Source organism: Coptis chinensis, chromosome 3, assembly GCF_015680905.1.
Source record: "Coptis chinensis isolate HL-2020 chromosome 3, ASM1568090v1, whole genome shotgun sequence".
Taxonomy (NCBI): domain Eukaryota; kingdom Viridiplantae; phylum Streptophyta; class Magnoliopsida; order Ranunculales; family Ranunculaceae; genus Coptis; species Coptis chinensis.
In genome coordinates, this window is record NC_141458.1 from 72,713,155 (window position 1) to 72,785,243 (window position 72,089).

The 72,089-nt window shown below is 37.1% G+C and overlaps 3 protein-coding genes and 2 pseudogenes across 3 annotated transcripts; 1 reads left to right on the plus strand and 4 right to left on the minus strand.

Moving 5' to 3' along the window:
• Positions 1 to 6,280: 6,280 nt before the first annotated feature.
• LOC147510717 (patellin-6-like) lies at positions 6,281 to 8,760 on the minus strand (annotated as a pseudogene).
• Positions 8,761 to 13,027: 4,267 nt separating this feature from the next.
• Positions 13,028 to 14,249, minus strand: LOC147510718 (serine--glyoxylate aminotransferase-like; annotated as a pseudogene).
• A 548-nt stretch (positions 14,250 to 14,797) lies between these two features.
• Positions 14,798 to 16,962, minus strand: LOC147510719 (uncharacterized). The gene is made up of 5 exons (XM_086598226.1): positions 16,778 to 16,962; positions 16,160 to 16,553; positions 15,235 to 15,756; positions 15,138 to 15,153; positions 14,798 to 14,946 (listed from the first exon to the last, which is right to left on the minus strand). Exons 1-5 carry the CDS (start codon positions 16,960 to 16,962, stop codon positions 14,798 to 14,800), a joined length of 1,266 nt encoding a protein of 421 aa, XP_086454352.1.
• Positions 16,963 to 18,139: 1,177 nt separating this feature from the next.
• Positions 18,140 to 22,008, minus strand: LOC147510720 (uncharacterized). Its single transcript, XM_086598227.1, has 8 exons — positions 21,934 to 22,008; positions 20,136 to 20,267; positions 19,895 to 20,026; positions 19,540 to 19,612; positions 19,188 to 19,395; positions 19,012 to 19,053; positions 18,814 to 18,882; positions 18,140 to 18,728 (listed from the first exon to the last, which is right to left on the minus strand). Exons 1-8 carry the CDS (start codon positions 22,006 to 22,008, stop codon positions 18,140 to 18,142), a joined length of 1,320 nt encoding a protein of 439 aa, XP_086454353.1.
• Positions 22,009 to 26,105: 4,097 nt separating this feature from the next.
• Positions 26,106 to 34,450, plus strand: LOC147510721 (ABC transporter G family member 39-like). Its single transcript, XM_086602582.1, has 24 exons — positions 26,106 to 26,785; positions 26,876 to 26,996; positions 27,112 to 27,200; positions 27,295 to 27,379; positions 27,498 to 27,657; positions 27,750 to 27,826; positions 27,980 to 28,033; positions 28,117 to 28,207; positions 28,301 to 28,602; positions 28,738 to 29,019; positions 29,517 to 29,833; positions 29,964 to 30,124; positions 30,596 to 30,699; positions 30,786 to 30,942; positions 31,029 to 31,157; positions 31,237 to 31,382; positions 31,485 to 31,817; positions 31,901 to 32,191; positions 32,287 to 32,370; positions 32,466 to 32,599; positions 32,688 to 32,915; positions 33,029 to 33,200; positions 33,419 to 33,673; positions 33,754 to 34,450. The coding sequence occupies exons 1-24, from the start codon at positions 26,457 to 26,459 to the stop codon at positions 34,009 to 34,011; spliced, it is 4,359 nt and encodes a 1,452-aa protein (XP_086458708.1). The 5' UTR covers positions 26,106 to 26,456; the 3' UTR covers positions 34,012 to 34,450.
• The last annotated feature ends 37,639 nt before the right edge of the window (positions 34,451 to 72,089 follow it).

The window sequence follows — 72,089 nt, forward strand, 5'->3', positions numbered from 1 at the left end:
TACTAACATCTGCAGGTAATGACCAAACCAATTTAGTACAAAAAAGTGAAAGTAGATCCAATTATCAGATTCTCATAGCCACCATTTCAATGTTTTGCCATTTCTTTATCACAGTGTCCACCGATCTAAAGTAGAAAATTTTGAAACCCCATCCAGTGATACACAGGAACATGGCTAGCTTCTACTTAAAGGTTAAATCTGAGCTTTATTTACTCTTTTTTTTATTATTAAATTATTACAATAACAAAACAATAATATACTAAGAGCACCATTGAGATATCAGCTTATCAATTGAACCAAGTGAATTTCAAACTTACTGGAACACCGTAATATTCAGTCAAGACCTCTTCCATGAAATCATGTATTATAATGGGTAGTTATGGTTATTCATATCAATGGAATAACTTCTGGTCGAGTAGGTATTGAAAAAAAAATTGAGAGAAAAAAAATAACTTCCATAATTTCCACAATTGTAACTGGACTCTGAAAGGTATACTACAATAAGCATACTAAACTCAAAAATCCATAATTTGAGTTTAGTATATTTTAACAAAAACTTTTCTTCTTTCAATAGAGAGATTTATTCATTTCACGTGGTGGAAATTGTTTCAGACGTCAAGGAACCTTTCAATTTTGAGACTACTACTAACAGTTATTGACTTATTTCTATATTTTCCCACAGGTAGTTGTAAGTTTTTGGGAGAAGATATCATTAATAACAAATTTAACATATCCTCACATATAATTTTGCAATGCACGGTATACGACTTCAACAACAATGTAACGCCATCTTGCTAGCTCGTTTATTTTCTCGAGTAATTTTCTCGGTAGCCATCAAGTCGTTTGATCAAGGATAAGCATTCAAGTTCCAAAATACTAATTAGAATTAGATGAAGAGACTTCTCTTCACTCCCTTGAATGATCGATAATGGTTTTGGATGGACTTTAATGCCTTGAGACTTTCGATAAGAGGAATTTTTAGTCGTTCCTTTAGCAAGCTTGCCATTGACTTTTTGCATTTTTTTTGGAGTACTATGTGGCGCTTTTAATTTGTTTCTTATCTGTTGAGAATAAGAGAGAGATTATCATGAATAATACGTTTACCCATCCTTTCTCTTGCCTTCACAATTCGTGTAAGATTGCTAAAATGAAAAAGAAAGAGATAAGATTTAAGAACGGCTTAAGAATGGAGATAAAATTTAAGAATTGAGATAAGATTTAAGAAAGGTTTTTATCTACTTATCTATGGGCTACGAACAATTGAAATCGCCAAAAAAGGGCGTAGAATTCATTTTTTTAGATAAAATTTGATGTGTCAGTCTGAGAGAAAAAAGAGGGGCTGACGTGGGTGCCTGGGAGCATTCTCAACTACTCAGTATTAATGGTCTTAGATATATAGATAGATAGATAATGGACAGTATCTGTAGGGTTTCCCCACTCTTTCTGTAACGCAATTGGTCATATATCTTCTTTATCTTGATGGAGTTATAAGAAAGTTATCACAATTGGAGAGTTTGCGGAAACCTACATGATATATGGACACTGAAGAGCCCGTGTTAGTATGAATGACTAGGCAAAATCCACTTTATGGGCCAATATCAAACGTCTGTCTAAATCTATCACCGATAACCATTGTAACGTACATTTGTTAATTTTATCAAATTTCCTTTTTTGTATCAAAACTCAGATTGGGTTGTCGGGAGAGGAAATATTAGTTTTTGGAATAAGGATTGGTTACGTTTAGGAGCTTTACAAGAGGCTTTAAATGTGCAAGATGTTGTTCCTTTGAATGTTAATGAAGTTGTTACAATGCAAGGAGTTTGGGACTAGGAGAAAATTGGATATGACATACCCGGGGAGGTTAAAAATATTATTAAGTCCGCGGTTCCTTGTCTTGTTGATAAAGATGATAAAAAGGTTTGGAAATTAACCCCAAACGACAATTTCACTGTGAAATCAGCATGGGAGTTAGTTAGAAGAAAAGCAGATGATGTTCCTTTGATGAAGATCTTATGGAAGTTGAGAATCCCATGGAAAATCAAAGTGTTTGTTTGGCGTATGGTGCATGGTGCTGTTCAAGTTGATGAAGTGATACAAGGTGCATATATTTCTCTGGCTTCAAAGTGTAACTGTTGTTATATTTATAAAGTGGAATCTATGTATCACTTTTTATTTTATTGAAGGAGATTGTGCTCACGAAGTATGGAAGTTCTTTTCGGGTATTTTTGGGATGCATCTAATTTGAAGTCAAGGAATTAGACTACGTATGATTTCTTGGCTTTTAACAACAAAAAGAACTTCACAATTTGGTTTATTGAAAACTATGACTCATTTTCTTATCTTTTGGGAAGTTTGGAATGCTCATAACCAATATAGGTTTGATGAGATTAAGGTATCCTCTTCTCAGTGCATTATCAAGGTCAAAAGATGGTTAACGGTTATGAATCCTTATATTATGATTAAATCCAATCCATCTTTCACTGAGATTATATCTTTAAACAATATTGGTATTCATAGTGCGATAGTGAGACACAAAAGAGCCTTACTGGTGAAGTGGTATAAACCTTTACCTAGTTTTGTAAAATTAAATATTTACGGCTCTTTGATCTCTGAGTAATCCCGGACCTGGAGGTGGTGATGGTGTTATTAGAGATGAGAATGGGTGCTTTATGATGACTTTCTATCATAGTACAAAATATCATGATATGGCAAAATATCGACCTCTGATTTATGGATATGTATCATGGATATACCCTCCTCTGTGGGGATATATTACATTAGGACATCTGCAAATATCGTGGATATATCGAGATATATCAATAAATATCGACAAATATCCACATTTTCTAACTGCAAATATCGTGGATATATCACAATATATCAACAAATATCGATAAATATCCACAAATCAACTATATTTTCTTTGAATATGGTCATTGTAAAGGTTGAATTTGATCAGTCATTGTAAAGTGTGAATAATGTTAATAGGACTACGTTCAATTTTAATTAAATAAAATCAATGATAAATCATAAATTTTTTTTAATAAAATTCAGAAGAGTCTCTTTTGTATTTCGATATTTAAAATACGTAAATCCTGTCATAACCTGAAAATCAAAACAATACAATTTCCATTGATCAACCTTTCCAAGATATGTATATATATACTCTACTACTCCACTTTAACAACAAAATAAATATTACATATATACAAGTTACATATCCACTTCCAAGATATTCAACAAACACATAAATAACATTATATATCTACTTCCACAACAAAATACATGAAATAAAATAAAATAAAGTTACACTATATATATATGAAATAAAATATTTGATTTTATACAAAATGAAATTACAGTACATGAGATACAATAAAATATCCCACGAGCCCTTATCGTAGAACCTCTGGTATTTATCTCTAGATAGTTGCCGAGCCATCTCGAACTCGTAGTCATCCTTGTCTGAGTCTTATCCAGGAGGGTGTGCATACATGGCAGCTCTATAATGTTCTTGAGCTTTGTTTTTTGTTTTTTGTTTTGTTTTGTTTTTTTTGTTTTTTTTTTTTTTTTTTTTTTTGTTTTTTTTTTTTTGAAATTTTATTAATAATGATAACGAGTTTTACAAATAATTAGGACAAGTGTGCAACAAGCTACGTCGCAAGTCCTTTATGAATGGAAAATTCTATCCTCCTAAAAACAAACTCGTTAGAACCAACTGTCATTACGTTGCAGTCCATAACTTTATGCAATCTCTTAAGGAGCTCAACAATGATCATTGTGCCAAGAAACCAAAAGTGTCAAAACCGAAAGGAATGAAACAATGCTGGTTAGCTCTACAAGCCTCCTCGTGTTTCTTAATTTTCCCTGCTGCTGCTCTATTAGCTGCTTCTCCCACCTCAAAGACTCCATTCCCAAACCCTACCAATGGAGAGGCTCTAGTTACATCAACACACGCATGCCTCCCCTCAGACCAACTGTAGATCAATACATCCGCAGGCCGAAGTGTCGATCTCCCCTCATTCGGATCAGTGAGAAAATTCACAGGAGCCTCCTTCTTCACCTGTACCCCAGCCCTCCAAAATGCATCACATAAAATATCTCTGACATGATCATGTTGGTATTTGAAACCTGGGAAATATTTACAATGTGTTGCATGGTCCCCAAAAGCATCTAGTATGCTATTTTTGCAAACAGGGCATAGACCACCATCAGAGTACAAAGGAATCATGAGACGGTACCGGAGAATAGAACGATACTCTACCGGCGACATACTGGCCCAAGTCCCTCCATCGGAATAGCAAGTAGGAAATCCTTTGCATGTTCATTTGTAAGCATCCAATGACTGCTTTAACGAAAGCGAGATAACACAAACTCCCTCTCAAGACCAGTAACAATCTTACCATAGAACGCTTCCGCCAAAACTTTTTGTGGTTTTGAAGGGACGGTAGCACTCACAGCCATAGAACTGAGGTCAAAACTTTTTGTTTTTTTTTTTTTTTTTTTTTCAGACTCAACCATTTGTCAGAACATGTCTCGAATTTCCTTTCACATTTCGAGCATTTCTCAACATTTTTACTATTACTTTAAGCCTTGTAATGCCACCTCCAGCTAAAATCTCATCACAGTATTTGCACTGTGTCCCATTTTTATTTTCAGATATACGGATAGCGTAGTCTCACCCGATATCAAATCCCTTTGACATTTCTACTCTTGTTTAACACAAACAAGAATAATTTAATATATACATCGAAAAAATAATTAAATTTGATGATTCCTATTTAAAAATACATGGATCAAGTACATAACTTCCTCGACGAATGCCAAAACAATTAAATAACATTTACACTTAAATAAACCAACAACTTAGATCATCTCAAAACGAATAAAGATAAGCTCCAAATAGTGCCCCTATAAAATAAATGAAGTTCCAAACCCTAATGATGCACAATGAACCTATTAGTCAAAATTGCTCAAAAACAAATTCTACTCTATTTTTGGTTCACCAAAAACTATCTTTTGAACCATGTCGTTCCAAATGAAAACCACTATCTAAAAGTAGGTTACAAACAACGTACAAAATGTTCAGGAATGATTAAAGAAGCTCTTAGTTCATTTCTAAAAATATCTCTCAAATTAGGTTCATGCACATAAAAATAGAACACGGTAGGTTTTCTAGCTGAGTTACCAATAAAATAACTTTTCCTACAGTCATCCAAATGACACCTCACTTGATTATTTGAAAACTAAGATATATACAATTACTTTTTTATGTACAACCCGATGTCCCAATCTCAACCTAACTAGAAGTAATTATAGAACGAACTTGGTAACAATCCAAATTTTTAGCAAATGAAAATTCTAACGGGCAATCTTTGGGATAGCACAACTCTTTCCATAGATATCTAAAAGCATCGAGGCTTTTTGCGTTAAACTTCTAACACATATAACTTCTTTATGTTTTACAAAAAAACTCAATCTAATTCTAAATAGGCAAAAACTTGGCTCGAACATAGTGCGCAAAAACTGATTTCTAAATCATTGTTTTTCTGTCAACCCAACTTCATGGTGCCATATCTATCTCCACAGGCCTCGGAACGCATTGAGGCCAATTGGATTAGAAAGTAGACTCACGGGTCTTACTTTTTCATATTTTACCAAAAACCTATCTCTCCTTCTAGACATATCAAAACTGAGGGCTAACATTGTACAGAAACTGTTTTTCTGACTAGCAAAATTTTCTGATGCATAGTATTTTGGAGTGCATATCTTTTTCCACCCACATCCAAATTGAACGGGCTTGCTGCGTTGGATAGACGACTCACTAAAATATCAACCAGAATTGGATTCAATCAAAAAGACCAAGATTTCACTTTGATATGAAGTTTCAAATATCACTGTAGGAAAACTGTTTTAATACGATCCACACTAAACTTAAAGTTGCGTATCAAAGGTAAACTCTTCGAGACTAACTTTTCATGCATCCCCATCTCGATCACCATCCGACATCAAGTACCAACTACCTAATGAAAACCCATATAGTTCACACAATAGACACCACTTTAGAAACAAGGTATCCACACCAAGAAAAATGCTAGTAAAACAAATATGATAGAGCAAAGGATCCACATCATGGATTAACAAATTTAACTAATTACATCATAAGACAGTTGTCATGTGATTCACTTAATACCAGGTTTTACATCTAAGCATTTATCTCTACCGCCATTGCGAAACACGAAATGGGGAATTTATTCAAGACTAATTGTGTATAGTATACCTATTTGCGCACAAAGTATCTATAAGCAGCAACCTTCTTTCTCTGAGAACTTGTATTATCGATTGAGAGAACCATCTTACCAGTTTCTCTAGGTGTGAAAGAATTGTGAATTGGTTATTCCAGTGTAGCAATCTTTTTTGGCTTTTCTATGGCAATAGTGTAGCTTCCCTCCATAATTGGTATAAATTCAGCACTATATTCCACTTCCCATTCTCCCACCACTATATCCCAAGTTATTGTTGCACCACACTAAGAACAATATAACAATTCAAAACAATCAAAGGTGGTTAGTTAACTTAACCCAGCTTAATTTTCAAATTAGAATCAACCAAAAACTATGAAGTAAAAGGTTCATGCGATAGGGATAAGCCTAGGAGACATGAGGCACCCATTTAGCCCAAGCCTAAGGTGCCTTAGGTGCTCTTATGCTTGCATTTAACCTTAATGTACTCAACTTAGAACTCAAATTAACATTTTTAACACATGAATACCTCAATTCCATCAATTTCAAGGTTCACTTTCTCTCCTCCTCTGACATTAAACTCGGATGCTGGTTTAGGGCGGACCGTCCTCTAGTTCGTTTGGTCGACCAAGTCCATCATACTGGATTGGCACATTCTTAGGTTTTACAAACCTAATCACTAGTAATTGATAAATTTAGATCAATTACATAAACTAAAAGGAGTAACAAAATTAAGCTAGAGCAACAATATTTAAAATCCTAATCAGGTTTGCACATAATAATTAAGTAATGTAAATTCATTAATAGGAAGATCTTTCAAATTCAAAAAAATGGGTTTATTTGAAAAGGAAGTGGACAAGGAAAGTTTCAAGTTAAAGAAATAGCAACCTTACCACCAATGACCAAACTACCAAGACCATTCAAAAAAAAAAATTTTGTTTTTTTTAAACAATACAACATGGTGGAAGCTACAAATTTGTTTTAACATTTCTGGCGATGATTAACTTACTTGTAAAGGGTCTCAGCAGCATTCCCTTCCTTAGATATCACAAACTTGCTCTTAGTTCTTTGAGTAAGGAAAGGACTAAACATGGAATACAACATAGTAAAGTACCATGGACCATTAACAAAAACCTACATCACCGAAACTCACATTAGAAACACTGAGATTCTAAGCAGATTCAATCTCAAAAAGCAGCACTTACCTTTCTAACAACCATTTCAAGATAATTATCTTGAAACAAAGACAAAATTTGGCTAGAAGCAACTTTCAGTTCTCTCTTGGGCATATCTTTGAGATCAGTAACTTGAATAATTGAGTTCACTCCACCTGGCTTGAAATCCAAAAGATTGATCCCTTTTTCAAGAATTTGAACTCTCCGTCTAAGAAATTTCTTAAGCCTTCAATTCATGCCAAAAATTCTTTCGACTTTCTCTATCGCTATATCGTCGAAATATCGCGATATATCTATAAATATCGTCGATAGTTACACTAGTATTTATCCAATTGAATATAAGCGATATTTCTGTATCCATCTCTAATTTCTCGATATATATCGCGATATTTTGTACTATGCTTTTTATAAACACTTTGGTGTAGTGAGTAATAATTTGGCAGAGTGTTTGGCTTTCGTTGAGGGTCTCAAGATTTGCAGTATTAGGAGCTTATGAAGATACAAGTTGAAGTAGATTCCACGTACACCACCAATGCACTGTTACTAGTTGCAATTAGTGTTACCCCCCCTCCCAATTTTCAAAAATATTAGTGATACCCCCTAGTTGCAAGATCCAACGGCTACGAGATAATATATTTTTTTTATTCAGATGAAGAATCATGACCGTTGGATCTTACAAATTTGGGGAATGCATCACTAATATTTTTGAAGGGGGTTAAGTCTAACTAACCCAAACTTTTATTTTACCAGTTGGAGTGGTAAATGATAAGCACCCAAAACTGTATAATAAATCCCTTACTAGTATTTTATTTATGTCAATTATGTGTTTAATAAAGTGAAATAATTATAGTTTTTATGCTTTTGTAGGTTTCAGCACTTAACTGACAAACTTTTAGCAAAATCGGCATTTTAGCATGAAACTATGTTGCTAGGAGATAAAAACCCATTCAACTTGATCCAAGAAGAGCCCTTTCAAAGTCGAAGAGTCCAAGGAAAAAGGTTTTAGCACTTAACTGGCAAAATTTCAACAAAATCAACATTTTAGCGTGAAACTATGTTGCTAGGAGATGAAACCCATTCAACTTGATCCAAGAAGAGCCCTTTCAAAGTCAAAAAGTTCAGGAAAAAGGTGAATCAAGAAGAAAAGCTCAAAAGCCCAAGATTGTTAGGGTTTTGGCCCACAAGTGGTTCTTTAATGATTAAGTAAAGTAGTTAGGGGTATTTTTGTAAACATCATACATATAAAAGATATGTAGAGATTCTCCACTCACATTACATCCTTATGTTTTAGATCTAGGGTTAGAATTTGGGGTTAGTCACCATGGCTAGTTACCAGCTTTCATTTTCTCCTATATTTCTTGTTATGTTAAGTAGTCTAATGATCAAGGGCTAAATCACTCCCTTTGTGGAGTGATAATGAAGCCTAAGTGAAGAAAGCTTATTGTTTTACCATGTTCTTCCTTTCAAAGGTTGCAAGTTTAATTTTAGTGTTGATATAGAGGTATAAAATACTAAAATTGAATTAGGAATTAGTATGATTAATTAGAGATGATTAATTATAGTATTTCCTCTTCCTAGTTAGACTTGTCATAGAGATATGTAAGGTTGGCTAGGGATCAAATTAAAGTTTGAATCCTGGCATTGAAATGTAAGACTTATCATAGAGATGTGTAAGTCTAATCAATGAAAAGATGAAAAATTATCAATGAAACTTGATTTTAAGACAAGCGAAAATCACTAGGTGGATTTATTGCTTCGCCATTCTCTTCTCCACATTTCTTCAAATTTCTTTACTTTCTAGTTGTTTCAATCATAGTTTATAGTAGAAGTAAAAATCACCAACCAAAATATATTCTCTTCTTCCCCAAATTCTCTTCTATCTCCTTGTTTGAAATATTTCCAACTTGTTTTGAAGTAAAAGACACCCAACCCCACTAAATTCTATGAATCAATAAAACAGATTTCTTAACTCATCAATGGGTTCCTATTGGGTTGGTCCAAGCATGCAGAAAAGTTTACATAAAGCTAGTCATGGCACTGTGAGAAATAGCAAGATGGAAGGAGGGTTGAATATCATTGATACAAAGACTTGGAACATAGTAGCTTATTGTGGCCTAATTTTTAAAGTGGTGAAGGAGGAAGAAACTCTGTGGACAAAATGGATATGGGAGAATCATCTCAAATGTAAGAACTTTTGGACAATGAGGATTCCAACTAACTGCTCATGGGTTTGGAGATCCATATTGAAGCGTAGAAAGACTGCGGTGAGATTCATAAGGCATGTCTTAGTCAATGGGGAAGGAAGTAGTCTTTGGCATGATCCCTGGTGTGAATCTATGCTACTCACAGAGAATAATGCATTGAAGCAACTCCTGCAGCTATAAGAATAGGCGAAGGTATTTGAACTCATCTCTAATGGCCAGTGGAATGGGAAAGTGCACTCCCTGCCAAACTCAGAGGTGAAAAGGCTAATACTAGGTACAAAAATTCAAAACTTGATGAAGAAAGACTTTGTTGTATGTTTGGACTGAAACTGCAATTGGACATTATACAACAAAATTAGCCTACATGAGTCTAAAGAGGATAAAAAACAATCAAGGTTAAATGGTACAAGTTGGTATGGGGAAAGCTGGTAGTTCCAAAGTATTCTTTTATAGCTTAGTAGGTGTTTAATGGAAGTCTCTCCACTTAAGATCGACTGATTAAGCAGAATATATTGCAACAATCTCAATGTAGCTTATGTAGGAATCATAGAGAGAATTCAATTCATCTCTTCTTTAATTGTCCCTTCTCCAAGGAAGTATATATGGTCGACACTTAAAAGACAAATGTACTATCATCTAAGCAGGAATGGTATAAGATCTTGAGAAGAGCTAGAAATAACTCATGTGACTCGGAGATTATTAGAGCAATGATTTGTGTAGTTGTTTATGCTCTATGGAATGAGAGGAATAGCAGGAGATTCAAAGACAAATAACATACACCATTTCAAGTAATGAATGACATTTTGAGAAAAATGAAGATGTACTTACAGAAGGAACTCAAGGAGGTACTAGACAATGCTGAAACTAATCATATCTCAACTCATTTGGGAATTAATTTCAAACCTATCCAGTCGCCTTTAAGACAATGCCAGTGGAATAAGCTTCCACCTCAAGCTTTCATGCTTAATGCTGATGGTTCTCTCCAACAACACAAGGCTAGCTTTGGTGGTACTATAAGAGATGAGAAAGGGAATGTCACTTTAATGTATGTAGGTACCTCAAGAAAGAGATCCATCTTATTTCTGGAGTTGATGGGCATCGCTGAAGGAATGAAAGCATCAAATATAGAAGGCAACCAACATCTTGTTGTTAATTCAGACTCCCTAAGAGTAGTGCATATCATCAACGAGGTAGAGACAACTCCATGGTTCTGTATGAACCTTTTGTGTGCTATCAGAGCATGCTATGTAAGCAGAATTTTACTTCTGTATAAGTTCACCACATCTTCAGGGAAGGAAACATAACAGTTGACCATATGGCAAGAAACTGTAATGTGAGTGAAGAGAGAGTTTATTATAGCATAGGACTTATGGATGAGAGACTAAGTGAAATAGTACACCAAGATGTTGAAGGCTATGTATACACACGAGTTTAAATTAATGCAGGTTTGGGTTTGCCTAACCCATAATTTTTTTTTAAAAAAAAAATGTTTGTGAGAGCATCCCATAATTAGCACGTGCAGTCAAAGACTTTAACTAGGGGTATGCATCTACTGAGATAATTAGTCTAGTATCACTTCGAGTTAGATTATTAGTTAAGTATATCACTTCGAAATAGATTATTACCAATTGACTAAGCTTTAATTTGTTAAAATACTAGGGTTTGCCCGTGCCGTACGGCACAGATACGGGCGCCTTCGGCGCGAAGGTGTCTTTAAGTAAAAAAACATATCAACACCAAGCTAAAGGCAACGTTCAAGAACAATGGAAATTATATTTAGTTGCGGTCAGATCATGAAAAAAAAATCATATAGAATTTGACGTTGACAAAAATAAATGTATGTTGGTGTTTTTTGTACTTGGGCATAGGCAACCTGTTTTTCTTGAATATTGAATCCTTTCGTAAACCTGGAGAACATAAAAAAAAAAACGCAGAAGAAAAAGAATCACATCATCTTTACATAGTTTGCCAATTCCATAATAACCTATATTTTCAATTACTTCCTTTGATATGCGAGTCGGGGTTGAACACGGTTGGCAGGTTTTCATCCATGGAACTATGTAAGTATTTAACTTTAGTTGCTGAGGCTCTTGGCAATTTTGACGGAGTACAGAATCACCCGAAAACAAAGATTTATTGATTTGCCAAGGCAAAAATGGAGACAGAGTAGTCATAAAAAAGACGAAGATCTAATGAATTTACAATGGCCTAGATTGGCTTCACTGCTTGACATATAAATCAAAAGTATTTTGTACAACTATTTAAATGCGAGAAAAGGGATTTCTACTTTCAAAATAGAAAATGATCATGGCAAGTAATTTCAAATTTTAGTGCAGTAGAGCATAAGCACTGTAACAAACACATTTTTGGATTACAAAAAACTCAGAATGGTATCTTTCATGAAATCATTCTCCCAAAAAGAAACACTACCCATGCATCGAGTGCATCATGCATAAAACTCAAAAAGATACAAAAAGAAAGAGAACGCTACAATATATATCTTGATTATAACGACAAAAATTACGTGTCAACCATCCCAAGACATGGGGGCATTGCATCCAATTCTCCACGCCTTGGCTTCAAAGACTTTACAATTACTTTCATCAAGTAATCGGTAATTGTTTAGTCAACTATGTAACAAAGCCGGTAGCTTTGTGGAAGTGTGACGGTATGTTGGTGGTCGGTTGCACAAGGCTCCTCAATATGATCATCATCTTGCTCACCATGCCATGCTCTATAGTATTTGGATAAGTTGAGTGTGGTTGTCGGATGGTCCACTTCGCTGAACTATAACACGAGAATAAGTGAACATGCATATTCTCATAGCCTCTTCTTTGATCTTGGACTTCAAAGATCTCAAGGACATCATTATCTCGATCCCCGAGGAAACTTCGTAAAACGAAAAGACTGGATGACATTGAAGGATGTCCGAAATCTCCCCTTGCTAAGGGCCAAAGAGGCAACCATTATGTAATCACTTAACATTTTCACGGGAGGGCGTAAAATTCCGTCTCGACTCTCCTCAAGCAGCTTACGGAATGTCTTGCTTATAACTTTCCCTTTGGCATCACCAATCACTACCATATTAGGAACTTCCGTAAGCATAGCACATATCGGATGGACAAAGATCCAAGAGCTCAAGATTTATGTGCATGTGGTAAGGCATCTGCCTCCTCCTTTCCATAATTTCCTGGTTAAAGCAAGAAGATTGATAATAGAATCAGATAAAGATATAGGGAAACCAAATTGTTTTGGAAATTATCAACAGAGCAATAGAATCAGAATCTCAAAATCCTAGCAGCAACAACAACAATTTCAACTTCTAACTGATTTACTGTCCAACTTGATGTCATGAAAGATTATGTTCTCCTAAAAAAGCAACGGAATCTGGTGTGACCACCAAGAGTTGATATGAGAAGAAGGTCTAAATACAGGGATATGCATGAAGCAGTTTGAGTTCGGAGTATCTAAGCTTCACACACAAGAGTGCAAAGAAAGAGGAGATTATACTTTTTACACAAGTGTTCAAAGCAAATGAAAAGAAGAAGAATTTTAGTTACATAGACCAATTCTAGACCCTCGACGGGATCATAGGAACGTTGTTCGCGGGTATCGCATAAAGCTGCCGCGACACCACTTCCCAGCCTTAACGGGGTATCCTACATCCTTGAGTATCATTTCCACACCAACCCGGACAACCCAGCGGTTGCGTTTGCGAGAAGCGAGCAAAGCAAAACATTCCTTGATCAAACAAAGTGTGAAGCAAGCTCCATTTCACAATGAGTAAGTGTGTGATAGAAGTGAAAATGATAGAAAAGCCTATGGAAATAAACGGCTTCATTTCAATGAGAGTTTCAAATTGAACATAGATTGGGTTTAATCACATATATTAGGATCCAATTCAGTAACAAATTCTGTATTTAGAAGTTCAACTTAATTTAAGGAGTAGAAGATGAGAACAATATCCCATACCTCATTAACGTTGCCAAGATGCCCTATTCTCAACACCCTTCCTCGCTACTTTATTTAATCCCGGACTCCAAGCTTAAATTGTACCTCTTCCATCCCCTTCTAACAATTTCTGAACTATCAATGTAAGGTGGAACAACCATCTGCGGTGATAGTGTTACTCACCCATTCCTCCTTTTGTGTACAATTTTTTAATCCCCATGCCTCAACAAAGAAGCCCGCATGCCATAGTTCTATTAATATACCATCACTTGTAAAGAAAAAATGAAAAAAAGAAAGTAGCACAAGCTAATCTATGAGAGACTTTTGGTCATGACCTTGTTGCTTTGCCTAAACGAGTGTGCCTTGCAATCACATTATCAAGTCCTTCCTCGAATAAGAGATCAAGAGCTGCTCTCAGTCCATAAAGAAGTTGAATGGAAGGAGTGTATGGCCAATATGTTCCCATCTTATAGAACTTCAAGTAGTCATTCCAGTCAAAGAAAACTCTTACTGATTTGGCAGTCTTGGTTGCTTCTAGTGCTTTGGGGCTAGCACACACAATCCCCATTCCAGTAGGAAGAGAAAGAGCCTTTTGAGAGCCTGTTAAAGCTACATCAATTCCCCATTCATCCATACGGAAATCAAGAGCACATATTGAGGACACTCCATCAACAAGAAACAATCTTTGGATGTCGTCAGTGATCTGTAAAATCAAGAGCACACATTGCAACATGATAAGTCTTCTTTGATAAATTTCAATATATGGCGAAGGTTGGGAAAAGGGATATTACACATTTGTCGTTGAAGATGTTTATAGCAAAACTTCTGGGTATACGACATTCGCGGTTTGAGTTTCTGCATTTGGAGGCAGAAGAATGTTGATCCTGTCCGCCGAAGTGCATCTTGAGAGGGCCACATACAATTGACCATGACTGAAAACTTCCGTATGCGGGTCAATACCAACATACTTCACCGATTGTCCTTGAGACTTATTAATAGTCATTGAATAGGCCAATCGAATCGAAATTGTCTTTCGTCATATGGAAAGGAAAATCGGAAGACAACGGTGACAAAGATATCCTTGGAATAAAAGCTTCATTGCCCCATTTTTTCACCAGTTAAAATTCTGGAAAAAAGAACGTGTGGTTTGCATTGTACCACTACCAATCGGGTTCCATTGCATAGTCCATCTCTGGGAGCAATATTTCGCAACAACATTATAGGACTACCAACTTTCAGGTTCAGGCGAAATGGTGGCGAACCCGGTTGGATCAAGTGTGTTTAGGTACTCATTTGGGTATTGATTAATATTGGTTGGATTATTTGCTTCTGCATCCTCCATCTTGTCGGCAGCTAGAAAGAGAGTAGTTTCTCCTGGGAACATATTCAAAGCTGTTGCATTAATTTCATTAACATCATCATTGGCGTCGTAAAGAATTATACGTTCAGTTAAATATCACAGGGGTGACCGTGGCAAAGATGATTCGGATGAGGGTATGTAGCGAAATTAGTTCTTGAAGATCCGCACATTGATTTAATTGTCGATGGCAGTTCCACCGTCTCACTTGGATCACTTCCAATCTAAACGAAGGAAGACAGAAAAAGATTAATGGATATAAGTTTGAAACAAAGGAGGAGAAAGCAGAATACATAAGTGGTTACCTCCATCAAGAAATTTGCGAAACCCATATTTGTAGAGTTCCCATGTTCTAATCTCATGTTTTGTACCAAAGTTAGAACCCGAATATGATTCCAGAGGAAAGAACACCGCAAAGAAGCACGCACAATTTGTTCACGCACCCCTTTGGGTATAACTGGAAGGCATTGGCGAAAGTCACCACCAAGAACAACTGTAATTCCACCGAAAGGCTTATTATTGTTGCAAGTATCCCGAAGCGTCCGATCAACTGCCTCAACACAGAACTTGTTTTGCATTGGGACCTCATCCCAAATAATAAGTTTAGTTTCCCTGAATAAGTGGGCATGCGGTGAATTCTTATTGAACCCACAAACCGAGGTATCAAGAATGTCCAGTGGGATGCAAAAGGTTGAATGAGCAGTCCGACCGCCAGCCAATAGCAACGCAGCTATTCCAGATGAAGCCACCATAATAACAATATGTCCCTCAATCCGACACGTAGCAGCAATGGTGTTATAGACAAAAGTCTTTGCCTCGTCCCCTCGCTGCCCCATTCAAAAAGAAAAGTGTCCCTTGATTTCGGTAAACAGAATCCAGGACTGCTTTATATGTCGAGTGTTGCTCAACATTTAAATGAACTCTGTTGCCATGTGCTTTTTCAGTTTGTGGATCATATTGAAATTGTCGTTGGTCCCATATAAGTCGGTTACCAACAACTGAGTTCCAATTGGTGGTTGATAGTGGCATAGGAGGAAAATTAATGAGTAGTTTACGACTCTATGAGAATCTCATTTAGAAGAAATAAACCATAATCTTGGACCCGAGCCCGGTAGGTTCTGGAATGTTGAAGATGGTGCGAAGTTTGTGTGAGAGGTCGTCACAGATACTCTCCCAAAAATCATGCCACAATGTTTGGGGATATAGAGGATTGCATTCTGCGAGAATAACACAGAATAGTCGACGAAGATGATAACCAGTTTGCATGGTTGAGGCCTCTTGCAGACACTGCACCCATTCACTATCATCCTCAAGAAGTCCGCGTGCAATACATGCTTCTTTGAAAGTTGGATGTAAATCAGTACCAGTCCTTTTCAGATCATTAAAGGACTGTGGCCCTTTCACGACGGTTAGAAGCAAGCGTAAGTAAAATCTTTCACCAGAATTAGGACTCGCGAAATACATTCTACCAATAGCAAACCCCTGTGCCCTGAATTTCCAAATTTGGTGTTGCTTTATCCAAACGTAGTGTTCTGGCACTTGTTGATATGTGAGCCCCTTGCACTTAATCTGAAGCACAACAATCAAAAATGCAAGAAGAGTTGACCGTTGCCTCTCGCCTCGCCTATATATCATGCATGGACTCATTAGCATTATACACAACACGATGCATTCGTGGAGATGAAGGGCTAATCTCACAACCGTTGGAATTTCTCGCAAGCGAGAGAAATTCCTAACAATCACGGCCAGCCTTCAGGTGGCCCAATATATCTCGTGATCCAAATATTGCTTGATCTCATCCAATTCATTCAACACAATTGTTGTCTGTCATTACCTTTAAATATGTACTTGTGAATGTATTTCACACAAGTAAGCCCCGCACAAACTTCAACATTAATATGGCGGTCAAACATCTTAGAAAGGTAAGGATTGTAAGGAACAACATTTCTATTATCAACTGAATGCTCTCTAACAAAATAAGACTTCCCATTGTCACGGCGGCGACGGTAGAGAGCATATCCATTTGTATCCATAGTTGTACAATCTGTGAAAGCTCGGGATAGTGATATTTACATTGACGATTAACCATGCAAGGAGAGTTTGGATTGTTAAGCCCACATGGGCCATGAACCATACATCTTAGTAGTGCGATCTGAAATAATTCAGGCTCGGTGTCGTCGATCGGGAAATTCGCAGATACAATGCGATCGACTTGTCGCGTGCACTCGGATCTTGTCCGAATGTCGAAGATATATAAGTGCATGCATATGTGGCGGACCACGTTTCGAACTCAATGGTGTAAACATGAGCAAACTGTCACACCAAGGACACCACGCTTCTTGATTACTTCCATCAAAGCTCTTCGTTTCAATTCAAATGCACGGCAACCACCTCCGGCGATCATAAGCGGATTTGGTTTGTAAACAATGCTTCAAGAATTTTCGCCCACTCGCGGGTTTTGCAGTCATTGTGAGGAATATGTCCGGATGGTGGTTGTAGCGTGTAATTGCCATGGAGTCTTGAAAAATTTCAAACATATGCCTAGGGCGCCGATATTGATGATGATGGTAGTACGACTTCGCCTTCCAATCTGATTTGGATCGACAAACATCACCGACACATCGCTGATACCTTGATATAGTTCTGCACGAAGCTTGTCTTGTTGTTGCCTATAGTAGCACATTTTGTTTTGCTCAGTTGATGCCCATCCGTCCACTAGAAACTCCTCAAACAACTTTCTCCCTCACAAAATAGCTGAGTACTCTGTGGTGCGCGCAAACAGTAGATAAGAATAAAAATTCATCTGTGTTGTTTATCATTAGTGGTGGTAGTAGTTGATTGAAGAGTCCCAACGCCGCAATTCAGGTGTCCATCCAAGCTCCCCATGGGGAAACAATAGGACATAATGCAATGGTAAGTAAGCTGGATGACACTCACTAATTTGCATGAATTCTTGCCCTCCTTTAAGATAAATAACAATGTCTCTCATACTTGCTCGCTCCACCGCCATCACCGGTAAAATGACAAAGCAACCTCATCTGCTGTTGGTAAGTTGTACCGACGACCGCCTCGCGGAAGCAAAGATAATGTAAATAAGCAGGGTACATTGAAGTCCTCACCATGCTCGAAGAAGCCGATCTAAGAACATCATATGCGTGGCGATATGTATCGAGAAGCGGTTATATTGGAGCATAGTAACTTGAATGATTTTCAAGACATCCGTGTTGAGCTTAGGATTACGGTTGACGGACAGACTAGTGCAAAGATCGGGATCATAGATATAACGTTGAGAATAAGTAGCTTGATATCCCACGCCGGAATTAAAGCTCCTGTGCGATGTCGCAGTTCACCGTGAATAGTGAAAGGCCTTGGACCCCGTCCAGCAAATAAGTGCTCTTGTACTCCAAGACTTGTAAATGCAAAAGCTTGATTATATTGTCGCATATATCTCCGAAATGACTTTGACTTCCGATCATTCCCATCGTATAAGGCTTTAAGGGCAGGAGGCAGTGGTTGCAAAGGAGGACGCTTTATCTTTCCTTGTAAACAACATCTCCCAAAAAGAGGACGTGACAGCGATGACTTTGATAATCGTTCATCCATCCAATGAAGTGCCTTACAAAATGGACATTGAACGTCCATTTTCCCCAAGTAGTGTCTTCCTTGTTCAACTGGGCGGTTAGGATTAAGAGTCGTGTGCACATCCCCATTGTAGTCGAGTGCCTCTTCATCGTCATCTTCACTCATGGTATCAGCACGTTCAGAGAACGGTTGTGCAGTATGCTGGAATGACTGCGGTCTACGCAAGAATGAAGTATTAAAAGGATTTAGATTGAGGTGTAAACAATTTGTTATTATTGCAAACATTTATGTGAAGAAATTACCTAGAATTTTGGTCAGCTGATATTGACTCAGAACCCAGACTTGGTAAATGTGGTATTGCGTCAATAAAGCTTGATGTAGACGAAATGAGGTTACACGCATTGCAAGGGAGCTTATATGGGTAAGAAAATATTGAAAGTTTGGTACTGAAAAGTAGAAAATATGAAGAGAAAGTTGTAAAGAGCTTTGTGGTGCTATACCTTGCATTTTGGTAAGACGACGTTGATGCAAATGACTCATTTCTGAAAGTTGGAATTGCATTATTTGGTAACGCAACACCAGAGTTAAGAATACATGTCTTTGTAGAGCCGGATAATAAGGGTGAGGTGTGAATTGGATTGGAAGGAAAACCAATAAAGTGGCATATGAGACTCACCTGTTGCTTACAGGTGCTGAATCAACATGAGTACATTCTGTTGGCAGTGTAAATAACCTAATAGGATTAAGAGCAGAGAGAGACGTTCGAAGAGATTCCATAGAATTGAGTCGTTTAGTTGATGTGGTATGAGGTGTGATTGGACTATGCTGAGGTGGAAGTCTGACAGTTTGAGGTGGAGTTCCTGGAATTGGAGGGTGGACATACACTACAAAACCAGACAATCGATGGGCCATTGCTTGATGCCCATTCGCATTTTATTCAATTTTTTTCCCTTTCCTTCGAAAGCACTGTGGCAATAATTCTATTTGTTAGGCTTACCGCCTTTGATAGGAGAAGGGGATGGTTGTACCTGATTGGGCAAATTGTCCGCGAATTGGCGAATTGAGATAAGTTGGTGTAATTGGATAAGAGCATAGAGGATACTGAAATAGAAATAGAGATAAACATAAACATAAACCAAATTTCCAAAGATAAAATCTATATTCTATATAAAAAATTAGGAAACTTATCTCTATTTCAATTTCAATATGCAAAGAAACGAAGATAAAGATATGGCAATATTTGTATCGGTGAAGTCCCATATGTAAAGAAAGACCCGAAGATAAGGTATACAAGTGACATAGCAAATAGGTAAAGGATAAGAAAATAGGAAAAAGGATAATTTGGTAGATAATGAGAGGGAAACATTGTAGGAGTATTAGTACCTGAAAACTATGAGGTTGGTGGAGGGTAAGCCTATCTTGTGGAGGGACAGAGACACATTTTTTCTTGTTAAGAGGATAAAGAGAATGGTCCAGTGGGCGCTTTCTGTTTTGTAGGTTTGGTCGGTCTGGCCGCTATATAAAGAACGAAGAAAAAGTTAGAGAAGGAGAAAATATAAAGCAAACTTGATGTGTAATGTCAACAGTAAGTATAATAAATTACATAAGACCGCAATTCAATTACCTGAAAGCCACGAGGTGGTTGAAGGTTGAGTCTATCTTGGAGAGGGATAAAAGTGTTTTTCGGCCGGTTTGAAGGATCAAGAGAAGGGTCCATTGGGCGTTTTCCCTTGTCAAGGGTTGGTCGGTTTGGATGCTATATACATAACCCAGCAAACATATAAATCATGAGACCAAGAAGAAATAAGTACCATGTGGATTAACGAACCAATGTAATAGAAACAACAAGAATACACGGAAGCCGAGGAGGTGGTTGAAGGTTCAACCTATACATTGCGGTGAATCGAATATTTATTTTTTTTTGTTGAAGGATCCTTAAATGGGTCCATTGGCCGTTTTCCCTTGTCCACCATCAAGTTCAATCCTTCATAGAAATTGTACACTCAACATTAAAAATGGAGAAAAGAGAAGGAATGGTTATTAGCTATAAGAAACTATAAGAAACATTTATTTTTGATAGTGCAATCCTTAGAAGATGCAAAGAAGATGCCACGTAAAGAATACATGTCCAAAGAAAGGATACATGTCTATTTAACATAGCCATAATTACATTATGTGAAAGCTAGAATGAGGATAATTTTTCATATAATGCATGAGTATAAAAAAAAATTGAATAATTTTCATATAATGCATGAGTATAAAAAAAAATTGAATAATAAATGTATGTTGTTGTGTTTTTTTGTTATTAATTTGGTTATATACGATTGAAACTACAAATACATTGAATAATAAATGTACGCCATTGTGATTTTCGGTTATTATTTTTGTTATTTACTATAGAAACTACAAATACACGTTGCCTAAAGTCCTCAACATAGAACGTTCTTATGTTATCTACTATAGAAACTACAAATACACGTTGCCTAAAGCCCTCAACATAGAACGTTCTTATGTTATTTACTATAGAAACTACAAATACACGTTGCCTAAGGAATAAGGCATTATATAAAAGAGGAAAAGGGTCCATCGGTAGAGAGAAAGGAGAAAAGGGGTCGTTGCCGATTATGAAAAGAGAAGTTATAGGAGCATGACTGATAATCCTAACCGAAAAACCATAGAACCATCTATACTTTTTATATGGAGCATACAGTGTCTTACGTAATATATGGAGCATCTTCGTGAGTCAATTGCAAGAGGAGGAATAGAGTAAACATCGGTGTTGGGTAGGTCTTTTTCCACTTATATGGAGCATACAGGCCTTACGCGAATATATGGAGCATCTTGAGTCAATTGCAAGAGGAGGAATAGAGTAAACATCGATTGTCGGATAGGTCTTTTCCACCATTTGCAATCAAGAAGTGATGGATTGACCATGGACTGTGATAATTATCCCAAAAATTTATAGGAGACGATGAGATTCCGTCAAGATTATCGTGGAGATTTTGCACGGCTTTGTTAAGTAAAGCCTAAACAAAGCTTTTGTGGCTAATATCTCTAAATATAAAAGAGGTAGCAAGATGGGATTTTTATTTACTAATAAAAGAGTATATCCAAACTTTTACCCTCTAAGTTGAGATAATGGACTCATAGGACGATCTATTATCAAGAAGAACATATTAAGCTCGTGTGAGTCTTTCACCAATGTATGGAACATACTTGGAAAACAAAATTGGGGAACAGCGTTTATACTACGATATACAATATCAATCAAAATCATCCTTAATGTAAATATAGGATTGGTTGGGCATTAAACTATTATGCTTCTAACAATAACAATTGCATAGGCAAGTGTTATAAACGTGAAACTCATTACCATCAAATCAAGTAAATACTAATCCACATTTATAAAATAAAAAACATACCTGAAACTGATTCCTCGCAGACACCGTCTTTCCAAACTCCTTAGTATTATAAGCGTAAGTACTACTCGAACCCATATCATAAAACACGACAATATAGATTAGTAAGAACATATTGAATGCCCAATTTGCATAAACGTGAAACTCATTACCATCAAATCAAGTAAATACTAATCTACATAAAATAAAAACATACCAAACCGATTCCTCGCAGATTAACCGTCTTTCCAAACTCCTTAGTATTATAAGCGTAAGTACTACTCAAAATAATTGAAAGAAACGGTGCCAAAAAGCGTGTAAGAATTAATATGAAATCATTTCTAATAGTTAACTTGAGTTTTGGTTTGGTCCTCGAAACTCAATGTATTGCAATCGATTCTTTCAATGGAATATAAATAAGATTTTTTTTTTTTTTTCTATTCCAAATAATGCCAAAATTTTCCAAAGAGAACCAAGGATCCAACTGTAATCTTATAGGAGCATTGGCTATAAATGTTTGAGTTTCAACAGAGCTTTGAGTAAAACTTAACTATTTTTTCGTGTTTTCCTGGACTAATATTGTTTCAATTACACAAATATGTTTACTTCATTCAAAAGTCTATTAAGCTCGCGAAAAATACCTTGCTTTGATGGACCTTCTTTTCAAGTTGAACTCGTGAGCTAGCAAAGGTGCTCTTTTGAAAAAGGTGAATGATCTCGATGAATTTGATCTCATGAAGAAGGCGACTTTGCTTTCAATCTCGGTAATCTCAGTAATTTGGAGTGTTCCACAAACACAAAAAACAGAGTTTGTTTGGAGAAAAGAAAAGGGGGAGAAAATCGCGATACTATGGGCCGGTCTGCGGCAAGTAAAGAGACATACCACTGAATAGCCTTATATCCCGCCATGTCATAAGCAGGGTGAAACTGTGAGAAGGTGTTTGCGACCGTCGGATGGATGGAGACCCTTCCCTAATTTGTTATATAGATGGTTTTCCTAATTTTAAATGGGTGTATGCATCTTCTTCATGAACAATGATGTTTCAGGATGTAGGTCACACCCTTCTCATAGATACTCTTATTATGGATTTTTGGATGGTCTAAGTCTCTAGCTAAGAGCCTAAGACTAACAAGTATATATGACTCCAAGTCTCAAAGTTAACCAAAAGAAAATAGATTCCAAGTCTCCAACCATATGGTGGGACCTGAGCTATAGGACTGCATGCTCAATCACACAAGGACTGCATCACTGTATGGAGGAACTCCTTCGACAAGATGCTCAAGTTCTTCCAAAATAACTATATATGTTGCAAATTCTGCTCTTGAAAAGTCCACTTCATTACCAATCAAGTGACCCAGCAGGTGCAGACTAACAAAGTCGGTAAAACGTTTGGGTGATGATACCAGAGGTCTAGAGCTCGAACTCCGGAGTTAATGATCTCATTTAAAATAGGATTGCGAATCAAAAACATAAAATAAAACAATCAAGTGATTCAAGTATACGACGTTAAGGCATATTGGAAAAGTCCACTGACCAAGTTTTTCTCTCCAAGTGAGCCCAGCAAAGGTTCATAATTTCGTAATACTGCAATCTGTTGTTGCACAAGAACACGTGCTCCAATTGCTTCTATTTCATGCATCATTCTAATTTCATTGGACATACAAATCTCCATCCAAAAACTCAAGATAAGTCAAGGAGTCTCATGCTTTTGCTTTCAATCAATTAAAATGAGAGCTATCCATTTAGGTATGCAAGAAAAATGCCATCAATCGCATACTCTTCCTTTGTACTAAATTAAAGGTCTAAAGCTAGATCAAATGTATCACGGGACTTCATGAGAATAAAGGGTGAGATGATTATATATTTAGCACGGTGGTGGCCGCACATAATGTCTAGGTCGCACACAAGACCTCCTGGTACTCCACAAAAACAACAAAGCCATGCGCCCATGCATACCGTACCTAGCTAACTAGTTTAACTCCTATCAAAATAGATGGACATTGCAAGAGTAGAGACGGATTAGTGGACAAATATGTGGGACATACAGATTGATACTCTAAACGGTTTTGTAATGTGACACCGAACTTTTTTAAAATCTTAAAATTGGTTTAGTTCGAAACATAGCTAATCGAGTGCTCATTTAGTCATCATCCGTGATTATCTCTCTTATTTTATTTTTTATTTTTATTTTTTTGATTGGTAAGCGGTAACTCTTTGATGCTGGCGGGATTCGAGTCCCAGACCTCTGGTATCATCACCCAAAGATTTTACCGACTTTGCTAGTCGGCACCTGCCTATCTCTCTAATTTCAGTCATATTCGAATGATTATCTCTCCAATTTCAGTCATATTCGAATGATTATCTCTCTAATTTCAGTCATAGTCGAATTAAATGTTAAAACAACATTCCCTAGCCTCTTTCCCAAGTTTTCTCTCGTAACAGGATTATTAAAGTTGAGTTTTAAATAAATCCAAAAAATTATAATTATTGTGGATACACATGAAGACATCATACATCAGATCGAAGTAGAATTTAAATTTAGGAAAATATCAATTAGGACGACAGACCCCACAAGATGCTCAAAATTTGGCACAATTTCAAATTTTCTTGTCAATTAGGACGACAGACCCCACAAGATGCTCAAAATTTGGCACAATTTCGAATTTTCTTGTCAACTAGTCAACCTTTGTGAGAATTATGTTTGCCAAATTGACACATGAGATTTCATACCAGATACTGTATGTGACTATGTGAGGTTGCTGATCAACTAGTACCTAAGAGGCTAAGACTAATTATAGAAGTTCCACAAAACCTGCAGCTTGACTTAAAATGCCATAGTTCGCAAATGAGCATACTTTTGTTGAAGCTCATAAGAAGAACACCTCCAGACTCCAGTTGCAGTAAGATGTCTCTTAGTATCCATATGTTGTATACTTGTATCTACAAAGAAAAATGGTTGGAAAGAAGGGGGGACTCCAATGAAGCTAATCTTTGTGCACATGGGATATATGAGCAACTCTAGTTGTCTACAAACGTATTCCACTGATGTACCAACTTTTCCTTTGAACAAGACCACAATTAATATGAAGAAACCAAGAATGCTCAGTAAATAAGGAAGTGTGCCTAAAGAGTTGGCATGTAAATAAGGAATGCTCTGTAAATAAGATATAGTTCCCTGCCCAAATCGTTCTTGCCTTCAACAGGAGTTTATACAAACTTATGCAACAATAGCAGAAGCTCAAGTTCTGGTATGTTATTGCAATTTAACATGGAGATGATTATTCTCACACCAAACGCCTTGGGATACGATTTGTTTAGCAAGTTTTAACAAATCTTGTTTATTTGGCGAATACAGGAAATGCACTCTACATTTTCCTCTCCTTAAATACAACAGAAGCAACATACAATATACAATAGAGTGATGTACTATACGCCCTATACACATACTATATATCATCATATTTAACTAGGGGTGCAAACGGATAGGTTCCGATTCGGATATGCCCGTATCCGGATATGCCCGTATCCGAATATGAATTTATACCGAATCCAAATTCGGTGAATATTAAATTTTTTATCCGAATCCGATAATATCCAATTCGAAATTAATATTAATTAAAATTTTATTTGTTTTGAATAATTTATTTTACCACTATAAAAACTATTATAAATATATATATTTGTCATTTATTATTATTATTTTGTTATTATAATTTTATATTATTAGTTTATGATTTTATATAATAATAAATAAATAAATAAATAATATATAATAACTATTATTTTTTTTAAATCAGATCGTATATTTTCGGAGGCAGATAATCCGAAACTAGTTCAGACATAAAAAATTATCCGAATCAGAATCCGATTTTTCGAATACAAATCGGATTCGAATATTTAGATATATATCTAACAACCACTCGATGCAAAACAACAAGAGAAGAAACCTTTTCACGTGATTAAAGCAGAAACTAGTTGTCTCCTTCGGCAGTGGGCTCAACATGATTTATTTTCTCATATATACAGTTAAAACTTAATTTCACAAATACAGCAAATTTGAACCGTTGATTACCCCGACTCCCCGAGTATTAAATTTTAATATCATCTAATGGTGTAGATTGAGTGTACCTGTTGAATACGTTCACTTTGGTCATGCGAAAAATATATGTACAATTCAAAGCCGCCTCAAAACATTGGTGCTCTGTAAGTCCCTAGTAAGCCAATTCATAGCCATCAGTGTTGAAAAAATAATAGTAAAGAGAAACCATATGTCAGTATGTGGCAGGATTGTTTCTATAACTAGTCTTTAATCACTTCAGTCTCTGCGTGCTTGTTGAGACTTGAGAGGGAATTTTAAATAACATACTCCCAACTTGTGTTTAAATATTTGAAGCTTTACATAATTGAGTTAAAGTTTGTTTACCTCCAACTTTATTTGAAAAGTGGTCGTAGTAGTAGAATTTTATTTTATAAGAGAAACAGAGAAAACCATTTTGCAAATTTTCTTTCTTCTCATGATTTTGAGCTTTTGAGCGTAAAGTAGAAAATGGACAATAGTGATATTTACAGAATTGCTAGTCTTCGTCGTAGTCGAAATGCTTCTGGGATATGGAGGAACACAAATGATGATGTCTTCTCACGATCTTCACGTGATGAAGATGATGAAGAAGCATTGAAATGGGCTGCTATTGAGAGACTTCCAACGTATAGTAGGATTAGAAAAGGTATACTGAGTGGACTTGATGGAAAACACAGGGAAGTTGATATTGAACATCTTGGTACTCAAGAAAGAAAGAATTTGATAGAGAGATTGGTCAGAGTTGCTGAAGATGACAATGAAAAGTTTTTGCTTAAACTCAAGGGAAGAATGGATAGGTAATCTCTTTATTATATGCTTCTATCAGCTTTTAGTCGTCTACTATTGATAACTTGCTCAAGTGTTTTTGCATTATTTTTTCTCTTCAGGGTTGGTATTGAAAATCCCACAATTGAAGTTCGCTTTGAGCATCTAAATGTTAGTGCTGAGGCATATATAGGAAGCAGAGCTTTACCCACAGTGATCAATGTTCCTGTTAACATGGTAGAGGTAAGTTACAAAACAAAAATCTCTGAGAAGAGAACTGGGAATGATTGTACTTTCACTAGTTGGATAAAGCAGTATATACTGATCTGGTGATTATTCCTCTACTTTTATTTCATAGGGGTTCTTGAACACCCTCCACATACTTCCTAGTAGAAAGAAACACTTGTCGATACTTCATGATGTTAGTGGAATCATCAAACCAAGCAGGTAAGACTACGCAACTAATTTGTAGGTTGAGCATGAAACACTCTAGAGTTATACTTCGTTTCATGTAAGACTAATTAGTATGCATGAATTCCAGAATGACTTTGCTATTAGGTCCTCCAGGGTCTGGTAAGACCAGTCTGCTATTAGCTTTGGCGGGGAAGCTTGATCCAAAACTAGAGGTAAATTACGTACATGAATATTCTTTGTAGTTCATTTTGCGGAGTTAAATAGTTGATCAAGTCATAAGTACTATCTGAAAATAAGAAAGTTTAATTTACTTTTTCTTATAAACTGTAGGTTTCAGGAAATGTAACTTACAATGGACACGAAATGAATGAATTTGTTCCAAGGAGGACTTCTGCTTATATAAGTCAGCATGATCTTCATATTGGAGAAATGACCGTGAGAGAAATATTGGCATTCTCCGCGAGATGCCAAGGGGTTGGGTTTAGATATGGTAAGCAAAAGAGTGCTCATTCATCTTATGGATATAGCTACTGGGTGGAAAGTCTAATCAGCATCTTATTATCTGTGATATGAAATGTGCAGAAATGCTGAAAGAGCTGTCAAGAAGAGAGGTGGCAGCAAGTATTAAGCCAGATCCAGACGTTGATGTGTACATGAAGGTAATTCAAAATTTCTTTTTCTTTGAACAGACTGCAGAGAACTATTTACTTTATTTGTGCTAGCTCTTCTTTCTTATGTTTTCCGTTAAATTTGGTAGGATTTTACTGTTTTTGAATCCAGGTTAATAACTCTCGCTCTCTTTTCTGCAACAGGCCTCAGCACTAGAAGGACAGGAGGAAAATGTTGTTACAGACTACATTCTGAAGGTATCATTTTTTTTTTGTAAGTATAAGACAATGTCAATAAATTTGAAATCATTTTATCTTCATATCTTCATAATGTTTTTCAGATTTTGGGATTAGACATCTGTGCTGATACCTTAGTAGGGAATGAAATGATGAGGGGTATCTCAGGAGGACAGAGGAAGCGTGTTACCACAGGTAAGAACAGAACAAAGTGCTCTGTTTCACTTCCTGAACTTGAGGCAGATTCTTGTTCTGAATCAGATAATCATGGTTATGTTCGACATATAGGTGAGATGCTTGTTGGGCCAGCGAAGGCATTATTCATGGACGAGATATCTACGGGTCTCGACAGCTCAACGACTTTCCAAATTGTGAATTCCCTGCGGCAGTCTGTCCACATTCTTGGTGGAACTGCAGTAATTGCTCTACTTCAGCCAGCACCAGAAACTTATGATCTTTTCGATGATATTATTCTACTTTCAGATGGACAGATTGTCTACCAAGGTCCTCGGGAGAACGTGCTCGAGTTCTTTGAAGCCAAGGGTTTTAGATGTCCTGAAAGAAAGGGGGTTGCAGACTTCTTGCAAGAAGTAAGATTTCCTAACTCAACCAATTACATTCTATTCCTATCATTTGAATTATAAATTTTGTACACATTTTTAGTTGTCAATTCTGTCAAACTAAGTAGAATGTTAAGATCTGACCTGTAATTTCTTCTCATACAGGTAACATCAAGAAAAGATCAGCACCAGTACTGGGCCAATAAAGACGAACCCTATTCCTATGTTTCTGTCCAGGAATTCACAGACGCATTCCAGTCGTTCCATGTTGGCCGCAAGCAAGGGCAAGAACTCAGCACCCCTTTTGACAAGAGAAAGAGCCACCCTGCTGCTTCGACAACTTCCGAGTATGGTGTCAGCAAAAAAGAGCTTTTGAAAGCTTGCTTTTCAAGGGAATGGCTGCTGATGAAGAGGAATTCCTTTGTGTATATCTTCAAAATGATGCAAGTGAGTACCTAAAATTTGTAATGCATCATTAGCTTATATCAGACGTAGTTCTGTCTGACAAAGAAATTTAACTAAACTAAGTTCAGTTGTGTTTGAGTTAGCAGCCAGTGAAATTATTGCTGTTTGGCAAACTCTTTCAACACAATGAAGACATGAATACGAACAAGCTCAAAACAGAGATACGCAGAGACATAACACTGCACAATTACCATCTTTTCCTAATCCACGGAAGACTCATTTAAGTTTGTCAAATGTAACTCAATTACTCTTTTGAAAGACTTTTAAATCAAAATCTGTGATTTCAAATCGAAAATAAAATTACCACTGACACAAATCAAAGTTGGACGCAAAGATAACCTGATCAAAGGGCAAAGGCTAGAAAAAATCAAAAGAAGAACACACCTCAGCTCAGCCTCTGAAGTTCAAATTTTGCTGAACAAGAAACTATATTATTAAATGTTCAGTCCTAACATACTGCGTGTTCTTTCTGATTTCAGCTCATCGTTGTCGCTTTCATCGCAATGACTATCTTCCTACGTACCGAGATGAAACATAACACAGTAACAGATGGAGGAATTTATATGGGTGCCATGTTTTTTGCAATTGTCACTGTTATGTTTAATGGATTCGCTGAAGTCTCAATGACTATTGCAAAGCTTCCCGTATTCTACAAGCAAAGAGACCTCCTCTTCTATCCTTCTTGGGCATACGCACTGCCATCATGGATACTCAGAATTCCCACCTCATTTGCCGAAGTTTTCATCTGGATCGGCTTGACATACTACGTTATTGGTTTTGATCCAAATTTTCTAAGGTGAGACTGGCCTAAGAACAATTTTCATCTTACTGTGCTGTCTCAAAACACATATTTTTTGTTTCTACGTAAGTACTGGAAATCCTTTCTTCCTCTAGTGTCACTAACATGCAGGACTTACTTGTTGCAGGTTGCTTAAACACTTCCTTTTGCTTCTATTGACTGGCCAGATGGCCTCTGGGCTGTTCCGTTTAGTTGCCGCAGTGTCTAGGGATATGGTTATAGCGAATACGTTTGGATCCTTTGTACTACTTGTAGTGATGGCACTTGGTGGTTTCGTCATGTCAAGAGGTATAAAAACACATCCATAATTCAGGCCACTAAGTATGAAGTTTCAAACAATATTGACTTTACATTCTTAAGAGATTTAATCACTGTAGTCGTTAGACATTGAATAAACAAACCCACAAAAGAAAGCTCTAGATGTTTGACATGCTCTAATTCACTTCTTGTTGAAGCCAGTAGCATCATCTAAGCCGTGTCCTATATATTTGACTTTCATAGCCTAAGTACATTCTCTCATTCAACACTATATGAAGCAAAATCTGCAAGCAAGAAACGCCCCCTTTTACTAGATCTTAATAATCTCGACTTGCATCTAAGAAATGCTTTAATGGTACTGAATTTAGTTTTTTGTTGTACACATCCAGTATCATGTAAATCAACTTTAAATCATTTGTCTTTTCTGGACTCTCCTACAAAAAAGTATGAGATAACAAACACAAAGCGATAAAATATCTAATATTCATCATTTGTCTGCAGTGAATATTAAGAAGTGGTGGATCTGGGGATACTGGATTTCACCTTTGACCTACGCTCAAAATGCAATGGGTGTCAATGAGTTTCTAGGACATAGTTGGAACCATGTAAGAAGCTCATTACAGAGCATAAAAAATTTCTAGTTGTTTTTTTGAGTCAGCTAATCTGGATTTTTCATGTTTTATGATAACAGTTCCGTCCTAATTCAAACGTGACCCTGGGTGTCGAAGTCTTGAAATCTCGTGGAATCTTTACCAGCTCATATTGGTATTGGATAGGCGCCGGAGCATTGGTTGGATATATTGTACTTTTCAATGGTCTTTTTACTTTGGCACTTGCTTATCTCAACCGTGAGTAGCATTCGAGTGTTTCACAAAACTATTACTTAAAACTCATTTGGTATTCACATTTCTGATCTTAGATTAATTGTCAACAGCTGAGTCATCTCAAGCAGTTCTATCAGAGGAGGCCCTAAAAGAGCAGCATGCCAACAGAACTGGTGAAGTTGATGGTGTCAAACTATCATCCAAAGAAAAGAGATCCTCTAGTCAAACAAAGTTTTCTGGTAAGTGTGGTCCTGTTCTTGTTTCTTAGTTCCGCCATGTGGATGTCATCTAATTTAGTTTGCAATACTGCTGGAACAGATAATGAACTCACAACAATTAGTACAGAATCTTCAATAACAGAAACAAATGGTGTCGCAAGTCAGAACAAGAAGGGAATGGTTCTTCCATTCACACCTTATTCCATCACGTTTGATGATATTAGATACTCCGTGGACATGCCACAGGTATTTAAATTTTCAATTAAGTGTTTGATCAAAGTTGAGTGGCAGAAAATATTTTGTTTTGTATCCTCCTTATTCACTAAATAACAAGTTTTGAATCCACAGGAAATGAAAGCACAAGGTATAGAACAAGATCGTTTGATGCTTCTGAAGGGCATAAGTGGAGCGTTCAGGCCAGGAGTTTTAACAGCCCTAATGGGGGTCAGTGGTGCTGGTAAGACCACTCTGATGGACGTTTTGGCGGGAAGGAAAACTGGTGGATATGTAGAAGGTACCATCACCATTTCTGGCCATCCAAAGAAGCAGGAAACATTTGCACGCATTTCAGGGTACTGTGAACAGAATGACATCCACTCTCCTAATGTTACAGTCTATGAATCTCTCGTCTATTCAGCATGGCTTCGGCTACCTCCTGAAGTTGATTCAGAGACTAGAAAGGTTTGTGAGCACAGGACATTATCTCTTTCTTAATACTTTTTGGGTCTAGTATGTAGTCCTGACTCATAAAGCTATGATAACAGATGTTTATTGAGGAAGTCATGGAACTCGTAGAACTAAAATCACTTGGAGGAGCACTAGTTGGTCTGCCTGGGGTGAATGGCCTCTCGACAGAGCAGCGCAAGAGACTTACAATAGCAGTTGAACTAGTTGCAAATCCTTCTATTATATTCATGGATGAGCCAACCTCTGGGCTCGACGCACGAGCAGCAGCAATTGTGATGAGAACAGTGAGGAACACAGTGGACACTGGAAGGACTGTTGTATGCACCATTCACCAGCCAAGCATTGACATATTTGAAGCTTTTGACGAGGTTTGAGAATTTCTAGAGCAGAGATAGAAGTAATATCGTGTTCATTTTAGACTTTTCCATTTACATTATATTGAAACCTTTTAACGTAACTGCAGCTATTCCTAATGAAGCGAGGAGGAGAAGAGATATATGTTGGGCCACTGGGACGTAATTCTTGCCATCTAATCAAGTACTTTGAGGTGAGCCTAAGCGAAGCTTTGATCATTTTAGAGTTCTCCAAGGTTTCTATTCCTCTATATAGTCATATTAAAGAACCTGGTTTGGTTGTTTGAAGGGAATTGATGGAGTCCTACCTATACGAGACGGATACAATCCGGCAACGTGGATGTTGGAGGTGACTAGTGATGCACAGGAAGAAAATTTTGGGATCAACTTTGTAGACAAATATAAAACTTCAGATCTCTTTCGGTGAGTTTAATATTTCAAATGCTACTACAATTGCTTTTTGAGAAAAGAACAGTCTAGTTCTCACCTGTCAATGAAATTTCATTTTCAGGAGAAACAAGGGCTTGATCAATGAACTCAGTAAACCTCCTCCTGGTTCTAAGGACCTCTACTTCAGCAGAAAATACTCTCAATCTTTCTACACTCAGTGCAAAGCTTGCCTCTGGAAACAACACTTGTCTTACTGGAGAGATCCACCATACACTGCCATGAGAATTTTCTTCACAGCTGTCATTGCTCTCATGTTAGGTTCGATATTTTGGAAACAGGGTACTAAGAGGTATATTCATCTCTACTGCACTGCAGTACGTATATGACTCAAAAGGTTTTATTTCTGACAGGTTCGGATGCAAAAAGAAGGGACTAAACTAATATTTAATGGGATTCTTGCAGACTTAGGCGACAAGATATTTTTAATGCAATGGGTTCAATGTACTCTGCTGTTCTCTTCCTTGGAACTGAAAATGCTTCAGCTGTGCAACCAGTTGTGGCTGTAGAACGTACTGTATTTTACAGAGAAAGAGCTGCTGGGATGTATTCTGCTTTACCATATGCCTTTGCACAAGTAAGCATCTCCCATTATGATGTGAACTTTTAGAACTCTGGAACAAATTATTTCACATGGAAAAAGATATGTCCAACTAGTTGAAACATGCTCAGACATTCAATTTTTCTGGACTTCCCATTATAAACTACGTCCGAAGACTTTGGGTTCTCTTGTTCTATGTTGTATGTCTTTCTGGTTTGTATCTTCTGACTATGTTATTGTGTTACATTTTTAAGGTTGCAATCGAGATACCACACATCTTCCTTCAAACTCTGATCTATGGCGTGGTAGTTTATGCTATGATTGATTTTGAATGGACGGCTGCTAAGTTCTTATGGTTCATGTTCTACATGTATGTGACGTTCTTATACTTCACGTATTACGGGATGATGGCAGTTGGTTTAACTCCCAATCATGCCATAGCTGCAATAGTTTCCTCTGCTTTCTACTCGATATGGAATCTTTTCGCGGGCTTCGTCATTCCAAGACCTGTAAGTCTTACCTACATCTACTAACTCATATGTTGAGTTTCAAATTCATGAAACTAAACTCATTGTCTTTTTTATAACAGAGAATTCCAATTTGGTGGAGATGGTATTACTGGGGTTGTCCAGTCGCATATACCTTGTATGGATTAGTTACATCACAGTTCGGGGACATAGAGACTAAAATGGATACTGGTGAAACAGTGAAGGATTTTTTGGAAAGCTATTACGGATACAAGCATGAATCTTTGGGATTCATTGCTGCAGGACTGGTTGGATTCACTTTCCTATTCGCATTCATCTTTGCCTTCTCAATTAAAGTCCTCAACTTCCAAAGAAGATAGAATACACATATTCAAAGCGGTTGGGTTGCAAACCCAAGCAACACAAAGCACAAGTAACCTGCTTCTTCTGCTACATTCTACTAATTTCTACATGCAAGGGAGTGTAGGACAGTGACAATCGGACAACACAGATATGAAGCTAGTTGTGTCTTCTTTGTTTGGGCAATAATTTACCTAAACACACTAATGAAGTCGCAAGGGGTGTTGACTGTGGTAGAGGAGAGACTGAACTATGTGGCTGCCTACGTATCTAGAGTGTTTTCCGGAATCAAGTTTGTATGTGCTTAGTTTTTTGTTGAAATGAAATGTAGTATTTATAGATGAGTAATAAGTGAGGTTTCTTATTGCCTAAGAATTATAGTTTCCATAATAGTCAAAATATTTCCTTTATTGGTTACAATCTTATTCAGATCTTTTTATAGAGAAAGATATCTTGTCATGCTTGTGTTTAGACCGAAAACTGTTATATTAAGCTTAGTGAGTCGATTATGCTGATCATACAAGAGGGCACGCAATAAAAGTAGGCATGCGTAGTGGACGATAAAAATAGGCTAGCTTAGTGGCAATAAAAGTAGCAACCTTTGGTACCCAATGATGGTTGTTTGTGGGGGTACGAATATAGTTGTACATACATTGCCCTTTCTTTGTCGGATGGAATTTATTCTTTGCAGCAAAAAATAAAAATAAATTGTCTCATATTTAGGAGCTCAACCCACGAAATTAAATGAAGGAAAATTTTGTACATACACATAAATATCGTCTTGAGATGATGTAAAATATAATTATGTATATACTATGAATGTTGATGTCTGGAGTAAGGTGTCGCAATCGCAAACTCCAATACTTTTGCTGCGTGGAGTAAGGTGCCACAAACGCAAAACTCCATGACTTTTGATGCCTAGAGTAAGTTATCGTAAACACAAATTCTAGGACTTTTGATGCGGAGAGTGAGGTGTCGCAAACACAAACTCCATGACTATTGATGCTTGAAGTAAGGTGTTGCAAACGCAAACTCTAGGACTTTTATTGCATAGAGTAAGGTGTTGCAAACACAAAGTCCACAAATTTTGATGCATGGAGTAAGATGTCGCAAACGCAAACTCCGCGACTTTTAATGTGAACCAACATATAGTTTCTTATTTTAGTGTAGACGGAAAAAGTTTACATAAGAGAGGATTATCTCTATAGTTGAGAACTAGCTGTTTTTAAACTCCATGACATGGTTGTTCGGGTCGCTCCTTACTTCATAAAACTTTGGTAGATCTAGATGTTTGAATCATTCTTAACGCTTTGCATTCTGTATCATCAAATGAAATCGCCCAACGACATCTTCGTTTACAACTAGCTAGGTCATTCCAATGAGTTTTGGTTATACCTGTATCACAAATTGTTATGTTAATAATGTCTTTAATATTTTGCTTAGTGTATGCCGCCCCAACTGTTTAGTGGTTTTTGATGACTAATGGAGGAATTTCTTGGCGTCATGTCTTATTTAGTAGTCGCCTCCAGTTGTTGCTTAGATCTAGAGTCCGCTGGTTCTTTAGATTGCGATGGCTGAGTCTATAGTACAAGTTATATTGTTAAAGTGGAGAGTAGTTTCTCCAATGAGGTTGCATTCTAAATGAGTCCTCAGTAAGCATTTTGTACTGGTTCTCTGTATTCAAACCATCGTGTTTAATTTTGTCACCTCCAAGTTTTGAGTTGTACATACAGTATTGGTGAAACTTGAACTTTATTGTAATATCAAGTACCAACTTCTAAATATGTCTCCAGTTTTATTCAAGAACGACTTCTTGATTGTGCCTTTAATAAGTTTGTCGGTGTAGATAAACTGGGGTTCAACAATGTTCTACACCAGATTGTACAACTTCTTGACGACGATTCCTTGCGGTCTCCCCTAGTTCTGCATTGTTGTTGGAGTGCTACCTCTAAGGCTTCATTGTAAGCCGATTCTAAGGCTGTCAACTAGTCCTTGAGATTAGGGCGGTTCCCGAGACTTTAGGACTTGGAGCACCTTCTTGAATGAGTTATATAATTCTTGATCGAGAGTAATTTAGACAATAATATTCTAAGTTTTGAAGAAAGAACATCATTTTGACGCAATTGAAATTTATTGTAGAGGCATCGATCTGCCATGATTTGTAGCTATAACATCTTCAATACAGTTGTTTCCTTCAAGCAAGTCTCCGCTACATTGTTATTGGTCGATGCTCTTTTGTGTTATGTTCTTTTTGTTTGCTGCTTGGTTTAGGCAACTCCTGTGGTATGAAAACGCTCAACAGTAAATAGAGAAACTTTTGGGCGTTAAGCGTATTGTAGTCGCCCCCAATTATTGGTATTTCACTAGAGAAACAACCCTGTTCTACGGCAGTTGGATAAGTGCTCCAGCTATTCAATGTCGACAAGTACTCGCCCCCAGTTTTGAGTTATATAAAAAATATTGGTGAAGCTTGAGCTTTGTTGTAATATCGACTTTCTGATATTTCTTCAATTTTCTTCAAGAAAATTTTCTTGATTGTGTCTTTAATTTGCTTATTGGTGTAGGCAAGTTGGGTTTTGCTAATATTTTACACCATATTGAAAAGCTTTCTAATGTGGATTACTTGCGGTCGCCTCCAGTTTGCTACGCCTCTAGTATTTTTCAGCTACATCAGTATTGTTCACTATTTTCTTTGATGATGCATTTAGGTTGCTGAAGCTTTAGATTGTAGTGAGTATACTTCAAAAGAGTTTGTTTTAGAAGTTGAGATTCATCCTAAATTGTTTAGAGTTTGAGTGAGGGAGATGTGAAGAAGGAAGGATTAGAATGGTTCTAAGCTAATGAAAACTTGAAAACTTTGATTGTTGTATTGAAAACATGAAAAGGGAAGATTGATTAAAATATTGAAATAAAAGCAAGCAAACAAGATTGAAGATTGAAACAAAGAATAAGTAAACAACAAGTTTGATTGAAATAAGAACAAAGAAATAACAAGTTGATTGAAAGGAAATAAAACAACAAGAAAAATAAAAACATAAATTGAAAAAACAAGACAAGAAATTAAACAAACCAAATGGTTTAGATCCTAAGACAATGGATGGTTTCTCTTTCCCTTGCTTTTGGGATATATACCCCTACTTTTGCCATTTACAGATTTGCCCTTCTCTATTACAAGGTGAACACCTCACACTTCATTTTTGCTTTTTGGTTTCTTCTTGACCAAGGTAGGTTTAGGGAGAAAGTCATCATATTTTGAGATAAGGGCATCCATCTCTGGTCTTCTGAATTGAGGGCTTTGACCTTTGACCTTTGACTTTGACTTTTTTAGTACTTTTCCATAACAGCTTATGGTTTTCATAATAAGCGTGATTAAGGCTCCTTTTGCTGTTAAGATGCAGCTTTTATGATAAATGGTATGAAATACTCCTTAACCTGAAAAAGACAGTAAAAGCTATGAGTTGTCTTTTCGTTAAGCATAAGAAATGTTGTAATGCAGCAATATACGAATAATAAAACGCACATTTGGGAGCTTATCACCACCCCCAAATAGCATCTTGTTTGTCCTCAAGCAAGGATGAGAGAAAAAACTAAGATCACAAATGAGTGATTTATTATAAGTTATACCAATCTCATTTCGCAGAGTGCGATTACATTGACCATATGCAACAAGGCCTTAAACTACTAGAAATTCCCTAGTGGACGAGCTTTAAGCCTCGTGAGAGTTTTCCAGTGAAGGTACTCACAAACTTTTTCTATTTAGTACAAATGGACTTGTTTCCTTAGTTATTATTAGAAGTTCATACATTTCATTAGCCGTGAATAAGGACAAGCTCCTTTGAACTTAGAATAACATATATACAGTAATTTAATCATCTAAAGATAAATGTACAAAACATGAGCAATGAAATGCAAAAGCAGAGTTGTTTCCGAGGCTTTTGAAGAGCTTCTTTAAGGTAGGTTCTCACAGGGGTGTGTTGCAATCACAACTCTCTGATATATTCACTCAAGGTTCGTTCTCTCAAGTGCAGCGGGCACTTATATTCCTTGCATACTCAAATGACATCCAAAGAAACTGGGGTCGATTGATCACACTTGCCAATTACTATCACACCATCCTATTCCTAATCGAGCTAGAGGTCTTTTATTAGGAGTTACGGGGCTAGGGTGATGGTTTAGAAAGAAAAAAGAAGGGAAAAACAAAATCTGATAAGTCGAGAAACTGGGTCTTCAAGATACTTGTAACCAAAGAAAAACCTCGTTTTGTTCTTTTGCTTCCGAATTGTGATACATTCTTTTAGCCCTTTGGCTTTGTGACTCCATATGATTTTGAATTTTGGTGAGTTCTAACTTTGCTTTTGATTCTTTTTGTTTATGATATTGCCTCCTTTTAATTTTGAACTTTTTTGAGATTCGATTGTTTTGACTCCTTTGAATTTTTTGGAGTTTTGGTTTTTTGATTGGTCTTTCTTTTCTTTTCTTTTTGAAGCAAATAACTGTTCTGTTTTTGTACAAGGTCTTCTCTTCTTTTTTTTTTTTTTTTTTTCGATATCCATCCAGTTCTCAACTCATCAGCTGGGTAAGCTTTTTATTGTGTGTTGTAACAGGTTAGGAATTTTTGGTGAAGAATAAAAAGACTTTTAGAAAGGTTGAAGGCTCCATAGGGGTAACTAGAGGAAAGCTATCTTTTTGGGTTTTTAACTTTTATTTTGCTATATCGATCCAAAAAGGGCCTAAATTTCCTTATAGGATATGGCGTGGTGATCAAGCAAGTGGACGTGTGGTCTTTATATCCGGACATCCTTTGTGTCATCACTCAATAATCATTCAGATGAAGCTTTTGGCTAGATTCTCATAGGATATGGAACTTAATTGTGTTAATCTTGGTTTCGGAAACTCACTGCTATATACAAACAAATGCTGATGTATGCCATTTATGAAAATATGCAGAATCTATTGTACGTATATTAGTCTAAGTATGAAGAATAAGTCCTTACTTTATTGCTATAATGAGACTTCTAAACTTTTTATTCATCATAGAAAAAGAAAACAAGACTTTTTAATACTAAACAGAAAAATATTTTTGGTCTTTTTTCGAATTTTTTTTTAGAAAGGAAGAATATACTATTATATCTACTATATAGAAAATACCTAGTTTTTGCAAAATGTTACTATACCACCCCCAAATAGAACTATTCTTTGTTCTCAAAGTATGAAGTGATAAGGAAAGAGATTATTATAGAACACAAGAGCAAAAACGGCGATACACCTGTATTATGTTCTTCATGATGAAAATACACCACCCCCAAATAAGTTTGGGGCATGGGTTATTTGATATAGAACCAGAAATACATAGTTTATTATACTATGGATATTTATATTACTATAAAATCTTTTTGGGTTTTTGTATTTTTGAAAACATGAAATGCATGAAAGAAAAATATAAAATTTTGGCATGATGTATCTGTTTTACCTTCTACTCATAAACCAAATTCCACAAGAAAAGCAAAATAAAACAAGTAGATAATATTAAGCATAAAATTAAACTTATACTACGTCATACACGTGAAAAAGAAATAGAAAAATAAATAAATCCAAGTATACGACCACTAGGAATCTTAGTCAGAATCCGTCCATGACTCATCTCGACGTCTAGAAGATCCTTCTCTTTGCTGACGTCGAGGCCTGACATGTCTATCACTATGCGGGAGCGCGTCTCTGATGCTCTGCAGTGTTTTAGTGACACTGTGTTGAATACGTCGCTGCTCCTGTTGGAAGGACCACTGCTCCTCTCTAAGGATATGTTGTTCCGCTTGGATAGTCTACTATTCTGCAATGATGTTCTGTTGAGTTTCCCTGAGTTGGTGGAGATACGAATGCAGAATCCTATGGCCTCCATAGAGGAAGTGAATCCCGTCCAAGGGCTGAGTGAATTGTCGAGTGACATCTTCAGCGAAGTAATCCACCTTCTTAGTCAGGCGTGCTTGCTCAGTGGCTCTGGCTTCAGGTGGAAGCCATGACTTCTAGATGCAGTGGGCATAGATAGGACCTGTGGTAGCGTCTTTGACCTCCACTAGGGCGTCTGTGGCTTGGAACCCCTAGTGCTGCATGATCTTGGTGACCTGCACTGGTAGAGGGGTAGTTGACTTCTTTGGTTTACAAAGTTGCTTAAAGATAAAAGAGACGATGCAGAAGCTGTTCTTCTGCTCTTGAAGAATCCATAAAAGATAAAGCATCGCCTTACCTATATCCGAAGGCTTGGCCGAGCCTAGCAGGTTGTAGGCTGTCCACTGAGATACTGCTAGTTGGTTCCATCATAGCGAACTCGATCTGAAAAGTGCAGTGAGACTTGTGGTTCTTAACCCCCTCGAGAAGTGTCTCTACCATCATCACGTCAATGGTCTTCCTGTCTGGGGACTGTTTCGTCTGAATATAAGCCTTCAGAGGAATCCCCAGAACTCCACTCACCACCTCCTTGGTGAGCTCCAACGAGCGGCCATCCTTAACAACCGTAATGCGGTCATCCTCCCCTCTAAGCATGTAGTTATTAAACGAAAGAGTAAGAGAGGGAGAATAAGCCGCATCTTCCAACAAAACCAAGGGTTCTCATCCTCTTCTTCTAATCTCAGCTCTGAAGTGCACTTCAAACTAGGGGTGTCAAAATGGTCCTCAGACCCTCAACCCGCCCGCCCTGACCCAGCCCATGGGCCGAAAAAGCCTTCAAAATGAGGCCTCACACATTCGTGGCTTGGGCTTACCCGGCCCTCAAGCCTTTGAGGGGAGGGTAAGGGACTAGACTTTGAAACTTAAGCCCTCCCTTAAGCCCGACCCTCATTAGGCCTTATTTTAATAAATTTGTTTACAATATATTTCATTTTAGCATTAATATGCTAAAAATCACTTAAAAGAACGTTTATCTATTAAGTTTGCCAACCTTATAATTTCATTATAATATTTTATGAAATGAATTTAACTGATCTTAATTGACTAATACAACATTAACAAGTTTTTTTTAGTAGTTTGAAGGTTTAATTGTGAAGTGCATTCAATTTTATCATTTTTAACTAATGTTTCTAAATTTATTTTGTAAATCAAATGTATAACATAGTATCTGGCCCTAACATTTGGCCCTCAAGCCCTCTCGAGAGGGTTGAGAGGTGGGTAAAGGCTTCGAGATTTAAGCATTGGCCCGACCCGACCCGACCCTCAAGGTAAATGAGGGTAGGGCAAGCCCGGCCCTCAAAGCATGAGGGCTTCATTGTTTGAGGGTCAGGCCAACCTGGCCCGGTCCATTTAACACCACTACTTCAAACATATCGGAATAGAAGAGGTCTTGAAAATTTTGCTCCGGCACAATTTTAAGAACTCAAGCCATTTAGAGTAGGAATTTAAAAAATTGGGGTTTTGAGTTGGAATGGAGGTTGAAAATGGGGAAGGTTGTGAAAAAATTGTGTGGTGGTGTGTATGGTTGAGGTTGCGACCGCGAGCTAGGAAGGGGCGAGCACGAGTCGAGTGGGGTGGCTAGGGTTGGGGATTTGGGAGGAGGAAGAAAGGAAGTTGGACTGGTGCATGGGCTTAATGGGTTGATGGCACATGCCTTGCATGTGTCTCTTTTAAGAATATGAATTTTTGGCCCAAGCCTTAATGAATTCAGGAAATTCTGATATTGTTCTCAGTGCCTTGCCAACTTCAAGAGCCGATCCACGCTTCGTTACTCGTCCGGTCTTGACTTGTGAGGCACCAAAACGATCAGCATCGAAAATGCAATGTAACAATATATGATACACTCACATCCAATAGTAGATGAGAAATAGATGATGGAAAGAACTGTACAGGAACTGTAGGGAAATATGTACAGATAACAGAAAGAAAATTTTAATTAATTTTTTTGGGTTTTGAATAAGTTTGACAGAAATTTTAAAAAGGTAGGTCATTTTAAGTCAGATCCCCAAGACTTGGAAGTTTTTGAAAACTTGAGTCAATCCCAACCAGATGGCTGAATTACTCTCTTAGACTGAGCGTAATGCACTGGGAGATAACACATATAAACTTTATAAACAAAATTATTATAAGGTTGAAGACCAGGGCAAGTTGGTGTTTGACAATTCAAGCACCAGTCTTCTCTCATAGCTCGTCTCTTACGTGCGTATGAACTCTTACCTAAACCAAGAATGATTTTCGGTATGTGTCTATATCTTAAGCTACAGTTCTCTAGGAAGTGCTTGCACACGATCATTAAAACTGATCCATCTAGTCTATCTAGTCTTGCTAGGTGGAGGGTTTTTGTTTGTTATAGAAGACATTTTTGAAAAGTTTTTTAGAAATAAGAGAGATTTAGAAGGGGAAAAGATTTAAACGAGAGGGAAAAGATTTTTAAGAAAGGAAATTTTTGAAAATTTAAAATTTTTTGAGTCTTTTAACGTAAGATTCTCGAGACAAAATAGTGTGGTGGAGGCAAAAAGATAGAATTAGACAGAGAATAGTATCACTTTGGGTTACTCTATTTGTTTAATTCTCGTTTGGAAACACCTCGTCTTTTATTATTATTATTTATTTATTTTAATTATTTAGTTGGTTTTCTTGTTCAAAATATATCTCTATCCATATAGAGGTTTTGCCAAGAAGATAAAATTATACGTTAATCCGGTATCATTTTGGTTACTCTGGGCATATAACTTCCATTTTTATATCCTCTGGTTTTAAAAACTATGTAAAGATGTTTTAAGAAACTTGTACTCAAAAGTTGTGATTCTAGATGTTACTACTTAAAAAAAAACAAAACATGACAGATAATCTTAGGCAACTTTCGTATCGGCTCTGTGGCGAACCCAATCTAGACAGACAGAGCTTCAGCTACGCGAGTTGGGGGATTTACTGCGCAAGACATGGAATGTCCTGACCCGGGCGAATAGCTTGGTGATATAGGCGACCTTTAGTAAGCAAATCTGATCTCAAACTGCCCCTAGATTGCGTTGTTCTAGGAATTGGTTTGTGTAAAATCCATTGTCCGTTTTGAAAAATCACTTAACTATTGATGTATCGAGAATCCATCATTAATAGAATAAAGAAAACAAACATTTTTGAAAAATAAGTGTAAAATAAAGAAAAAAAATTGTATACTCACTCCACAGGTTCACACTTACTCCAACGATGAGTAAAAAATGTTTTACAAAGAATATGTGAGATATACTGTGGACTAAGGCTCCGACACTTACAACCACACCCTCCAAGTGGAGAGGTCCGGTTACCTTATTGATGTATCCCCTTAAAGAAAACATGGAATGGAATGAGAAAGGAATACATCGGGAAAAGAGGATTCAATTTTCGTAGATGGGATCTTTAAGAAAGAGTTTTTAGCTCTCCAACTTCGTTCACGTCACTTGTTGCTTCAAAGGCTGTGTTTGTTGGTTTAGGATTAGGAATAGCTTGACCTGGGAACACACCTTTCTGGATTTTATCTTGGGCTAACAAGTTCAGAGATTGTTGCATGGATGCTAGGATCTGGGTTTGCTGTTGCATGATAGATAACATTATTTCGGTGGGCTTATCTCTTTGGACACTAGTTGATGGTGTAATGGGGACTAGGTCTATTTGGTTGTCGACAGGTGGGTTTTGATAGTTCTGGTTAAACTGGGATGGAACCAATGCTCTGTTCTGATTGTTATAGGTACCTTGTCCTTGTCCATGTCCTTGTCTGAAGATATTTGTTGGTTTGTTGAAACCTGGTGGTGTTTGGTTTTGTGGAATATTGGTCCATGTGAAGTTTGGATATTGTCTCCATGGTGCATTTGGTACATTGAAAGCACATACTTCTTCTGGCTGAAGTGATGATAGGTTTGTGTTCAAGGGACATGTGGCATCTATATGATTTAAGCTTAGACATAAATTGCATGGTGAGGTATTTACGTTCATGATAGGATGAGGGGTTTCGTCTTTTTGTTTGGTTATGAGGGCATCTATCTTTCTTGTGAGGGTTTCTATTAGGGTTTTGACTTCTGGATCTGATTTCACCTCAAAAATATCACTAGCCTTAGTTGTACTGGATTGGGCTGTTCTGGAATTGTTTATGTCGCCCTAATGGATACTCTTTTCAGCTTAGTTTTCAAGAAATGTTAAGGCTTCAGTTGCACCTCTATCCAAAAAATTGTCATTACTCATGATGTCAATGGCTACTTTGTGTTATGGGAGAAGGCCTTTGAAGAAACATTGGACAAGAGTGGATTTTTCTAGTTTATGGGGAGGACATGAATAGAGTAGGTTAGAGAATCTATCCCATGCTTCAGAAAATGTCTCACTCGGACTCTGTCTGAAGAACTGTATCTTGCTTCTTATCTCTTCTGTTTTCTTCGATAGAAAGTACTTTTTCATGAAGGAGAACACATCCTTTTCCCATGTATCGAAAGAGTCGGCCTTTTGTGAGAGAAGCCAAACGTGACTCTTACCAGCTAGAGTGAAAGGAAACACTCGTAGCTTAACCTGATCGTCGATGACGCCCGGATGACAAAAAGTATTACATACTTCATGTATCCGGCGTAGATGCTCGTCTGGTAACTCGTGGAAGATGTGTAGAAGATTGAACACGTTCGGTGGAATCCTAAAATCGCTCATAAGCGGTGTGAGTCGTATACAAGATGGATGCCCATCTTGCAACAGTGTGTAGAAGTTGGAGAGAGGCTCTTCATCTTGCACTACTTCGTCAGCTTATCCGTTCCAACTCATGCCCTCCTCTTAAGCGAAGTACAATATCACGCATAGGATCAACCTTACTTCCATCTCCAGGCAATATCACTGTGATCTCATCAGTTATAGGAAGATTGTACCTTTGTCTATCTAAACACGGATCATACTGTAGATGGACCAGAATATTGTTATTCTCAGAAGCATTTTCAGTTAAAACCTCAAATGCTTGCTTATAGAAACCGCAGAACTTACGAGTTTGCAGAAGGGTTTCTTGTATAGTTTTCAACACTTTCCTTGACAAATTCAGGTTCTGATTGTGGCGGTGGTCTAATGCAGCTAGGGGATCATAAATATATAGTTGTGAATACTTAGGTTCCATCCCTGGATCAAGCAATAATGAACCAATTTGGTGTCTCAACTCCCCATGAACAGTGAATGAGGTAGGACCATGTCAACATAACACACGATTGTTAAATTTGCAACCAAGACAGGTAAATTAAGGTATTGCACACATTGTATTGCTGAATGTTCTCACAAAATAATCTTGCACGTTTATTAGATCTTTCGAATAAAGATTTAAGTGCAGGAGACATTAGAGAAAGTAGTGGTAGCTTAATTTTTCCTTGTAAACAGTACGTTCCAAATAAAGGTCGGTTGTGCCTTGATTTTGATAACTGTTCGTCTTTCCGATGAAGGGCCGAAAAATATGGACAGGGAACATCCATCTTTCCCAGAAAGTGACGGCGATTTGAAACAGGAAGTACATGGCCTCCATGAGGATTATGAAATTCGTCTTCACTTTCATCAGATCCGGTCATATCACGATCACTGCAAAAATAGATGTGATATAACAAACTTTATGGTATGTTGAAACCTAACATAAGAGTGAGAATTTAAGCACTTGACTTACACAGTATTATCTTCACAACTTTGCATTGTGACATCTTCCGTGACTGGAGGCCGGTGTTCCTTGTGAGAGATATCATTCACTAATGATGACGACCCAACTTCATGCCTAGACCTCCTTAAAGAAATCTGCTAGGTAATCAGACGTAGCATCTTTTTATCTCCATCTCTGATTTTGTTGTGTTATAGTCATTTAATTGTGATCGAGAGGCATTTTCATTTCCCTTTCTCTTCGAAGATGTTGTGCAACAGATCTCTGATTAGGAGGTGCAATAGATATTTGACTGGGAGGCACAATAGATAACAAACATGGAGGTGCAGTAGATCTTCTATTAGGGGAAACAACAGATAACATATTGGGAACCGCAATAGATATTCGATTAGGAGGCACAATAGATAACCTATTAGGATCAGAATTGCAGTAGATCATATCTTCGATTGGGAGGAACAACAAATAGCCTATTGGAAATTACAATAAATCTTTGATTAAAAGGCACAACAGATAGTCTATTGGGAGTTGCAGTAGATCTTCGATTAGGAGGCACATATACAAGGTTAGGGGGGCATAGCATATCTTTGATGGGGAGGCACATATGCCGGATTTGGAGGTGTAATAGGATGTCATGCTATGGAATTGACGGGGTGAATTAACGACTCCTTTCCCCTCTCTTTCATTTCTCCAGTTTGTGGCAATGACGTTGTGACCTAAGATACGCCTGTTAATATGTTGATAGATATGTAACTGCACAAATATTGGTGAGCATATATATATATATATATATATATATAAAAGGAACAATTTCATTACTCGGGACTATGTTCAGTTTTACCAAGTGATATTTAAAAGTGGTTATGATATAAAGTGAAATAACATAATAATATTTCATATTGTTGCAATTCGCTCTTTCACCGTATTTATGCCATTCATCTTCACAGCCCCAATTTGCTCTTTCACCATGATTTCCTGGGAAGGAAATTATGCATAAAGTTAAATAGTGTCATATATAACTGAAATGATGGTTTAATAAGAGGAGTGAAATATTATACCTGGAATATTGGTTTAGGAGAGCTCTAAGAACAACAGTGTCACCAACTTCTATGAAACTCAAGAGAAGCTCATGAATATCCCTCCTAAACAAAAAGTGTGATTTCAGTTTCAGAAGATGAGTGATTATTAGCAAAACCACACCACTACAGCCTGTATTGGAAAGAGGTCATTTGAAAACCAAATCAGTCACCACACAAATCTAGATTCTATACACAATAGGGAGCTAATTGTCATCTTGCTAATGTAACATCAATACAGGCATTCAGGCATTATGGTTTCACTCGATCAATATTCCGTTCTTCTAATAAATAACACTTATCAATCTCAAACATTTTGTCTATATATACTCTAAAATCCAAATAAAAAGACACTAACAACAGAATGCTACAACTCAATTATTATAATTTAACAACCCCAGATAATGAGTGGGTTAGTATCAAACATGAATAGGAAAAAGAAAAAGATAATCGAATTGGTATAGTCGAAACTGATTGAGAAATCTGAAGTTGTTGTTGGATTCACCCAGTCATCAATTCACCCAATTCAAGATCTCTTCCCAATTATATGTGTTGTTGTAGTTGAATTTATGCTAGAGAAATTAATTGAGGAATCTGAAGTTGGGAAATGAAGAGCTTTTATTTTCTTTCTTTTTTGGTTGGGTAATTTTTTGATATTTAGAGATGTAGGGGTGTTGAGCTAGATTCGGTTCTCTATTTGACGATGATTTGTTGAAGGTGAGAAGATGGGCATAAAACCCCAAGCGAGAATGAAAGTAGTGGTTTATTATCTCACAAAAATCTAACAAAAACACCGAAACTAAAGTTTTTTGGGCTCGAATCCACGACTTGGCGTGACAAAGCCCATAAAAACCAAGTGGGAGCTGTTCTCGTCAATCTCAGTTTTGCACAAATAATTAGAATTGGAACTCTAGATCAGCACTCAGTAGCCTTTGATGGTGTTATAAATCAATCTTTACCGTCTTTTGTTTGTTATTTTGTCCTGTAATGCAAAAAAACATCCTATCTTATTATCTAGACTAATATATATAGGGGCGCGGTATTGACACCCCCATAAATGAGACTAGCACCCCTTTGACAAAAAGTAAAACAATAATGGTTATTCCTTATATGTCCTTTTACACCCTACATGGCCATAGTTCTACGGCAGGCAGTTGCCGTGAGATCTTATATCCCACGGCAGGAAGTTGTCACGAGATCGCACAATCCACGACATCGGGTTGCCGCGAGATCCCATATCCCACGGTAGGCAGTTGCCGCGACATATTTTTTTTGTTTTTTTTCACTTCAAATTTTGCGTATTGAACACACACGACATATGGATACCTCATTTTCTTCTTTAAAGTTTCTTTATACACTCCAAGAACGACACCAAAACCATGACAAAAAAAAAATGTACAATCAAGCCATAATTTTGCTATCTCGCGGCAAATATTTTCATATGCTATAAGAAAATTTTGTGATCAAATTAATGAAGAAGAGTTTTGATAATTAACACAAGCAAAGACTCCATTTTAGTAAACAAAATAATCTCGCGGCAACTAACTTTTTTTACGGTGGCTATTAAAAAAAAAAAATTAAAAAAACCCACGGCAACCTCCTTCCGTGGGATATAGAATCTCGCGGCAACCCAATGCCGTGGATTGTGCGATCCTGCGGCAGCTGCTTGCCGTTAATATTTTTTGTGTATTTAATGGAGGGGTGCTAGTACCTTTGAATTGGTCAAAGGGGTGCTAGTCCCATTTATGGGGGTGTCAATACCGCGGCCCTATATATATGGAGATTTTAGGCGTTTATTTCATTTAGTCATATAACAAAGCAAATTCTTCAACAATCACCACTTATTATCTTCTTCATTATCTTTTTTTTATCTATATTTCTACTCACATTATATATATAACATGCATTAGACCCCACAAAACCATGCTATCAAGGCACAAAGCCATTTAATAAACAAACAAGTCCTATAATAAAATTGCAGTACTGAAAAAGATTAACAAACCCCAATAACCAACCACCACGAGTTATTAAACATCAACACAATAGTTCACCTAATGCCACCCTTCTAACATGTTCAGTCTTCTTTCCAAGAGCTTTGCACATGTAATGGAATGTCTCACAGATCTGGCTGCGCTATATCCTTTGCGAGAGTTGATGTACAACTTGAGTCCACTTAGCTTATCATAGGAGTTGTCAAACGCTTTGTATTTGTGTTTTCCGTCTTCAGTGATTGAGTTGGGATCACCATAGTCGATCCTAATAACCCTTGTTACTGGGATTATCTCTTCGTCTTCCAAAGACAAAATCTAGTCAATGGTTGCAACTTCATACTTTCGTATATCCAGTAGTTTGTTCAAATAGATGTTACACTTCTTCATCATCCCTTCTTTCCAATTTGTTTTATCGATTTTTCTGGAAAGATATTTCTACTCATATTAACTAACAACAATTTGCAGCCATACTTTATTAAATTAAAGAGAGAAGTGAGCAATATGTGTGTGGACCCTCATAAATGGTCCGCATGGAATTATCTGATCATCCTATTCAGTGGCCTCGTTGGACCAATTGTGGGTAGTGAGACTTCCAACTCGATGGAACGCTCAACAACACAATGTCTCTATGGACTAGTTGGGCATGTTCTTTGGACATGGCACCCAGACTGGACCCTTTATATATGCAGACATAGCCTAGGTTCGTAGCCAAGGCACATAATGCTCAGCAGAACAGAGTCTTTGTAGGCCAACTGGGCATGTCCTCTACACATGGCACTCGGACTGGACCCTTTATATATGCAGGCTTTAGCTCGGGTTTGTAGCCATGACACAACATGGTGATAAGTGCTCAAAAAGTGCAATTCAACACTTGATTATGTCTCTTGTTTAGCCATCTTAGTGGACTAATAGTGTTTGTAAGTTATGTTTTATGCTTCTACAGGTGAAAAAAAGAGTTTTGTGGAATATTAGAGAAAAAGGGGTAAAACGGAGCAATTCGGAAACCCGTGGACAATCATGGAGAAGGCCAAGGAATTGAAGCTATTAAAGATGCGACTTGGACCTATTTTAAAGCCTATTTGGAAGCCCAAGGCAAAATGATTTGTTGCTTGGACCAAAGCCCGCAAAAGAGGAAAGAAGAATAGAGCAAAAGAGGAAAAATAGAGTCTCGCGTCTGAGACGCGACTCTTGCATCTGAGACGTATGGATCGTGCGTCTAGATGCATGAAATGACACTGTAGCCAATTCCTTCTCAGTTTTGGAGACGAAGTTGGACTCTAAAAAAAGTTGATTTGTATTAGGAAACAAATGGCGGTTTGGAATGCTTCTAGAACTCATTGTAACCCCCTATAAATAGAGGACCTAAGTGCCCCCTAAGTGCCTCGTGTAATTTGCCAATTCACTTATACTTTTGTCTCCAGAACTTGAGGCAGAGAGAGATTAATAATAAAAGATTCGGTTTTAACTAGCCGAGTCTTAATAAATTAGTCTTTCTAGTCTTATATTTTTCGACTCTTCTTCTTCTCGTTCTTCATGTTCTTCCTTCTTTATGGAAGGCTAATCTTCTCCTTCAAGGGAGGAGATGAATCCGGTGCTTAGGGTTTCATGATTCTTTTGGTTCATGGTGTTCTTCAATCAGGTTAGTTATTTATGTTTTTAGTTATTAGTTCCATTGCCCAGACCAGGGGATGGAAGTATAGATTAAGGTTTTTATTTATTGCAATCGAATATCATGCTAGTTTAGGATTTTATTTATTACAATTGAATATTTGCTAGATACATGCTTTTATTTATTGCAATTGAATATAATGCTAGAATAGTGTTTTATTTATTGTAATTGAATATTATACTACTATTCTCTACTTTTCTTCTAGTTGTGTAGTGTTTTAGAGTAAGGGAAGTATTCCTTGTGTTTGTCTTAGATGGTGATTCATTGAATAGCTGCCCAAGCTCACATAAAAGGAAAGAAGATACTAGTAACATGAACATAGGAACAACCTTAAGTAGAGTTAATTGTTAACGATGTTTCGTCTAAGAGGGCATCGACACTCGCTCGATTGCCTAATTGTTGTATACTTGTAAGAACAACTATGAAGCAGAAGGTCATAGATCAAAAGTATTGGTGGATTCTAATCTCTTGAATTCCCTCTCTTATAAATTCTCAATAGTTTAGTTAGTTTAGTTTAGTTTAGCATTAGAATCTATAATATCTGTAATCATCGTTTTTAATCCCTCAAACCCCCTTTCCAGTCCTGTCTTTCATATAACATACACTTAAAAGTGGAACGATACCATACTCATCCTTTACTTATTGAGGGATAATTAGGTTTTGATACACTTCTATTTTGTTCAACGACCATCATCTATCTACATCATCCATATACTATCTCAACACACACAAAAGGAGCGCGTGTCAAATGGCGCCGTTGCCAAGGAGCAAGGTCAAATGGCGCTGCTGCCATTTTAAGTTGTTTATGTTTAACGTTTTCTTTCAAGATTAGAACTTTTGATCTTGAGGTAATTTTAGCCACATCATCCATCTTTTTGAGAAAGAGAGAAGCTTGAAGGACATCTCGAAGACAAGATCTACCATCTAGGTTAGTCAAATCTTCATTCTTAGTATAGTTGCATCGTAGTTTAGTTTTATTGCTTTATAGTATAATTGCATTTAGGACCTTTTCAGCAATTGAAGTTGTAAGCCAACACAGTGAAACATCAAACTTTAGTGTTTCTTGTCTGAATCTTGACAAACGGACTATCGTCTGTGGGCCGTGGTACTTAAGCAATCCAAGTGATTCACCATAACCCTAGAAGAGACAACTTTAGACAACGGGCGAGATACTAGTTGCAAAGCCCAACCCAGTTGAAGAAAAGTAGTTTTGCATATTAGTATAATTTAGAATAGTTGCATATTAGTTTAATTGCATTCAAGCATAGTAGGATAGTTTTTCATCATCTTCACATAACATTTTCTAGTGTATGCCTCATCGTCCCAATTGTCGTCCAGTAAGAACACAACAGTGGACAAGGTTTAACAACCGACTCACAAGAATATTAGACAAGATTGATACAATGGCCGCACGCAATGATGGAGGTGTTGTGGACCTGAATAATCCTGAAGCTATCCCACCCATGCAAGCACAGCAGAGGAAGAAGCTGAGCGATTTCTATTCACCAATCATTGGAGACCTACCCAGTAGTATTGTTTTTCCAGAGACAGAATCTAACCAGTTTGAACTTAGAGCATCAGTAATCTCTATGCTTCCAAAGTTCAATGGTTCAGACAATGTTTAGCCATTTGTTCACATGAACAGATTTCTATCAGTCCTCAGAACTTTCAAGAACCAGAATATCAAAGATGAGAGTATCAAGTTGATTCTTTTTCCGCTCTCACTTGCAGGGAAAGCCTCCGAATGGTTAACTGCACAGCCGATCAATTCAATAGACAACTGAGAGAAGTTGAGAATGAAGTTTATGAACAAGTTTTACCCACCCTAGAAGACTGATGTCATGCAGCAAGCTATCAACAATTTCAAGGGAAAGGCGACTGAAGAATATCATTGTAGTTGGGAGCAATTCAACAATATGCTAGTCTTGTGTCCACATCATGGATACGACAAGAGCACACTGGCTTATTTTTTCTATCGAGGACTCTCGATGATGAACAAGTAGATGATACAGTCAATGCACAAAGGCAAGTTTACATCAATGGATGGAGAGGAAGCTTATAACTTTCTCGAGAATTTAGTAGAAGAAACACAACAATGGACTACTAGCAACGAGGATGTCGCTAGCATGGAGGGGGATCCAAAGCAATTTGGTTACCAAGTACATGAACAAGCAGATCAAGAACTGAAGTCTACATTGGCCAGCCTGGCCACCAACATTGAAACTCTGAGTAAGAAATTCAATCAGTTATCTATGAATCCCTCCAAGATCAACAAGTCTCAAGGTAAATCTCTCCCAATCATGCAAGCTAGCCGATACTGGGAAGTCTGTTCGGACACTTCCCATGCAACTCTAGAATGTCCTGGTTACTATCAACATGCATCAGTTGGAGAGTACAATATAAACTTATTTTAGAGGCCCAACCAAGGTGGTAATAACTTTCAAGGCAATTATTATTGGAGGCAGATATTTGGACCCCGTGTTCTCAAGATCAAAGTTATATTCCACAGACAAGTCAAGCTTTCACAGTTGGTTCCTCAACAACAATTATACTCTCAACATAATTCCAATACAAGTGGAGAGTTATTGCCTGATCCTAAGAGAAATTATGATGCACCTACCAGCCTGGAGAATGCTATTACTTTGCTATCACAGAAAAATCAGAAGTTTGAAAGTGTTCTAGAGCTTATTGCCCAGTCTCATCTTAATCTCCAGCAATCTCAAACAAGTCAATGTTCTAGAATGGAATCTTTAGAGGCCAAGGTCGACCAACTCACTACTGCTTTGTCTGTAAAGACACAAGCCATTCAACCTAGCTTATTGGAACCGATATCGAGGAGTGAAGGTGTATGCCACATTGGGACAACTTCTAGTACTGATCACCTCCATGATCATGTCAGCTCAGTTACTACTCTTAGATCAGGATTGAAGATAGACAACAAGGTTAACTTACCTTCTCATGATAACATTGCTACAGAGCAATCGGTCAAGATTTCAAATGAAGTTCAAAAGGAAGTGGAGGAAATATTTTCCACTCGCATTTGTCAAGATGACCAAGACAAGATATGCAAGAATGCCGAAAAGAAAGAAGAGCAGACACATGCTGATGTGTTTGTACCGAAGGAACCTTTTCCTATGTTTTTTGCTCAAAGCAAAAAGGATAAACAATTTTTCGGGTTGAAGGAGGCATTTGAGAAAGATAAAATAAATATCCCCTTTCTCACAGCCATCAAGCAGTTGCCATCATATGCCAAATTCTTGAAGGATGCATGCAACATAAAGAGAAGTACTCATGTTCCAAAGCGGCGTTTTTCTAATTTGGACAAACAACATCTATTATCCATCAGCAAGCTCCAGTCAAGCTCAAAGATCCAGGAAGTCCTACAATATCATGCAAGATAGGAGAAATATTCACAAGTAATGCTCTTTTAGACCTTGGTGCTAGTGTTAATCTCTTGCCATATCATGTGTACCAAGCGTTGGGCCTGGAGAACCTAAAGCTTACAAAAGTCAAATTGAAGTTAGCTAACCATTCTATCAAGATTCCCAGAGGCATAGTTGAGGATGTTCTTGTTTAAGTAGCCGATTTCTACTATCCAGTGGATTTCATCGTGATAGACACCCAAGAGGCCTTTGATAAAATTCCAATTATTCTAGGCCGACTTTTCCTTGCTACCGCAAAAGCCTTGATAAATTGTCACAACGGTGAAATGAAGATCAACTTTGGTAAGATGTCCATGGACATGAATATCTTTCACCTGTTGCATAAGGATTGTGATGACACCGAAGGTGGAGAGGTGTACTTCCTTGATAGCATGATACAAGAATTCATCCCATTCGAAGATACTATTAAAAGTGCTCAATCTACAGAAAACTGTGATGAACCTGAGAACCCCACCACAGAGGCGTTGCTAGCCATGTTCTTGGAATCTCTGCAGAAAATTCAGAATTTAAGTGAGCAGAATGGAAAATTGGCAGAGAGAGTATCATACCTTGAGAAGATGAACTCTACATTTCAGGATGAACATGGACTTACGCTTGAGAAAAATGGGTTGCTAGAGAATCAGCTTAAAGAAGTTTTGGAAAAACAACAGAATCTAGAAACTGAAATGAGTCTTCTGAAGTAGAAAGTGGACCATATTGATAAGATGCATTGCACTGTTGAAGTTTCTTGTACACCATCATTGTCTGAATGAGAGAAGTATGTGAACCAGTCTACCAGGCACCTTAAGCGCAGTCAGCCAGACATCCATTATCATTACTGTGGTGGTAAAGGGCACATCAGATACTATTTTCCTGTTAGAAAGAAAGATTTTTGTCAATCTTCTACACAAAGGAACCACAAGGCCTATCACACAATCATAAGACCTAAAATAGTTCAAGGTAGAAAAGCAAGTTCACCAGCAATCTTTCCAGCATATCAAGGAGTATTTTTGACAACCCATAAGGTGAGACCTCCTCGTCCTCCAAACATTCGTCAGATTTGGGTAAGAAAATCTTATCTCCTCACTCCAAATTGATAATGCATGATATATAGTTTTAGGGACCTGACTTAAAAAGACCTAAAAAAAAAAATCCTGGTAAAAGGAAATGTTCTTATATTTGGAATTAATTTTGATATTCGGCATCAATGGTAACATCTTCCCTTTTTCTCATTCATTTCATTTACTTAATTTCTATACATTGAGGACAATGCATATGTTAAGTTGGAGGAGGGTGTACTTGAAAAATGAATTTCAAAAATTAGTTTTCAAAAACTAAAATATTTTTATTTCTATATCAGTAACATGAGAAAAATAAATTTTAATGATGAGTCTGGGATATAGATTCTATAATGCTTAGTGTTGAGTTTGATAGATAGCTGATACTGTTGATTTCATTACCACTTAGACTATTTATTATGCTCGGACATAGTTCTTGTTGATAGAATTCTTTATCAAGGCACCACCATAGTACTTGGTCAGTTTTGTGTACGTTTGTTAGAAGAGAGATTTAATCCCTAGTAAACTGGAAGCAGATTTTTTAGACTTAGCCCGTGAGACTTGAGCTTTATACCCATTCTTTAGAGAGTCTTACAAAAAAATCCGAGTCTTAGTGACTCAACATCTTTCAGTTATTTATGTCGTTGTAATATAGTCTCATTATTCGTTGATTTGGTTAATCACGAAGTGACATCAACTGGGGAGATAGCCATTAGGTCTTGTAGTCTATTCAAGCGAGTATCATCTTGATAAGTCAAGTAGTGAACCTATTCAGCCTTTATCCCACCTAGTAGGACCATCATGTTAAACCCTTTTGAGCCTTACAATAAGCCATTTTCTTTCATAAAACCCTTTACCCTTTACCCAACTCCAGATAATGAGTATAACCAAAACCTTTATTAGCCATACCTATATGTTTCTGAGAATACGAGGGGCACAAGGAGGAAGAAAGAGCACAAAAGGAAGATTACAAAAAAATATCAGAGAGATACAATGAAGACCATCATTCTGTTCAAAGTTAAAGAAGTTAGTGGAAAACAAGCATATCTAGTACTAATCAAGGATATACCACTGAGTTAAAATAAATAAAAAATAAAAAAAGTTGAACATAATGGATGGAAAAGCTAAGATAAAGGAAGAATTTTCTCTGCAATACAGAATTTGAAGAAATCTTCCAAAGAATGAAGAAAAACCCTTAGTGTTTTTCAGAAACAACCTTTGACTCCTTTTTACCTTTCCTTCATAAACCAATACCCAAGCCAAGTTACAACCCATGACTTATTACTACAATATGGTACGAAGTCTAGAATAGGAGAGAAGATGCTAAATTGAAGGACCCGACACTTCATATGTGATTCACATTCTTTCCATGAGACTACTTTTATTCAGAAGTCTGTTTTTCAAGGTAGTATGTGGGATGTTTGTATGCATTATTCTTTTCTCCACATACATGAGGTAAAATAATAGACCATCTTCTAAGAGATTCTTTTTTGAGAGTATGACCGGTGAGGATTGAAAGTCAAGATTATCTGCCTATGGTAAACTAGGGATTCCATTTCTTGGATAGGAGAGTATAGGAGATTGACTAAGTACAAACATAAGCCTTGATTGAGAATTTTGTCAATTTTTACTATCTCCCATCATAATCTATGAGTCTTTGCAGCAATATAGTTAGCAATGGAGACCATTTGTTAGAGTAAGCACCAAGTGGGTAAGGAATTTCTCTCTATGAAAAATACTATCATTCTTGAACATGCTATTGATTGATTTTGTGGGTATATCACCTGAAAACCTTCACGAGACTATAACTCGTCCTTTTTGGGGAACTTAAAGGTTTAAAGCCTTGTTGCATATGGTAAATGCAATCGCAATGCCTGCGAAAGTGAGTTAGGATTTTATTTTTGTTATTAGGATGTGATTTTGATCACTTACCTATTTTTTTTTTCTTATTTGCTAAGAGACTAGCAAAAGGCTAGTTGGGAGTTGTGATAAGTGCTCAAAAAGTACAATTCAACCCTCGATTATGCCTCTTGTTTAGCTATCTTAGTTGACTAATAGTGTTTGTAAGTTATGTTTTATGATTCTACAGGTGAAAAAGAGAGTTTTGTGGAATATTAGAGAGAAAAGGGTAAAACGGAGCAATTCAGAGCATTAAGGATCACATGGGAAACCCGTGGATAATCATGGAGAAGGCCAAGGAATTGAAGTTATTAAAGATGTGACTTGGACCTATTTTAAAGTCTAGTTGGAAGCCCAAGGCAAAAGGATTCGTTGCTTGGACCAAAGCCCGCAAAAGATGAAAAATAGAGTCTCACATCTGAGATGCGACTATCGTGCGTCCAGACGCATGAAACGACATTGTAGCTAATTCCTTCTCAGTTTTAGAGATGAAGTTGGACTTTGAAAGAAGTTGATTTGTATTAGGAAATAAATGGCGGTTTGGAATGCTTCTAGAACTCATTGTAACCCCTATAAATAGAGGACCTAAGTGCCTCATGTAATTTGCCAATTCACTTATACTCTTGTCTCCAGAACTTGAGGCAGATAGAGATTAATAATAAAAGATTTGGTTTTGACTAGCTGAGTTTTAATAAATTAGTCTTTCTAGTCTTATGTTCTTCGACTCTTCTTTTTCTCGTTCTTCGTGTTCTTCCTTCTTTATGGAAGGCTAATTTTCTCCTTCAAGGGAGGAGATGAAGCCGGTGCTTAGGGTTTGATGATTCTTTTGGTTCATGGTGTTCTTTAATCAGGTTAGTTATTTATGTTTTTAGTTATTAGTTCTATTGCCCAGACCAGGGGATGGAAGTATAGATTAAGGTTTTTATTTATTGCAATCGAATATCATGCTAGTTTAGGGTTTTATTTATTGCAATTGAATATTTGCTAGATACATGCTTTTATTTATTGCAATTGAATATAATGCTAGAATAGGGTTTTATTTATTGTAATTGAATATTATACTATTATTTTATACTTTTCTTCTAGTTGTGTAGTGTTTTAGAGTAAGGGAAGTATTCCTTGTGTTTGCCTTAGATGGTGATTCATTAAATAGCTACCCAAACTCACATAAAAGGAAAGAAGATATTAGTAACATGAACATAGGAACAACCTTAAGTAGAGTTAATTGTTAACGATGTTTCGTCCAAGAGAGCATCGACACTCGCGCAATTGCCTAATTATAGTCTACTTGTAAGAACAACCATGAAGCAGAAGGTCATAGATTAAAAGTATTGGTGGATTCTAATATCTTGAATTCCCTCTCTTATAAATTCTCAATAGTTTAGTTAGTTTAGTTTAACATTAGAATCTACAATATCTATAATCATAGTTTTTAATCCCTCAAATCCCTTTTCCAGTCATGTCCTTCATATAACATATACTTAAAAGTGGAACGATACCATACTCATCCTTTACTCATTGAGGGATAATTAGATTTTGATACGCTTCTATTTTGTTCAACGACCATCATCTATCTACATCATCCATATACCATCTCAACACACACAAAAGGAGCGCGTGTCACATGGCGGCATGCATGTGGGCCAAACCTCACTGTAAGCCCAGAATCAGCTGAAAACAAGGCCCAGCTGGATCCTACAGAATATGGAGGTTATGACTCTATTCAATGTATCTAAAAGCGAGAGATAATCATCTAGAGCCAGAGCTTCTCTAAGGTTTCGGCTGGTTACATATTAAAGAGTTTTCATCAGCAGAACTACATTGGAAGCTCTATGCTCGATAGACTCTAGAGACTTGATCCCTCCCCCCCAGGCCCAAGGGTACGTAGGCAGCCACCGAACTGAAAAGTGGTGCAGTCTCAAACATCCAAACAAATTATCCCATTACTATCATTATCATTCCATGCGTTATTCTATAGGTTGTGATATTTGGAAGGTAAATTGTTAAGAGTCTCTAGGTAGATCTGTTCCTTTTAGTTTTTGCCCCAACATCTTTTGGCACCGTCTATGGGGATCCACCCTCACCACGTTCTTCTTTCTCTTTTGAATATCAAGATTAATGGTTGCTGGTAGTCCCAGAAGAAATCGAAAGTCAGATAGGACCAGCCAAGCTCTGAAAATTGCACATAAGCTTCTTCTTAATGCTGAAGCAGCACAACACGCCATTGCTCATGAGGTTCTCGTTCAGCATCAGCATCAGTAGGTGCGACAAATTCCTCCACAAAATCATGATGCTCAGCATGCGTATCAGGTCCCCCCAGGATGCTCAGCATGAGCATCGAATTCCCCCACATAATTAGGATGCTCAGCATGCACATCAAGTTACCCCACAGAATCGGGACGCTCAACTTGAAGAAGAAGATTTAGTAGAGAACATACAAGTTACAGTTCCAGCAGGGGGACAAGATGCAACTAGGGATACTTGAGTCGTCACCTACGGAGACAAATTCGTATCCAGTAGGTCAAGACCGATGTTGCCTCAACGTCTGCAACAACGCCTTGGGCCCGGATCAGGTGATATTTCCACCAGATCTGAACCATCCATACTGCCTAGGCATTTGCAAGAGCGCCATGGACCTGAATTAGGCCTTTAGGATCTGAGCCCCAATGCTCACCCATCTGATTAAGAAACTCTTATGTCTATGTTACTCAGGCTGACCAGAGAAAACAATCAGCTTAGGAGAAGTGAAGGCAAAAGGCCCAGGGAAGAAAACTCTCAGCAAGAATCTTCCATACCAAGGGAGAGAATCTCTCCAAAGAGGAGGCATCATCCAAGGATCCATGCCTCCAGCCTCACCCAAAACCACATAATTCCAATTAGGGAGCGTTTATGTGGTACTGGCGCTAAACTAGAATGGGTTCATAGACCACAGCATCACCGAAGCAGATCAATATCAAGACGTTCCCAATATTCTAGGGAACGTTCAATGTCAGTTTTCGGTTATTCCCCTTCGGGACAAATCGATCTAGAGCATGGCACGCAACACTCTAGCAGTTTTGTACCACAAAAAGGACAATGCAGACAAACTCGAGTTAACAAGAGATTTGAACATAGTCCTGGAAGTTCGAATTCCTCAAAATCCAGTTACAATGGTTTGAGGAACACTTGCCGGAGAACCAATGAAGGTTATAAGAGAGTTGAAGATAGAAGAGTTAGATAACAACAAGTCGGATGCCACAAAATCAGAGCCCGCCATAATTTTGTGGGTGGTTATGTTGGAGCCAGAGAGTGAAAGCCCCTTAGGGCTGAGACAAATTTTAAGTGATATAGGCACGACTCTGTTTAGCCAAGCTGGAGCCCTGAAAGAAGAAACCGTACCCATAGAGTCAGCACAAACAGTTTCGCTATGCATGAAAATAGTGACAACTTAAATGAGCAGCGTGTCCAAGAACTCATTAGAAATGCCATGGATACCAAAGCTACCCAGCAAGATAAGCGACATAAACTAGCAGTCAAAGGACCTAAAGAATCTCCTTTTATAGACGAGATTAGAGATTACATTTCCCCAAGTTCTTTCAAACAACCTCCAGTTTTAACTTACGATGAAGTATATGGCTATCCAGATGAGCACTTGATGAAGTACAGATCGTTTATAACTCTTTTTAACAATAACGATGCGTTGATGTGTATAGTGTTCCAAGCTACCCTCAGCGGAGAAGCTTTGACATGGTTGAACGAGCTCTGTCCTCGTTCAATCCATACATTTTCGTAGCTCGTTGATAAATTTTTGAAACATTATCACTACAACAGGAAGACCATAAAAGGTCCAGGAATTCTTTTCAACCTCTACATGGAGAAAGGAGAAAGCATTCGATACCTTGTTAGAAAACTTGGAGTGTTGCTCAAGGAGGTCAACAATGTCACAGATGACGTTGTTGTGCAAGCTTTCAAAAATGTTTTTTCCTTTTGATAAGTCTAGTTTGTATAACTCACTGACTTTGAAGCCTCCATAAATGGTTCAAGATTTTATGGTGCGGGCAAATAGGCATGCTACTGTTGAGGAAGATTTGAAATTTCAGAAACTTTAGCATCACTGGGGGCGAACTCAACAAAACTCTAGGCCTAATTATTGTCTATGTTAAAGGCGTGATTCGTTCCTCAGAGTCACGTTGCGAGATTGAATTATCTTTGAAGGTTCAGAACATGAGCGTCCACCTCACCATACTCATATTTTGAGGAACAAAATTTGATGATTAACCTCAAAGCATGCTTAAGCCAGTCAAAGCACTAATAGCTTGCGTCTTGGTTATTCTTGATTTTTAAGCCAGATTATCCGCCACAACATACCGTTGAACTGGATGTCTCACAACATACCATCGGGCTGGACTTCTCATTAGACTTCTAAATTTCCCATACAGAGAGAATATTTAAGGTTCGACCCAAATCAAGGGTAGTGATAAACACAAAAAGTGTAAACTAAATATCAATATTAAAAATCAATACCTAATCTAACAAACACGTATTTAGATCAATACTCTACTCTCTCTCTATATATAATATCAAGTAATATAGATCTAGTAAAGGTTCGTTCCACTCTTAAACTACTAATACTAAATAAAATTCAACTAATTTAAACTAAGAGAAAATGTGAGAGTAATAATTATTTGAAGGGTGAATTAAACTTCAATTAAACTACGAATATAAATAAACTAATTACACTAAGCAATTAAAATTAGGGTTTTGATGGAGGAAAAGTTAGAGAAGAGTTTCTCCATCTGGGTGGGACTACAAGGATGCGTAGCAATACAAGCTCTGAAAGTCATCATAGCAACTGATTCAAAAACAACAATACATATCCTAATGGAGAAAGAGGAAGCACCATGGTATTGCACGAACCTAGTTGCTGCAATCAAGATTGAAATGTCTAAGTGTGACTACATAGACACAACTCATGTTTACAGAGAGTGTAATAGGGCTGCAGACTACCTAGCTTCCCTAGAGAATGTAAGTGATGTAAACTATTTTGTACCTCCTCTAGCTGAACAGCTACAGATAATTGTTGAGGAGGACAAAGCTGGTAAAGTATATTTAAGATTTTAATGAAAGGAATGGGGATCCTAAACCCCAAACCCAGTTCAAAAAAAAAAAGTTAGAGAAGAGTTTTAAATCCACCTTTAGCAAATCATTGATATGTTTAATGTAACTATTGCAAACTTCTTACCTTTGTGATGTCCCGTAATGTTATAACACAAATATTCAAACTTTATTATCCCTAGTTAACAACCTACATCTCTATAGTCATTGATTAACTAGCACGAATAAAATTTTATTCACCTATCTCTAACATAAATTAACAATTCCTAGTTCAAATTCAAATACTTCCTATCTCTAGAAATATGCAATGCAATAATCGAGCTTAAAGCACAAGCAATATAAATCTACACTAAATACATCAAATCCTCACTTTTGGCTTTATTATAACTCTCCCCAATGGGAGAATTAGCCTTGTATCATCAGATTATCATCAAAATAATAATAATATGAAAACATAGTGCTAAAAGATGAAGAAAGATGAAAGCTTTATTAATGGAGGCTACAAACCCTAATTCTAATCTAAAAACTAAACTAATGTTGGATAATACAATGGATACTAAAATGGATGCTTAGATTTCTAGTTAACCACTACTTTTATAGAGAACAAGTAGGGTTTTACATGTTGTGGTCAAAATTCTATCTCTCCATGGGCTCATGAGCTAAAATATTTCACTAGGGTCCAATAATCAAGGTTCAAATTTGCAACATTTTACTATTGCGCCGTTTTCGTCGACTTATACTACTCCAAATGGATTGAGGCCTAGACGGTTAGAAAGCTATGTCCGAACCACTTATTGTGATATCAAATGGGCCTCAATTAGAGGTATGAGTCCAACAATATGTTCCTTTGAAGTTATGTTAACTTTTTAGCAGTTTTCCATCCGGGTTTACTTTCACATGACTTCTTTAACTTGGGCTTTTTGAGGGCTTTATCTCCATAAATCTTGGCATTTATCCATGTTTTTCACCTAACAATCAATTTAATTTCTTTTCATGTACAATTGACATCATTTCAACACTTATTCAACTCCAAAGCCTCAAATACACAAAAGTAGGTAAATAGTGATAAACTCACATTATTAATAACATAATTAGCCTGAGAAAAATATTTTTAAGGGGTTTAAACTACAGTTTTAGGTGCTTGTCGGGTAGGTACATCTTCAACACTGTATCAATTACAATGTTGTTAGGCCACAACATTATTGGGGGCGTCACAATGCATCAGTCGCAACAAATCAAGCAAGTGGATAAGCCAGTTTAAAGCCCCTAATGAAGAGATCAACCTTAGTACAATTTAATATGGCGGCGTGCATAGACATATTAGAACCATAATATTTTTGATATACCATTCTAGCATATCAAAAACTATGCTGGGAACGTCAAAGCCTCAACACTTGCACCAATTAATTAAGGAAAATTTGAGCGAATTGATCGATATGGATTCTCAGCCATAGCCGAACTACTATCTGAAGTATTTTTGAGCTTTTTTAAATCCACAAGGTTTTTACTGCAACACCAAAGTTTGCAAAGAAAAACTAAAACTGAGCTCAGAAAATTATTTTTAAGTGCTCAGTCTTTGAACCTAAACCGAAGTTCAAGTGCTCAGAGCGTCTGGTCAAGTTATCATGGTGAACTACCTCCTACTAGCTACTATAAAATTCAGGTTCAAGCGCTTAGCGTACTTGGTTAAAATGGGATTGGTGGCTAATCCCATCCCATTTATTCTGAAATCCAAGTTTTGCCACTCAGTGCACTTGGTCAGGTTTAATGTGGTAATCAAACTCCCCCTGTAAAAATCCAGGTTCCATTGTTTAACATGCCTGGTCAAGTAAGGAGCTTCACCTTTCTTGTTATAATCCAAGTTCAAGCGCTTAGCGTGCTTGGTTGAGTTTGGTGTTCTTCCAACTCAAATTCTATAATCCAGGTGAATGGCATTAACCCTCTGGCCTAGTACAAACTTGAGTGATCCTCCTGTCTGCAAAAACCCTTGGACAACTCTCTGATAGATTCACTCAAGTTTCATTTTCTCAAGTGTAGAGGGCACTTATATTCCTCACATACTCGAATGACGTCCAAGAAAACCGGGGTCGATTGATCATAATATCAACTTACTATCACACCATCCTATTTCTAGTTGAGCTAGATGTCTTTTATTAGGAATTATGGGGATAAGGTAGTGGTTTAGAAATAAAAGGAAGGAAAAACAAACTCTGATAAGTTGAGAAATTGGGTCTTCAGGGTATTTGTAACTAGAGAAGAACTCGTTTTGTTCTTTTCTTCTGAATTTGTGATTCATTCTTTGGCCCTTTGGCTTTGTGACTCCATATGATTTTGATTTTTGGGAGTTCTAACTTTGTTTTTGTTTCTTTTGAATTTGCCTCCTTTTGATTGATTTTGAACTTTTGGGAGATTTAGATTTTTGAATCTTTTCTTTCTTTTCCTTATTTTTTTTTTTCTTTTGAAGCTTCTAACTATTCTGTTTTTATACAGGGCCTTCCCTTCTTTTTTCACAGTTAGTGTAGAAATTTTTCGATTATTATAACATGAAATTTTTGGCTTTTTTGAATTTTATTTGTAAAAACATGCATAGTGTAGAAAATAAGAAAATTTGGGCATGATGTATTTGTATTTCCTTTTCCTCATATACCACAAATCCTTATATATTCCGCAAAACACAGACATACATAACAGATAATACTAAGAAAAACTTAATTAGAAGTGTAGAAAGTAAAGACATGTATTGAAACTAAAACAAATTACATATAACTATGCGGACACTAGGGAGTTGCCTAGTCAGATTCTGTGCAGGATAACTAACGACGTCGAGATGAATTCGACCTACTCCTGTCTCTGCCCTCTCGTTAGGCTCTCTCAGGCATAAAAGCTTGTACTAACTCGTCTCGCAGCTCCTGAAGCATCTAGAGAGTGCTGGCCTGAAAGGTGCGTTGCTCGTGCTGAATTGAACTCAACTACTGATGTAGTTGACACTGACCCTCATGCATGAATTGCAAAGCATCCAAAGGATGCATGAACTGAGATAGAGCTCCTAGAGCAAAGTAGTGGGCTGGAGGTGGAGGTGGAGCTTCGTCATCGTCGAGACTGTGCCCGATCTCTTGTACAGCCTCTAGGGACCGTTGTGCTGAACGCAATGAAGGTAGACAGGGGTGAATGTGGCAGACTTTACTACAACAAAGTCACTCAAAACTGCTGCTCTCCAACTAAGCATGAGCTTAGTTACAATGGTAGAAAGGGGAGCAGTACTCCGTCTAGACTGAGAAAGCTAGTCCCACAAGAAAGAACTAATACAGAATCCGTTGTTCCGGGTCTGTAAAATCCAAAGAATGTGAAGGATCGACTTACTTATATCCAAAGGTTTCGACGTCCTGATAATACGATAAAATTGAATATAATTCTACTTACGAATAAACGATGAAGTCTAAACGGAAGTAAAACTATTTCTTTTACATAACAGTTGTTATCAAAGATTTCTACTCTCGATACTATTGAAGTAGAGTTGGAATAGAAGATTCGTTCCACTCCTAGTTCTTTAGCATTCAATGTCTTCTATAATTATCAGTTTATCCAAAGTCTAATGAGAGTAATGGGGAAAGGATTATACTATGATGTGAATTCTAAGAACAAGATACTAACTATAATGATTCAACTATGAAATGCTACGGAATACTAAGGTTTGAATCTAGAATAAGAATTAGGGGGAAATTGAATCCACCTTGAATCCAACTTAATAAACTAGCATAGATTGTTGTGATCCAATTCTTACGTTCTTACGGTAAGAATTGGTCGTTCTAATCCCTAATTATACATGACATCTCTACCAATTCATAACTAGCATGTGAGGAAGTCCAACCCATTCTCATGGAGAATCAACGACCTTCTAGAGTGGAATAGATTCTTACAATGATTCTACACTATACAATCAAGTTTTCATCAAACCCCTCTAATGGAGGTTTAGCTTTGATTTATCAAACTATCATTTCCAATTGAAATTGAATAAGACATAATATATAGATTCTAACTTTATTAAATTCAACTAAACAATAATTGAAATCTAAATTAACAACTAAGAAATCATTAACAAACAAGAATTGAAATTAGATCTAAGCAATTTTAAATAACAAAATCAAAATTATCAAGAACTAACTATTTTATTTATCTAATGAATGATAAACAATAATTCCAATAACTAATCTAAAACAAGGAATGAAACTAATTAATGGAATGAAAACTAATTAATTAACTAATTCAAAACTCAAAACTAGATCTAAATTATTCTCTCATGGCTACATTTTATCCTAAGGTAATTGATACTTAAGAGCTAAGTCTTGTGTGTGGAAATGGAGGAGACCAGATCCACATTTTCGTGCATGGGTTGAGGGTCTATATTTTGGGCCGGAAAATCGAGCCCAAAGCCCAATTTCTTCAGTCCACAGGGCCCTTTTCAGCTGGCTTTGACTTCAATAGGGTTTTTATCTACTTCTGCTCCTCTGATTAGGTGAAAGTTTGGACCATTGGAAATCTCTTTCCGAGCCGGTCGTTTTGACATAAGGTACGCCCAATTTCGAAGCCTGAGTTCAAAGATACAGTCTTCGAAAGTTCTGTTGACTTTTGTGTGTTATTTCTACTCGTGTTGATTCTGACTTTTCAGCTTCTGACCGGGCATTACAAAAGCTTTTTCTCTTTGAATCTTGACCTTTAATCACAGAACTTCTTAGCAACCAACTCTTGTTCCTTTATATCACAAAAGTGGCACATTTCTACACATAATTGACTTCAATGCCTGAAATACATAAAAACACGTAATCAGCATTAACTCTTATTTATTACTCGCATAATTGGTCTAAAAGTATTATTGTTAAGGGGTTTAAAACTATAGTTTTGGGCTCTTATCACGTCCCCACAAGGTTGTGTGCAATCCACGTTGCCACTGCCAACTGGTTCTTCCTCAAAGAAGTCTACCTCGTGCAGGTTGAACCATTGACATACTCGCCCTCTAACAAAGTCGCATGCATCAAATTGAGCACTGTGCCATAGAACTGCTTACTCTCGGGTACCTCATGTCGCACTTCGATACCTAAAAATGACCTAACTGCCTGCCTAGTCAACACATGCGTGCCTCCCCCAAATGAAATGGTAACCAAGCCTTCGTTATCACGAGCTAAGACACGATAGAAAGCTTGAACAAGAGAAGGGGAGTAATGAGCAGTGGGTTCTAGCAAGAGTGGCCTCCAACCTCTTCTAAGGATCTGTTCCTTGAAGAAAACATTAAAAACCCCCGAATCAAATAGATTAGAAAAATCCATTTCGGGTACAATATTTCGATTGGCAGCCATGAGATGATGTTTTGGTTAAATTGAAAGTGGATATGAGGTGGGGTGAAGGTTTTATAGTGGCAGCAGGAATTGTTTTTTATTTGGAGAAAATCAAGGCGTGGGCGCGTGTCGTCTTTGATTTCGCAGGCTAGGGTTTTTTGTGGAGAAGATGGTACGTCGGGCGGTCGCGTGGTTGGATTTTAAACCCGCATACGACCATCGGTTGTTGGGTTTTTAGGGTTTGAAATTTTTGGCCCAAGCCCATATGAAATGTAGAAATGCCGAAAAGGTTCCATTCCGTCTCGTAACTCGTAAAATGCAAATCCCCACTTCGTTACTGGTCTGATTGGGACAAACAAACTGTCTAAATGATCAACACGGTAAATCCTATCCAATGGTATATCACATGCTTTGATCCAAGATTGTAAGCCATGAAAGATGATAGATGAACGCCTTGAAGCGTGAAGATGACATAAGCTGTATACACGAATGAGCTCTAAAAAGAATAAAGTATGCCAACTTGAAAACAAAGCACATGAATAGCGGAATGAATAAAAAAGAGTGTTACGAGAGCAAAGGGAACAGATGGTGGCAAGAATATACAAACTTGAAATTAAAGACTAATTAATTTTTTTGGATTATATTTTTGAAAAACTATAAAAATGTGAGTCGTTTTTAGTCAGATCCTCAAGACTCGAGTCAATACCAACCAAATGGTTTGATTACTATATGAAGATGGGCTCTATGTTTTAGTGTAAGACACATGTAGACTGTAAATACTGAGCCCTTGCTTATCGACTGAAGTCTAAGGCAGTCTGGTGTTTGACATCTCAAACACCGGGTTCTCCTCGACGCGACGATGCAATGAAGTAGGAACGCGTTTTCCTGCACCAGGTGTGATGGTGTGAATTCTTTTCCAGATATCATGTTTTATATAAATCAAAAGATATGTAAAAACTTCAGAATCAGAGGGTACACGTCTCCATTGAGCCTTGCTCGATGGAAAAGAACTGTTTTTAGACATTTTGAAAGGTTTGTAGAAAGGGGAGGGAGAGAAAAGAAGTTTTTGAAATTTTTGGCAGATGGAAATTTTGTAGAGTTTTAGAAAAGAGGGGGAAATTTTTGAAAATTTGTACAAAGTGAGTCTTTTAGCGTCAGATTCTTGAGACAATAATAGAGAGGTGCATGATAGAATTAAACAGATCATGGTTTCATTTTGGGTTACACCATTTGTTTAATTCTAGAAGTCGACTCCTCATCGATTTTTTTTTTTTTTTTTTTTGGTTCTTGTTTTTCTTAAAAGATATCTCTAACAAGATAAGGGTTTTTGCAAGAAGATAAAATCATACGTTTATCCAATATTATTTTAGTTACTCTGAGACGTAAGATTTTAAATTTTATATCCTCAAGTTTTTGAAAACTATGTAGAGATATATACAAAGGACTTGTACAAAAGTAGTGATAAAAACATTCAATAACAGATTGTCTTAGGCAACTTTTATGTCGGTTTGAGTGAACCCAATCCAGGCAGACAGAGCTTCAGTTATACGAGTTGGGGGATTTACTGTGCAAGACATAGAATGTCCTGACTCGTGCGAATAGTGCGGTGATATAGGCGACTCTTAATAAGCAAAACTGATCTCAAACTACCCCTAGATGCATTTTTCTAGGGGTTGGTCTGTGTAGAATCCATTGCCTGTTTCGGAAAAAAAACACATGACTAGTGTTGTATCAAGAATCCTCTATTATAAAACTGGAAAAAACCAAGAACTTTTATAAAAACAACAAGGAAAAGCTATTTTTAACAAAAAGAATGTAAAATAAAGAAAAATAAAATTGTATACTTGCTCCATAAAGGTACACTACTCAAACTACGAGTAAAAATGCTAACAAGGAATATGCAAGTATACGTAGACTCAAGGCTCTGACTCTTACAACCACACACTCCAAGTGGAGTGGTCTGGTTACCTTTTCTGATGTGTTCCATAGAAACAGATGTAAGGGAATGAATGGATTGGAAATACATCACGGAATAGAGGATTTAATCCTCACAGGTAGGATCTTCAAGAATGGTTTCTTCTACATCCGTAGACTGTAACTCATGATAGTGTTTTAGGTAATTGTAGCTTCCAAGGCTGAGTTCAATTGTTTAGGATTAGGAACTGCTTGTCCTGGAAACACACCTTTCTAGGCTTCTCTTGAGTTAGGTGGCTTAGAGATTGTTGTATGGATACCAAGATTTGAGATTGCTGATGCATCAAAGATAGCATCATCTCGAATATTTTATCGAATGGGACATTAGTAGGTTGGGCAACTGGAACTAAGTCTTTTTGGTTGTTGATTGGTAGATTTTGGTAGTTCTGGTTATAGTTGGATGTAACCATCGCTCTTTTCTGATTGTTGTAGGTACCTTGTCCTTGTCTGAACTGATTGAATGTATTTTGTGGTTTGACATGATTTGTGAACCCTGGAGGTGGTTGAGTTTGTTGATTAATATTCCATTGAAAATTTAGGTGTTGCCTCCATGGTGCATTTGGTACATTGAAAGCACAAACTTCTTCTTGTTAAAGTGATGTTATGTTGTTGAGCAAAGGACAATGGGTAGATACGTGATTCAGATCTAGACAGAAAGTGCATGGTGCTATATCGATGTTCATGACTAGTTGGGGAGTATGGTCTTTTTGTAAGGCATCTATCTTTCTTGTGATGGTTTCGAGTAGTGTTTTCATCTCTGGATCGGATTTTACTTCAAAGATATCATTGGCTTTGGAAGTATTGGGCTGGGATGTTCTGGAATTGTTTGTGTCTCCCCAATGAGTACTCTTTTCTGCTTGGTCTTCTAGAAAGGTTAGTGCTTCTGTAGCACCTTTATCTAAAAAGTTTCCATTACTCATGATATCCAGTGTGACTTTGTGTTCTTGGAGAAGACCTTTGAAAAAACATTGGACAAGAGTGGATTTATCTAGTTTATGGTGACGACATAAATGGAGCAAGTCAGAGAATCTATCCCATGATTTAGAGAATGTCTTACTCGGACTTTGTCTGAGTAACTATATCTTGCTTACTATCTCTTCTATTTTCTTCGGTAGAAAGTACTTCTTCATGAAAGAGAACACTACTTTTTCCCAGGTATCGAAAGAATCGTGCTTCTGCGATAGAAGCCATGCGTGGCTATTGCTAGCTAGAGTGAAGGTAAACACTCTCAGTTTAACCTGAACATCATAAACGCCTGGATGACTAAACGTACTGCAGACCTCATGTATCCGGCGTAGGTGTTCGTATGGTAACTCGTGTTCGGGACCATGAAAGACTGGTAAGAGATTGAACACATTCGGTGGGATGCAAAAATCCCTATTGAGCTGTGTGAGTAGTATACAAGATGGAGGTCCATCTTGTAACAGTGTGTAGAAACTAAAGAGAGGCTCTTCAGCTTGAACTACTTCATTCGCCATCCTAGTAGTTGGGGGATGAGAAATAGGAGTATGTTGAGATCGACGTGCTCTCCTATGTAGGTAAGTTTTAAATGTGCTAAGCTTTGTATAGCCTGAGCGTAGTCTCATGCACGATTGCGAGACTATTTATAATCTACTTATATGCGCACACAAATGTATTGGATGCTTAAACAGCGAAATTCGTTTGTAGCTTTGAAGTTTTTGAAAAGTTTGCATACAATGTCTGTAGATTATATATTATACTGATAAGAGCCCAAAACTGTAGTTTTAACCCCTTAACAATAATACTTTTAGACCAATTATGCGAGTAATAAATAAGAGTTAATACTGATTACGTGTTTTTATGTATTTCAGGCATTTGAGTCGATTATATGAAGAAATGTGTAACTTTTGCGAGATAAAGGAGCAAGGGTTGGTTGCTAAGAAGTTTTGTGATTAAAGGCCAAGAGTCAAGGAGAACAAACCTTTTTAAAGCCCGGTCAAAGCTGAAAAGTCAAAGTCAACGCGGGCAGAAACAGCTTACAAAAGTCAGTAAAACTTTCGAAGACCGTATCTTTGGACTCAAACTTCGGAATTGGGCCTACCTTATGTCAAAACGACCTCATTGGAAAGAGCTTTCCAATGGTCCAAACCCTCACCCAATCAGAGGAGTATAAATGGATGAAAAGTCTGTTGAAGCAAAATCCAGCTGAAAAGACCTCTATGGATTGAAGAAATTGGGTTTTGGGCTCAATTTTCCGGCCCAAAACATGGCTCCTCAGCCCATGTACGAAAAAGTGGATCTTGTCTCCTCCATTTTAGAACACAAGACTTAGCTCTTAAGAATGCTAGTTTTTAGTTAGCCATTAGCCAATAATTTTAGATCTAGTTGTTACCTTTCAATTAATTAGTGTTAGAACAAAAGTAGATTATTATTAAGAATCACTATTAGTTTCATAATAAAGTATTAGTTTTCATCTCAATTTAGTTTATTTGATTAAATTTTTATTTAGTTTTAGTTGTTTTAAATTCATAAATTAGGCTGTCTTCATTTGATAATTAGTTAAATCATAATTTTAGTTCCAAATTAGTTTTAAATCTTGTTTAGTTCATTTGGAATCATTAGATTATTATTCATTAGATCTAATTTCGACCATTTAGTTTTTAATCATTACGTAGTTATTAATTTAGTTTTGAATTCTTGATTAGTTCAAATTAGTAAATTTACAATCTTTATATCATGTCTTGCTTAAATTCGTATAGAAATGATAGTTTAATGACTCAAGGCTAAACTTCCATTAGAGGGGTTTGAAGAAGCCTTGATGAAAACTTGATTTTGTTAGCTTAGAAATCGTCGTGATAATCTATTCAATTCTAGAAAGTAATTAGTTCACCATGAGAATGGGTTTGATTGCTTCACATGCTAGTTATTATTTGGTAGAGATTGCCATGAATAATTAGGAATTATAAATACCATTTTGTTATACAAAAGCATTGAAATTTGGATCACGATAAATCTTCGCTACTTAATTAAGTCGAGTTAAGGTGGAATCAAT

Excerpts from the sequence above, each read along its gene's own strand:
- LOC147510719 (XM_086598226.1), bottom strand. The coding sequence starts at position 16,962 with ATGGATACAAATGGATATGCTCTCTACCGTCGCCGCCGTGACAATGGG. Across the intron at positions 16,554-16,777 it reads TGTGTGAAATACATTCACAA|GCGAGGCGAGAGGCAACGGT; the intron begins GTACATATTTAA and ends CATGATATATAG. Across the intron at positions 15,757-16,159 it reads ATCTTCGTCGACTATTCTGT|CGAGGGGACGAGGCAAAGAC; the intron begins GTTATTCTCGCA and ends TGAATGGGGCAG.
- LOC147510720 (XM_086598227.1), bottom strand. The coding sequence starts at position 22,008 with ATGGGTTCGAGTAGTACTTACGCTTATAATACTAAGGAGTTTGGAAAG. Across the intron at positions 19,613-19,894 it reads ACCAACCTCATAGTTTTCAG|TATCCTCTATGCTCTTATCC; the intron begins GTACTAATACTC and ends TTTCTATTTCAG. Across the intron at positions 19,396-19,539 it reads CGGACAATTTGCCCAATCAG|TGTATGTCCACCCTCCAATT; the intron begins GTACAACCATCC and ends CTGGTTTTGTAG.
- LOC147510721 (XM_086602582.1), top strand. The coding sequence starts at position 26,457 with ATGGACAATAGTGATATTTACAGAATTGCTAGTCTTCGTCGTAGTCGA. Across the intron at positions 28,034-28,116 it reads TTACAGACTACATTCTGAAG|ATTTTGGGATTAGACATCTG; the intron begins GTATCATTTTTT and ends AATGTTTTTCAG. Across the intron at positions 32,916-33,028 it reads TGGAAACAGGGTACTAAGAG|ACTTAGGCGACAAGATATTT; the intron begins GTATATTCATCT and ends GGATTCTTGCAG.